This window comes from Orbicella franksi, chromosome 14 (assembly GCF_964199315.1).
Source record: "Orbicella franksi chromosome 14, jaOrbFran1.1, whole genome shotgun sequence".
Lineage (NCBI taxonomy): Eukaryota > Metazoa > Cnidaria > Anthozoa > Scleractinia > Merulinidae > Orbicella > Orbicella franksi.
Window position 1 is genome coordinate 19,619,835 of NC_138158.1, and position 58,747 is coordinate 19,678,581.

Below are 58,747 nucleotides of genomic sequence, written 5' to 3' on the forward strand. Positions count from 1 at the left end.
TTTGTTCACTATTCTTGCAGTTCCATGGTGCAGTAGCTGATGACCGTGATGAAAAGAATGCTGACGTGGCAAGGGTAAGCTAATTTGGAACCCTGTTAGCTTTTTGTATTGACATGAAATATTTTTATCAGAAGGGTTAACTATCAATAGGTTGCACTGCTTTGAAGCGTAAAGGATTGAATGATTTTAAGACGAGTGCTCTGCCGAAAAATGTTGAATTTTTTTCGTGAAGGCCAATATGCTAAAATTAATTGTCAAGGGGGGATCGATTGTACAAACTTACCTTTAAATCGGAGAAAGGCTAATTTTTGTTTCATTTTCTTTTTCTATGATTAAGTTTACCAAAAACCCTCTCATACATGTACGTGTTTTTTTAGCGGAGCTCCGGCGGCCCCAAGGGCCGCCAAGCGAAGCCCCATACTCATATAGGAAAGAAAAGGAAACCCATGGGTTGATTTTCTCATAGTTATCATGGCTAGCGGTATTGCTCGTGGGCGCGTACGCACGACGACGACGACGACGGCGGCGGCGGCGGAGTTGCCCAAGATGGCGGCCAGACATGCAGCCTTGGTTTACTGTGTACTTCGGTACTTCTTTGATATTTGACATCCGTTTTCATTATTTATCGTGATAATTGAAACTCAAAACAGAAGGCCAAACAATATAAAGAAAACCTCACCGCAAAGTCACAAAACTCAAATCAAAATTCTACCTTATCCTGGGTTAGCTTAATCGGGTTATGAACAACCCGGTCCAGGAGCTATGCTTTTAAGCTGGCCTAAATCTCTATATTACCTTGGATCTCTGCCCTCATCCTCCTCCCCCCCCCCCCCCCCCTCGCGCTTGTGAGCTGGATGACCTCGAATGACCTTCTGTGCGACGTATTCACAATAGCCGTCATGCTAATTTTTATACTCAAATGCAAAGTAATCATGGCGTGATTTTTGACTGGACAAAAAACTTAACACGAAAGGAGTAGTTTCAAATGGATTTTCTCGAGTGTTAGGGTTCATTTGCCTGCCAGTCAAGAGGCGAGACGTGAATAGATGTTTCTTTGTTTTCGTTTCGAACCATGGCAAAGGATTCTTCGTAGCTTAACTGACCTTGGATGACCTTGAATAGGATAGCCGCCATGATGGTGTTTTACATTATAATGCAAAACATCATGGCGTCATTTTCCCGCCAAAAAACAAACAAACAATTGTTGACCGTTGAATTCTCCCTAGACGCGAATAGAACTTTCTGTTGTGAAAAATAATTTTCTGCTTGTAAATCCTCATGTGTGTTAAGTCCCTTCTCCGCATTTTACTTAATAAGATTCCAGATCATTTTTTCCTCTAGTCTGTGTTAAATATTACAACATGGCACCTATTGTGAATACGTCTCACATGTAATCATGAGAACAAACTGCGGAAATATTTTCCACATGCAACTTCAATCATGTCTTTTTTGGTCATTTTTTCCTGATCACCTCTTTATAGCTGTATATAAAAGGAGTCTTAAAATAATTTTTGTTGAATCCCACCATTCGAAAGTTAAAAAATGCGATAACTGGGATGTATTTCTTAATTTTTTCCTTAGAGTGGCTCCTTACATCGTATCTTCATGGCTTCTGCTCAATGCTCAAGAATACTCATAGCTCCGTCTCTTGGACAACATGGACAGATTACTAAGGCTGTGGGAATGAAGTGGACACTGGATCAATCCTGTTTGGACACTGGATCATGCCATTACTCTCTGCTTTGTTAGGTAAAGAACAGTAATCAATAACGACGTAGATACAAAAAAGGCAGCCTATTATTTTCTGGAGTAATCAAAATAAAACGATGACTAAATAATCGAGCGGACGTCAATTGGCGAGTAAATCTTCAACGGATGGAATAATTGTCTTGACCTTACCTCAAATTATCGTCATCAGTAGTAAGAAATATACTGGAATAAGAAATGAGAATTGATATTTCTAGCTTGGAACAGCAGGGCTTTAAGAAACACGCACCCAAGTTATTTGGGAAACCGGGAGCCAACATCGATTTCACGTCTCGTTGATCAATTTTTTAAATGAATTTCGCTGTTCAAATTTCACAGCAGTGAGTTAGAATTGTTTGAAATTTCGCTGTCATTAAATTATACGTTACTTCTTGCTTACAGCCTTATTCAAATGACAATAAATTACGCCTTCGATAATTCACGAAATATTCTCAAAGGAGTTTAAAGATATCGGCATGTTGTCAACTAAAGATTGACTGACAGAAAGCGAAATCGTGTATTGACTAAAATCTTTAATTTTATCTTGCATTAAATTACTGTTTGGTTTCCTTCAATAACACGGGTGCGCATTTAATGTCTTATAAAATCGATAGGTTATCTTTTTTTCAAATAATCTTGGCTAGACTGATTTTAGAAAACGCAACAAAGTCAAATATTAAAATTTTATTTTGACACTTGAATTCTAAATTTTTGCCTCACAATTTAACACGATTTTGAATATTTCATTGCCTTTCATGGGAGTTAATCTATTCCATGCTTGATCAGAAAATTATTTGTAAGCGTTTAACTCGTTACTTTAAACAATATTCGGTATTACACTTATTTTCAAATTTTTATCAGCCTTTTGTATCTACAAAATAGGTAGTCTTGTTTGCAAAACAGCACAACTTGTTTTCTCGAATTCGTAGTCAAAGTTTTGACTTTGTGTTTTGTCATGATAATAATTTCGCGTTAATGTTCAAAATTATTTGGGTAAAATTAAGTTTTATTTTCATACTTAGTTGTAAACAATTTTTTCTTAGTGGCGTATTTAGTTTGTCTATCTTTTGTAGTAATTATGCTCATGTTATCCATAGAGATAAGATATAACTCGTAATTCATACTAAACTTGTATATCAGTTTAATAAGTTGAGAAAATGAAATAAAAGCACTTGAAATCAATAAATAAGTCTTCCTTTATTGAACTGAAGAATGAAAAAGAAATGCGCTTTTTAAAAGGGGCCTGGAAACTAGTCGAAATGTAGGCTATTTTTTGACTATGTAGCGTTGCCAGACTTAGTTTTTTTTGTATTCATTTCTCAGGTTCCTGATAAATAATGGTAATTGAACTGAGTGGAGTGCAGTTTGGTCTGAAATCATACGCGTGATTTCAAAGTCGAACGAGCGCGCAGCGCGAGTTCGATTTGAAATCACAAGTATGATTTCAGACCAAAATTGCACTCCACTCAGTTCAATTGCCACTTTATTAGATCCATTTTGAAATCGCACAATTTTATCGCCTTAATTTTTAGATTTTTGGTGTATTGCTCTAGTAGCCGGTTTGTTAAAAAAGAAAAAAGCGGAACCGGAAACGCCTTTACGTCCATTTAGTATGCGAAATGATGTCATGTGACGAAAACTCATCCGAGCATGACAAAGAAACAAGCGGTTTTGAAGTCAGAACGAAAATAGTCTACCTCAGGTATAAAAGTTCAATTCTCGTCGCCTGAATCAATGATGGAAGGTCTTTCTTTCTTCTGTGGTTGAGGCTGAGACTTTTCATTGTCTTTGGAGAAGGAATTTGAAGGTGCATCCTGCGTAATTCTGCGATGGATTTCTTTTGAGTTGTGAAACTCGAGTGCACGATGCCCAGTGGATGGTACGTTTTTTTTTCTTTCATACCGTTTAATGGAATAATTTTAAGGGAGTCCAGCTCGTTATCATCTCCGTTTCTTTTTGTGACCTCGGCGAAGGACTCAATACTCAGGACCTTGTCAAGTTCTTGCGGCGCCATTTGTTTCAAGATATTTCCAAGATGGCGGGACTAGCACCAGCTTCATAAGACGTTCATTCATTCATTGTTGTGTGGAGCGGGGCGTATTTTGACTATGTTTATTCACAGCCACAGAGTTTAGCTCTTTTGTTGCTTCGTTTTAAACTACCGGAAACCTGGAAACATCTAACTTCTTGAGATGGCCCTAAATTTGTTGTTGTGTGGTTTTCGTTAGTTTATGTTTTACTGGACTTGGTATCATACGGATTTTGAGCAGATGTTGAAGAAAAATCGCCAAAATATTCGTCAAAATGGACACTGAAAGTTGGAAACTTCCATTAAAGTAGGTGTTCAGCCTGAAGGAGCTCATAATCGTCATTTAGAAACTGTAATTAATTACATTCGTCAATTTTTTTGGAAAAAAAAAAACAACAGTAACAACAAAGTTTTGGCAATAGTAGTTGCTAAATTCTCCACACAACGGCTTTTTGCCTCTCATTTTCCTGAAATTTTATTGTTTACTTTAAACTAATATTGAAATCTGATTGGTTGTTTTGTTTTACTGTGCCATTCTCAATGGCTGAGAAAAAGATGCGATTTAGAGCAAAAAATAGTGCGATTCGTGAATAAATCGCACCATTAAGAGCCAATCAGATTGCAAGGATAACCAGTGATTTCAAAATGGATTTAATAAAAAGCGCAATCCTTTTTTCCGCCAAAATACTTTGACCCTTGAACATTTGGGTCAATTTTTAATCGAAATTAATGAATTTCTCTATGCAATTTTTTCCATTCCATCAGTTTCCAACAAGCTTGCTCGTTCTTTATTAAATATATTTGTAACGTTTCAGCATCGAAAGTTCGATCGACGAGAGCTTGTGACATCTTCAGTGGTAATAACTGACAAAGATCCTTCGCTCCTGCAAGAAAAGAAAACAGCATTAAAAACATCGAAATCGCTAAAGCTTGGTTTTCACTAGCGACGCAAGCATAAGCGCAAACACAAGCGCAAACACGATATTTCTTATTTCAACGTAAAAACGACTTCGACGAAGGCATAAGCACAAGCGAGAGGGTCAATTTTTGTTTTCTTTTTCTTGTGCAATTTCTTTTTCTTCTGCAATTTAAGAGCCGTGGTCGAAAGTCTTTCGCAAGATCACGGGATATATAAAAAATGAAAAAAGCGTCCGGGCGATTTTTAACATTAAAGAGCTTAACTAAATCACGACGGCAACGGCAACGAGAACGCAACCAAACAAAAGGTTTAATGAGAACAATGGCTGTGCACGTGCGTTATAAATCTGTGTTCATTTCTTAGCCGTCCTCTGCAATGTAAAACAAAACGTGAAATGACATAGTTCTGCGTATTTTGGAGAACATGAACGACGGCGGCTAATTTTTCGTGTTTTAATTTGAAATTGAACGCTGACATTCGTATTTTAATTTGGAATTGAACGCTTACATTACACATTTAACTTAAGCAATTTCAGGGACTGAAAGGCGCATTGAGCAGATCTAGACAATTGAGAAATTGCGTCATTGCTTAAGCCCTAATTAGAACTCTTTTCGTATTTTCCGGCTTCTTGCATAAAGTAAATTTTCGTTCTCCTATCAACCACATGTACTTCAGAAATCACGGACTATAATTTTGTCAAAGCACAATGATGGCATTTTTGTAGGCCATACGGTTACACGAAAGTTGGCAGAATTACTGATACTCAAAATTCACAGAAGATATCAAAATTTACGCAGAAAATGTCGAATTCATTATTGAACATCGAATTTTTTATTTGTCCCGACCGTTTTATTCTGGACCGGACGCACGAGTTATCTACTTCTATCTGATTGGTTTATAAACAATGGAATTAGGTGGGCAGCATCATAGCTTGCACATGCGCCCAACTGTGAAACTACCCCTTTAACTTAGCTGTTCTATCTCTCTATACAAATGTTTTTTCGATTTCATCGAGATGCCACTCAAACCATTTTGACCGATTTCGAAATTTTGTTTATCTTCGTCATAGCAACGTGATTAATTGCTTTAAAACAAATGATACCAAGGGCTCTCATTATTATCATACAGATCTGCATAATTATAACATGACCACAAACGTACGGGGCACCAAAAAAATGCATTAAAGCTCCTTAATTCGCAAATTAATAAGTTCAGCGCGCCATTGATTTCAGTTTTATTTTCATGCAGATCAGATTAAAAAAAAAGTAACGTTGATCCCACAGCAAATGTATTGAAGCACGTAAAATGGGAAACTAATAATTTTAGTGGCTGTTGGTGCCATTATTTTCATACAGATCTGATTTTTGTGATAACTTATACAGCCCCCTTAAAATGCATTGAAGCACCTCAAATACTTCAAATCGGAAAGTAATATTTTCAGTGGCTTTTGATCTATTCCCAGCTTATGTTATGTGCATCGACGAGCCTGCTAACAATGTTGCCTAGCTTACTCATAATGTTTCGTCCTAATGATACTTTTTTTACATTTTATTGGGTAACTTCGTAGAGTCGGTACATTTTAGCATCCCATTGTTGTTTTCAAATGATGTTTCATTGATTTAGGTGATTTTCTGAAGTCATCCTAAAACAATGAGATCTAGGATTTCAGATTTAATCATGATTAAAGAATTAAAGTTAACTCTGTTACTTTCTAAAACATCACTCCGATCCTGTGAAATGTCTCCTAGGAATTTTAAAAAAGGTAGTGACTGGTTCGTCAGCGCCGATTTACACGGTGCGACAAGCTTACGACAGGCCTACGATATGAATTGTTTCGTGCAAATCAAACCTACATCTCGCTTACGACTGTTGAGTACGTAAAAAAAGAATGTCGTAGGATTTTAAAACATGTTTCAAAAAGGCGGCGACAATCGTAACCGAAATCGATAGAAAATGACATATTTTGTGACAAATTTATACTGAGTAGGGGACGAAGGTGAAGTTTTCTTGCTTCAAAATGGCGGACGAAGTTGTTGTTGACTAACTCACATGAAGTCGTTTCTCGAAAAGTACTGAACGGATTGAAGCGAAAAACAGCTCGTTAGAAAGTTTTTGCAAAGTGCAGGACAGCTAAAATGTTTGTTTACCGTTTGTTTGAACTTTCGCTCCGAAAATCCCGGTGCAAACTTTCGCATATTTCATTTTGTAAGTGAAAATGTCGTGCGCGTGTAAATGGTCCTAAGTCATGTCGTAGGCCTGTCGTAAGCTTGTCGCATGCGACAAAGTCGTACCGTGTACATTGGCCCTTAGAGATCGCACGTTTCCAGAAAAATACAGTACCACTCTCGTTTCTCAATTTGTCTTCGAGTGTGCAAACACAGCATCTTGAAAGCCTTACGTGAAAAATGAAGATAAAATTGGTTACAAACACTACTCTCTCAATCAACTCTCCAGGCAATTGACGTCACTGTAAGTAACGTCACCGATCTTTCCGCTATGTGATTCCAGAGTTTCCAGCACAGTGAAACTGACATTTTAATTTCTACACGCAACATTACATTCCTTGGGAACCAATTTTTCAAAGCACGATTGATCCCGTTAAGCCTGGGCCTGGTGGGGAATCTTAAAAACGCCCGCACTTATTTCAGACTTTAGTTTTTTCCCCTACTTTCCTTACTTAAGGTGGCTCCACAGGGTAATCATTTATCACGTTGTGCGCGCTAGTGGTATGTTTTGAATCGTGTTTTTGCATTCGTTTTTACACCCAGTCCTTTCAAACTTATTAAATGTAACTAGACGCTTTGCTGCGTGTACCCAGGCAGTCGTTATACTGAGAAGCACTAGCTATATTGCAATTGAGCTAAATGTTCTGCATTTGAAGTCGTACGAAATTCAATCGAATCGATATGCTTAAGCTATTCTGCCTTTGATTGCATTTCTTGGAATCGATTAATAGCTTATTACTCTTTTGCATGTCTTTAGGGCGTGAAATGAGTCAAGGTCTTTATATCAGCCCATAAACGTTTTATTCTATTTTTCCTTAGCCTTTGTCGCTGTTGTTGCTGTTGTTGTTGTTGTTTTGTTTTTTTTTGCGTTTCCCAAGCAAGCGAGACATTTTGAATTTCAGAGTTATGGCGGTGCGTCACAAAGAGCTACGAACGCGTTTGTCGAAAAACATATACTTAACTTGTGATTTTTAGCCCATTTAGAAGTTAAAGTATTAGGAAAAGTGCTTGTGTAAATGTTTGTTTGTTCAGTACAGATAATCAGTCGCCTAGATAGCCAAAGTAAGTTCCAGATGTTTACACTATTTTCCGGCCGCAATGTTGGTGTGCCGCGGAGGCGCACTAACATGGCGGCCCCATACTGGGCTCTGTAAATTTGTGCAAAATATTTCGACGAATATCTGAGGTTTGGGAAAACGCACAGACTTAAACATTGGATAATTTTCATCTTTTTTAATCTCCTATAACATCACAATTTCTTGATTTTATCCACTAAATGGTTTTTGAATAATTTTTTTATTGCATCAGGACTGCGTGACAGTGCAAGCCAAGAATTGTTTTGCTGGGGTCAACATACATTAGTTTCTTTTAGCTTAAATGCACAATAATTCGCTACATGGGTTTCATCCTTGTAAAGACACATAACTCTGTTACAAGAAAATAACGAGAGAATATCGTTTAGTTCGAGATTTTAACTTTATTATACTTTACGAAGTTTCTCAGAACGTTTTACTTAGGTGTACTCGCACAGATACATTCGTAAACAAATTCTCTAACCTTTCTGCTCTCGTTGCTCAGACGTTCTTGAGTTCGTGCTGGGATTCTACTTGGTTCACGATCACGTCTAAAAATACGATGACGCTTCTGAAGATGCTTTTTATCAAGTTGAAGAGTTGATAGCTCCTTTGGTATAGCGTGATTCTTAATCAATTCACTCAAAATGTTCGCTCGTAAATTGATCTCTCGTAAGGCTTGCAGACCGACCCGTTCCGAAAACGCTTAACGTCCTTTAGTGTTGGTCTACCTCGAACGGTAAGTTCGTTTGTATGTGATTTCATCGCCCTAGAAATCATGGAATCCGTGCAAACTTTTCATGACGACAACTTCTGTAAATTCAATGTGCTCTACGCATGCACAGGTGACGCATGCGCCTTAGAGATCAGACGGCGATTTGTGACTGAACGAGGAAGAAAAATAAAACGGAGCCGAAATGTAAACTCAGGCCTCACTGCCTGGGTAATAAGCAATGTTGATATGTTGAATTACTGTCATCTCTGTTAAAATCTTGGCTTTTAATATTGAATTATAAATGCCTAGTCTCAGCGAGTTTCTAGTCACTACGTGAGTTGAGGAGGGAATATATTACGGCCAGACTGCCCATAACCGAGCCTTCAAAGATTTTTCTTCTGTCCCTTTTACTGAAAACCAAAGTCTTTTCGAATTAGTTTATAGTCCACAGGACTCGGAAATATCGCCCGAGTTCCTGGAAATCGACTCAAAGTACGTCAAAATCACGCTTCGCGTAGCCCGGTCTCGGCGAATTTCTAGTCACAAAGTGGCTATATTTCGGCCAGACTTCTCATAACCAAGCGTTCAAAAATTTTTCCTTTATCCATTTCACAAAAAATCAAAGTCTTTGGCAATTTAGTTTAAAGTCCCTGGGACACGGAAAAATCGCCCAAGTTCCTGGAAATCGACCCAGAGTTGGTCAAAATCACGCTGCGCGTAGCCCGGTCTAGGCGACTTTAAGCACTGTCCAAATCGATAGACTTCCACAAGTCAAATACACATATGTAAGTATACCAGCGCCTAAAACGCGAGTGTGGCGCATCTCTAAACGCGCAAGAACTTACGAGAGAAAAGAATTTTGATATGGGCAGGAATCTCCAACCCAAACACTGCGCAAATCGATAGCTTTCCACAAGAGAAAAACACGTCTGTAAATTTAGGGTAGGGTTAAAAGTAGAATCTTTAAAAAGTTAGATAAGCATTGGCTGAGATCCCCGGACCTAAAACGCGAGTGTGGCGCATCTCTAAACAGGCGAAAACTTCCGAAAGAAAAGAAAGTTGATAGTGGCGAGAATCTCTCACCTAAGCACTGTCCAAATCGAACGACTTCAACAAGTTAAATACACGTGTAGATTTGGGGCAAGGCTAAAAGTAGCATTTTCAAAAAATTAGGTAACCATTGATTGGGATCCCTGCAACTAAAACGCGAGTGTGCCGCAACTCTAAACGCGCCAGAACTTACGAGAGAAAAGAAAGTTGATAGTGGCGAGAATCTCTCACCCAAGCACTGTCCAATTCGATAGACTTCCACAAGTCAAATACACGTGTGTAGATTTGGGGGAGGGCTAAAAGCAGCATCTTTAAAAGGTTAGGTAAGCATTGGTTGGGATCCCTGCACCTAAAACGCGAGTGTGGCGCATCTCTAAACGTGCGAGAATTTACCAGAGAAAAGAAAGTTGATATGGGCAAAAAATCCCCCACCCAAGCACTGTCCAAATCGATAGACTTCCACAAGTGAAATACACGTGTGTAGATTTGGGGCAAAGCTAAAAGTAGCACCTTTAAAAAGTTAGGTAAGCATTGGTTGGGATCCTTGCAGCTAAAACTCGAGTGTGGCGCATCTCTAAACGCGCGAGAACTTACGAGAGAAAGGAGAGTTGATATGGGCGTGAATCTCTCACCCAAGCACTGTCCAAATCGATAGACTTCTACAAGTCAAATACACGTGTATAAATTTAGGGCAAGGCTAAAAGTAGCAGCTTTAAAAAGTTAGGTAAGCAAGGATTGGGATCCTTGCACCTAAAACTCGAGTGTGGCGCATATCTAAACGCCCTAAAACTTACGAGAGAAAGGAAAGTTGATATAGGCGTGAATCTCTCACCCAAGCACTGTCCAAATCGATAGAATTCCACAAGTGAAATACACGTGCGTAGATTTAAGGCAAGGCTAGAAGTAGCAGCTTTAAAAAGTTAGGTAAGCATTGGTTGGGATCCTTGCACCTAAAACTCGAGTGTGGCACATCTCTAAACGCGCGAGAACTTAAGGGAGAAAGGAAAGTTGATATGGGGGTGAATCTCTCACCCAAGCACTATCCAAATCGATAGAATTCCACAAGTCAAATACACGTGTGTAGATTTGGGGCAAGGCTAAAAGTAGCACCTTTAAAAAGTTAGGTAAGTATTAATTGGGATCCTTGCACCTAAAACTCAAGTGTGGCGCATCTCTAAACGCACCAGAACTTACGACACAAAGGAAAGTTGATATGAAAAAGAATGTCCAACCCAAACACTGTGCAAGTTAATAGTTTTGCACAATTTAAATACACGTGTGTAGATTTGGTGGAGGGCTAAGAGTAGAGTTTTTAAAAAGTTAGGTAAGCATTGGTTGGAATCCCTGCACCTAAAACGCGCGTGTGGCACATCTCTAAACGCGCGAGATTTTACCAGAGAAAAGAAAGTTCATAGTGGCGAGAATTTCTCACCCAAGCACTGTCGATAGACTTCCACAAGTCAAATACACGTGTGTAGATTTGGGGGAGGGCTAAAAGCAGCATCTTTAAAAGGTTAGGTAAGCATTGGTTGGGATCCCTGCACCTAAAACGCGAGTGTAGCGCGTCTCGAAACGTGCGAGAATTTACCAGAGAAAAGAGAGTTGATATGGGCAAAAATCCCCCACCCAAGCACTGTCCAAATCGATAGACTTCCACAAGTGAAATACACGTGTGTAGATTTGGGGCAAAGCTAAAAGTAGCACCTTTAAAAAGTTAGGTAAGTATTCGTTGGGATTCTTGCACCTAAGACGGGAGTGTGGCGCATCTCTAAACGTGCGAGAACTTACGAGAGAAAGGAGAGTTGATATGGGCGTGAATCTCTCACCCAAGCACTATCCAAATCGATAATTTTCCACAAGTGAAATACACGTGTAAAGATTTGGCGCAACGTTAAAAGTAGCACCTTTAAAAGTTAGGTCAGCATTGGTTGGGATCCTTGCACCTAAAACGGGAGTATGGCGCATCTCTAAACGCGCCAGAACTTACGAGAGAAAGGAAGGTTGATATGGGCGTGAATCTCTCATTCAAGCACCGTCCAAAATCGATAGACTTCGACAAGTCAAATACACGTGTGTAGATTTGGGGCAAGGCTAAAACTAGCACCTTTAAAATGTTAGGTAAGCATTGGTTAGGATTGTTGCACCTAAAACTTGAGTGTGGCGCATGTCTAAACGCGTGAGAACTTACGAGAAAAAGGAAAGTTGATATGGCCGTGATTCTCTCATCCAAGCACTGTCCAAATCAATATACTTCCACAAGTAAAATAAACGTGTGTAGATTTGGCGCAAGGCTAAAGGAAGCACCTTTAAAAAGTTAGGTAAGCATTGGTTGGGATCCTTGCACCTAAAATTCGAGTGCGGCGCATCTCTAAACGCGCCAGAACTTACGACAGAAAGGAAAGTTGATATGGGCAAGAACGTCCAACCCAAAACCTCTGCAAGTTAATAGTTTTCCACAAGTAAAATACACGTGTGTAGATTTGTTAGAGGGCTAAGAGTAGAGTTTTTAAAAAGTTAGGTAAGCATTGATTGGGATCCCGGCACCTAAAACGCGAGTGTGGCGCATCTTTAAACGTGCGAGAACTTGTGAGAGAAAGGAAAAATGATATGGGCGACAATCTCTCACCCAAGCACTGTCCAAATCGATAGGCTTCCACAAGTGAAATACACGTGTGTAGATTTAAGGCAAGGCTAAACGTAGCACCTTTAAAAAGTTAAGTAAGCATTGGTTGGGGTTCTTGCATTTAAAACTCGACTATGGTGCAACTCTAAACGCGCCAGAACTTACGAGAGAAAGGAAAGTTGATATGGGCAAGAATGTCCAATCCAGACACTGAGCAAATTAATAGTTTTCCACAACTAAAATACACGTATGTAGATTTGGTGGAGAGCTAAAAGTAGAGTTTTTAAAAAGTTAGGTAAGCATTGGTTGGGATCCCTGCACCTAAAACGCGAGTGTGGCGCATCTCTAAACGTGCCAGAATTTACCAGAGAAAGGAAAGTTTATATGGGCGTGAATCTCTTACCCAAGCACTGTCCAAATCGATAGACTTCCACAAGTCAAATACACCTGTGTAGATTTTGGGCAAGGCTGAAAGTAGCACCTTTAAAAAGTTAGGTAAGCATTGGTTGGGATCCTTGCACCTAAAACTCGAGTGTGGCGCATCTCTAAACGCTCTAAAAGTTACGAGAGAATGGAAAGTTGATATTGGTGAGAATCTCTTACCCAAGCACTGTCCAAATCGATAGACTTCCACAAGTCAAATACACCTGTGTAGATTTGGGGCAAGGCTAAAAGTAGCAGCTTTAAAAAGTTAGGTAAGCATTGCTTGAGATCCTTGCACCTAAAACTCGAGTGTGGCGCATCTCTAAACGCGCGAGAACTTACGAGAGAAAGGAATGTTGAGATGGGCGAGAATCTCTTACCCAAGGACTGTCCAAATCGATAGACTTCCACAAGTCAAATACACCTGTGTAGATTTGGGGCAAGGCTAAAAGTAGCACCTTTAAAAAGTTAGGTAAGCATTGGTTGGGATCCTTGCACCTAAAACTCGAGTGTGGCACATCTCTAAATGTGCAAGGACTTACGAGAGAAAAGAAAGTTGATATGGGCGTGAATCTCTCACCCAAGCACTGTCCAAATCGATAGACTTCCACAAGTCAAATACACCTGTGTAGATTTGGGGCAAGGCTAAAAGTAGCACCTTTAAAAAGTTAGGGAAGCATTGGTTGGGATCCTTGCACGTAATACTCTAGTTTGGCGTATCTCTAAACGCGCAAGAACTTACGAGAGAAGAGAAAGTTGATATTGGTGAGAATCTCTCATCCAAGCACTGTCCAAATCCATAGACTTCTACAAGTTAAATACATGTCTGTAGATTTGGTGGAGGGCTAAAAGTAGCAGCTTTAAAAAGCTAGGTAAGCATTGGCTGGGATCCCCCGCACCTAAAACGCGAGTGTGGCGCATCTCTAAACGCGCGAGAACTTACGAGAGAAAAGAAAGTTGATATGGGCGTGAATCTCTCACCCAAGCACTGTCCAAATCGATAGACTTCCACAAGTGAAATACACCTGTGTAGATTTGGGCCAAGACTAAAAGTAGCATCTTTAAAAAGTTTGGTAAGCATTGGTTGCGATCCCTGCACCTAAAGTGCAAGTGTAGCGCATCTCTAAATGCGCTAGACTTTACGAAAGAAAAGAAAGTTGATATGGGCGTGAATTTCTCACGCAAGCACTGTCCAAATCGATAGACTTCCACAAGTCAAATACACCTGTGTAGATTTTGGGCAAGGCTGAAAGTAGCACCTTTAAAAAGTTAGGTAAGCATTGCTTGGGATCCTTGCACCTAAAACTCGAGTGTGGCGCATCTCTAAACGCGCGAGAACTTACGAGAGAAGGGAAAGTTGATATGGGCGTAAATCTCTCACCCTAGCACTGTCCAAATCGATAGACTTCCACAAGTAAAATAAACGTCTGTAGATTTGGCGGAGGGCTAAAAGCAGCATCTTCAAAGAGTTGGGAAAGCAGTGGTTGGGACTCCGGAACCTAAAACGCGAGTGTGTCGCATCTCTAAACGCGCAAGAACTTACGAGAGAAAACAAAGTTGACATGGGCGGCAATCTTCAATCCAAACACTGTGCAAATCGATAGTTTTCCACAAGTGAAAAACACGTATTAAAATTTGGGGCAGGGCAAAAAGTAGCATCTTTAAAAAGCTAGGTAACCATTGGTTGGGATCCTTGCACCTAAAACGTGAGTGTGGCACAACTCTAAACGCGCAAGAACTTACGAGAGAAAGGAAAGTTGATATGGGCGAGAATCTCTCACCCAAGCACTGTCCAAATCGAAAGACTTCCACAAGTGAAATACACGTGTGTAGATTTGGGGGATGGCTAAAAGCAACACCTTTAAAAAGTTAGGTAAGCATTGGTTTGGAGCCCTGCACCTAAAATGCGAGTGTGGCGCATCTCTAAACGCGCGAGAACTTACGAGAGAGAAGAAAGTTGATATGGGCGTGAATCTCTCACCCAAACACTGTCCAAATGGAATGACTTCCACAAGTAAAATACACGTGTGTAGATTTGGGTGAGGGCTAAAAAGTGGCATATTTAAAAAGTTAGGAAAGCATTGGTTAGGATCCGTGCTCCTAAAACGGGAGTGTGGCGCATCTCTAAACGCGCAAGGACTTACGAGAGAAAAGAAAGTTGATATGGGCGAGAATCTCTCATCCAAGCACTGTCCAAATCCATAGACTTCTACAAGTGAAATACTTGTCTGTAGATTTGGTGGAGGGCTAAAAGTGGCAGCTTTAAAAAGTTAGGTAAGCATTGGCTGGGATCTCCGCACCTAAAACGCGAGTGTGGCGCGTCTCTAAACGCGCCAGAACTTATAAGAGAAAAGAAAGTTGATATGGGCAAGAATGTCCAACCCAAACACTGTGCAAATCAATAGTTTTTCACAAGTAAAATACACGTGTGTAGATTTGGTGGAGGGCTAAAAGTAGAGGTTTTAAAAAGTTAGGTAAGCATTGGTTGGGATCCCTGCACCTAAAACGCGAGTGTGGCACATCTCTAAACGTGCGAGAATTTACCAGAGAAAAGAAAGTTGATATGGGCGAGAATCTCTCACCTTATGGGGGATCGCAAATGAGTTCTACTGTAGGTATCTCTTTCTGGTGTTTTCTTTTTTTTTCTATGAGAACAGGGCTGTATTCCTCTAAAGCTGTGGGTTTAATTCGTAAAAACACTGAGTTCTTATAAATCATTTAGAAATTCTTCGATCCAGTTGAAATTTATGTTGCTGGCACATGGGTAGGCACTTAAGATGTAGACCGTGATGTAAGATACTTTAAACTATTTTTACTGTTCATGGTGCACTGCTACGTTAGTCTGCTTTATAAATATTTAACTGCTCTGGTCGAGTTTTTAATTTCAATATGATTATACGTTCTTTTTATTCGTTCCTGTTAATAATGATGCAAAGTTGTCGATTTTAGCAATTCCAATTTGAAGTTCAAAAATTTTGCGGGGTTTGTTTTACCAGGGCGCTTCATGACGCCTCCTGGAATAAGCTATAGCTTCCCTAGTTGAATCGTCATCAGTTTATCGTACGTTATTTAGGTTATTGATTGGAAAAATAATTATACTTCTGAACCTTAGTTCCTCTATTTTCAGGGGATGGGGGTGGGCTCACTTCTTTCGGAGGTCGTTACTCACGGACTTTTACGATTCGTTGCGTGTACGAGCCATTGGCCAAGCGATTGGCCAAGCGATTGGTAGCCGTGCATAATCTACTAAATCATTGACAATCTATCTTAGCTCCATGTACTAAGTTTCTCCTCGCGCTTTTTTTTTTTTTTTTTTGCCCTCGGCTGTGCAATTGTGCGATATTTTCTACACAATAACTTCAATTGCCGAGCATGATAATACTGCACGTGGCTCCCACTGCCAACGACACACTCAGACAAGTATTCCAGATCATCTGGGTTTTATTTCCTTAAGATCTGTGTTAGATTGATTAATCAAACCCTCCTCTACGCCCGGACAAGCATCTCGATGCAAGCTCAGAGTTTATGGTGATGGCATTCATTGCGTAAACAAGACATTTGCGTCTGCTCGCCGCGCTCACCATCCATTCTTAGGCACTTTGGTATCTTTAAGTTCAGTTTGTAGATCTGAACTTGGTTCAGGGGAAGAAGCAGAGGAAGGTTCATGTTGTTTAATTCGTTCATTATTGGGGGATTACTTGATTTATCGGCATTCCCCGGTTTTGTCCGCTCACATTTTTTCCCGCTCAAGTCTTTCTTCACGTGTGTTTAGACGTGATCCGATATATAATGACCTTGTTTTGTTCCAGATTATTGGCGTCGGTGGAGTCCGCCATCATTTGAAAGCATCGGGAATGACTCGAACGCACTATTTACTTTTAAAGCACTATTAATATCTTGACTTCATTTTAAAGCTTGTCTCATATTCCATCGGCCCTTTCTGGTTTATTTTTTATTTAATATCATCGACATGTCACTGAAACAGATTATGACGCCTTCCCTTGCCGCAAGACGAAGAACCCTAGTGAGAGTATGTAAGGAATGCTAGCAAAATTTCCTACCATTTCTCTGCGGTACTTACGGTAGAAGCCCCGTGCGTCCCATCATGTTTGTATTGCTGATACCCACCCCTATAGAGATCGGTTTTCAATTGAATGCCGTAAAACCTGCCGCTAGCTTCCCAAAACCCTGACCCTATTTAAGACCAAAATCAAATATTTTCGCTACCTTATTTATGACCGGACCAAAATTGCGATACCCTCTTTATGACCCGATCCTTAAATCAACGACCGATGTTAAAGGTATTATGAAGGCGGGGCTTTGAAAAATGATGAAAAAGTAAAAAGGTAAAGAACAAACAACGTTCCCAAATCAAGACTAGAGTGGAAAAACCATACCTTATTTAAGACCAAAATCGCCAAAATCGATACCCTGTTTCTGACCAAAACGGCTAAAACGCAATACCCTTTGGGGGCAAACATACCTATATAGCCCATTTAAGGGAGCACCACCCGGGCTTTGTTGTTATGCAAGTGACCATCTCTAAATCATAAATATTGTGCTTGTTTGTTTGTTTGTTTAGCTAAACCTCTGATCAGCATGAAAGTCGCCGTTGGTTACCTAGCAGCATTTTTTTTCTTTTCTTCTTTGTTATCGATGTGTTAGTGTGGCTGTTAATCTTAACGAAACGTTGGTGCAAAGCAGTTCAAATGTACCTGAATACTGTGGTATCGTCAATATGGAACAATACAATATCTTATAGGTGCTGAAAGCAATTTAAAGTAGCTGTGTTTGTATTTCAAGCTGTATACGTATATGTATTGTAATGTTAGTTGCGTAAGTATTAGTAGTGTAAGTTATGTAACTGTCTGTATTGTATGCAAATAAACGTTTATTATATAAAAAAAATGGAACAATACGTACTTCTGTTGAAGCGGCGCGACCCGAAAAACTCGCAAATTTCGACTTCTGAATCGGTCTTAAATCTCCCCTCGGATGGCTAAAGTCAAGACATTTTCGCGTGTGACGAAAACGAAAAGCAAATAATTTCACAAAACGACCCGATTTTATTATATACTCACTAAGTCCTTTCGTTTCACAAAATAAAAGGGCAAACTTTTTTCTGACCCGAAGTTCGACCTGACCGCTCTTAGGCAGACAGCCATTTAAATGTTTGAAAAGGCTTGGTGTGGTCACGACTCGTAGCCTCGTAAAGTCCATGCCGCCACAGTGACACCTTTTTATAACGACCTGTCATGATATTTCGCTGTATACTTGCCTGGAATTAAGGATAAAAATTTATTATGATAAGAAAAAAGTACTTTTCGCTCCTAATCCAGACATTTATACGATTACCGAATGAAGGTTTATACGGTTTAGTAACGAACCATTCTTTTGTGAAAATATATTAATTTGCTTATGAAACCGACATGAACGTTAATGTAAGACCCCTCACTGTTTGTTTAATAATTTTCGTTGAACATACCCACTAATCGTATAGTATAGATACTTGTCAGCAGTGAATCCTCTGTCTTACAGACAAATAGGGACAATCATTTGTAAAGGACGTTAAATTCAGATGATGGTGATGTTAACTGGCTGCCTGGCTCCGCTAACCCCTATGGTTATCGCAGGCAGCTAGTATTCTAATTTTTACTTTTAATATTTTCATTGAACATTGTAATTTTTTTTAGCAAGAGTGAGTACAAATAAAGATTGATTGATTGATTGATTGATTGATTGATTGATTGATTGAATGAATGAATGAATGAGAACACAACTCGAAGCTAACAGTTCTTTGTTCCGTTCATATTAGCATCATGTCGAGAATTTTAGGTCTGCCGAGAACAACCAAGATAAAACCAAACAGTTCCCTTTTGTAAATTCGTTTGCAAACAGTGTGCACAGAAGAAGAAATTGCGGACAAACTTCTTGCATGACGGCCAAATCATTGAATCATGATAAAAGCAAATATAGTGCTATTAATTTCAAAAATGTGTATGTTTATTTCAGTCTTCGTTATGTTCGATTCATTTCAATAAATAGGACTCATTGTGACAAGTCAATGATACATACTTTCGTCAAGACTCAAATTTACTTCATCACTTGACCTTTTTCGGCGGTGTTCAATAGTCTTGTCGCTCTATTTTTAATGCTCTCTTATTTACTTTCTTGTATTGTTAACCGTTTCAAAACGATGCTTCTAGCTGAAAAACTAAATTTTAATTTTCCGGCCTATTCAAGAATAATACTAATTAATAAATGTTAAGGTTGCCCAGTAATAGTTTATGTTAAAGACAAATTAAAACTGTTTTCGTTAGGTCTTTAGTTCAAAACTTGTTACACTTACCGTACTTAACGTTCTGTGAGAAATTTAAATCAGAATGAAATTCAAATTTCTAGCCTCTGGCAGTTAAATCAGCGTCTCCATCAAAATAACAATGGCGCACGAGTTATCAGACTTTCGAACCACGAGATACGCTTTCGATTTCGACTGAACACGGGGTCTTTTTTATATATCTACAGAACATGTATAAAATTAAAGAGAGAGAGTGAGTAATTATTTAACATTTGCATCGCACGCAGCGAAACTGGTATTTGAGAGTTTCTCAAAGCTGGTATTATTATTATTTGCAATTCAGCCATATCACGTATTTTGTGGCATTTGGCAAAGTCTTATTTTTCTATTTGACTTGGTACCTGTCATTCCTACATGACTGGCACGTTTCATTTTTTCGTCGTGTTTCAGTTTCATTCGTTATTTAAGTCACAATTACACAGTTAAGGTACATGTTTGTTTTCTTAATATATATTGTACATACATTCATGACTCAATGTGTAAAATTTAAGTAACTTCACTTCGTCTGTGTTGTTGGCAGCTAATAGTAATTATAATTCATAGAAAATTTTCTCTCGCGTGGGTTCAAACGCGTCACGTGACTGAATATTCCCCTGTCAAAACTGGGGAATGTCCGAGTGAAATCTCCAATTTTCAAAACTGCGCGTGTTGTGAAAAATGTTTGCAGGATAATAAACACAATAGCCTCCATTTGGGGAAAAAATATGCTCGGATATTTGTCCTTAGACAGTATCTGTTCCTCGAAGCTCACTGTTTTCCTCGAGCTACGCTCTCGGAAAACTGTTCTCTTCTCGGAAGTTATCATGTCCGCAGACTAATGACCGAGCATATTTTCGCGCCAAATGGAGTTTACTGTTTATATATATTAACAACGTCTTTCGTTCAGACAAACCTGTTTCATTAAAAATTTATTCTCAAAGGGACGTTCTGCTGGCTGGGTAATCTAGCTCTGACAACCAAAATGCGTTTTCTGCAAGGATAAATTGCTGCCTGATTTCGATTCCTTCTCCTGAAAAAGACATTGACGGCCAACCCTGCCCTGCCGATCCTGAAGGCATGGATTACGCCCTACGACCACACCCAGCCGCTTAAATGGTTTATGTAGGGTGTGGTGTGTGTTTATCATCAGGCAAGAAATCTTTCACCTCGGCATGATACCCACGTGAGAACGACAGACACGTGACATGCAAGGTTGCACTTACTACGCAATACGTGGTTTAAAAAACCAACGATGGTGATGCCAAGGACAACGCTCAGTAAAAAAAAATGAATTTACATTTTTACTTGATTGTTCAGAATCTCGCAATTATCTAAGACAATTCAGTGCGTCTATCAGTGAAAAACTAGCTCCAGCTGAATATGCAAAGAGAGCGTTTAACACCAAATAGAAACAGAAAAATTCAACCCTGTGGTTCACTTTCTAGTTACAAAATAGCCTAAATTTAGTCTGAATTTAACATCGATTTTTTAAAGAGTACAGCTAAGAATTTATACCAAGGTTTACTAGTATTATTACGTGCAAAAACTTTGTTCCTTTCATTACAGCATAGCCGTAGAGGATTCCTGAAGCTCCCTAGTTTTAATCACATTCCTTTTTCCTCTACTGAAGCGAAATGTGTAGCGTTATTCTCAGAAATTGTTTTTAGTGCCACAAGAGCTGGTTTGCTATTTATCTTCCCTTATTATTTGGAATAAGCTATACGGTTTCACAGTTTTCTTCTTTTTGTTCTTCTTCTTTTCACTGTGAGTACTCAATTATTCTTGTAAGTGACCATGTGATAGAGCGAGTTAAAAATACCGTCCCAGAAGGGGTTCCCCGTATTAATTAAATGACCAAGTTAAGTTTCGTTTTTGGTTATTATGTGATAAACAAGAACTGAGGGATTCCCCCGAAATGAGCTTACGTCATCACCCTCTCGTGGAACTTTCCTATCACGAAGAGAGTTCCGTTTTGACTGATAACAACGAGAACGATCTGGAAAGAGAAGCTCGAATCTCTCTTCTTTGTTAAATTCCGTCCGGATTTCTCAGTTATCAGTTGAAAGTCCTGCCCATTTCTCAGCTATCAGTAAACCTGGAGGATTTCATATGTCAGTTGTGATGTTGAATAACGCGTTATTTGTCAGCTGACAGTTAACATTTTGGCCAATTCTCTGCTATCACTAGTTAAAAACCTAACGGTTAACCCTACTGGGTCTTTGTCATACAATATGATTATTTTAGTCTTACTGCAGCATTCTTATTACGGAAGGCAGCGTGTCCGAGTGGTTAGGGTTACACTTGAAATCCGGAGGTTGCGGGCTCAAGTCCCGCTCTGATCACTAAGCTGGAGTTGTTTCTCGGTAGACCCTAGTTCAACTCCTCGGTCATGGTTGTAAATAGCCAACTGGTCTGCTTCCCGCCAGTTGGGATTTTTGAGCCTGCTATGTTTAGTTGAAATATTTCTTTCTTTTAGTTTAAGTGACATGCTTGAGAACTAGCAAGTTGCAACAAAACGCATCGACCTCTATAAACATTCAACATTTTTTACAGTCTTCTGTGCAGGTCTATTTAATATATGAAAATACTTGCAACGGCTAGACGCTCTGCATAAACTATCTTCAGATATGTAACAACAGCAAATGTACAAGGTTTTTCTGACACTATAATTTAGTTTAAAATCCTAATTTCCTCACTGACAAGTACTGAGGGTCAGTATTTTTTTATGCAAAATAATTACAAGTTTAACAGCACGTCTAGCTGGGGAAACATCAGTTTTATCAGATAAGCCACACTTTGGCGTTGCATTTTCCTCGCGGGAAAGATTTGTAACAATTGCTAGCATCAACTTAAAGTCTGGTACTAAAGAATTACCTCACGAATAAACTTTTACTTATTTTTTGAGTCCAACACTAAGCTGTACACTACGGTATTCGATGAAGTTTCAAATAGCTGTTCACTAAAAAAAAAAACAGTTGTAACCCACATGCAGTTGTTCTAGAAAAATCATTAGAAAAACTTAAGCGTAATGTTTCTACTGTGGCAATTTGTTTAAACAGAAGAGGAGCAAGAGTCAATCCTCAATGATGATTTTTGTTCAACTTAGCTCTTGCACTAAAACTGTCCGATGAGGTCATGGCATATTTTGCTTCTCACGCGATCACTCGCTGCCGTCTTGGTCATTCTTGCCAACACCTGACACACGAAATAAACAACAACAATAAACATTGCGATTCATTACTCTTCACTTAATTTCATGGTCTACACTCTCATGATCGACAGAACTAGTTATGAGTTGTATAATAAATACATCAGCCGCAGACGAAATAAACAACAACAACAAAAGTTGCGTTCCATAACTTTTGACTTAATTTCATGGTCTACCGCTCTCATGATCGACAGAGCCAATCATCGGTTGGAAAATAAATACATCAGCCGCACAAGATCAAACGACAAACGTTAAGGAAATAATTAGATATAGAAACCTAGCCCTCTTATAACTGAAAATAAAACATTGATCAATAACATGTATAGAAAATTGTTGTGAGTTAATGCCATGACCCCTTTTCTAGGAACAGAAAGGCACGTATTTTCATGGAATCTTACCTTACTTTCCAAAATTAAATGTCACGTCATCTCCAATCAGTATAAAAGGTGCCCACTGGTTCACGTCATAGCCCTCACCTTTCATCCACTTCATGGCCTCATGTAGAGATTCACCAGCACTTTCCCCAGCAGCAAGGTGACTGTAGAATTGACTCATCAACTGCTCTGTTGCCTTGTCATCCAGGGCCCACAGTGACACCAACACTGAGCGTGCACCAGATCCTAAGAATGCTCGGGCAATTCCAACAGCTCCCTCGGCTTTTGTTAGTCCTCGAGCACTGTGGCAACAGCTAAGGACTACCAGTTTAGCTCGCAGTTGAGCTTTTGAAATGTCAGACATTGTCAACAAGTACAGGCCTTCTTGAGGTATCGCGTTAGGAATACGAAAAGATGGTGCAAGGGCAATTTCTCCTCTTTCTGCATCACCGTGTGCGGCGATATGAATCAGGGCCACTGAATTCATTGCTTGAAGTACTGCTAGCTTAGTCGCTTGCTGTCCTAGCAACGGCTCGACACCGAGCTTTTCTCCTATCATCCTCGCTTCGTTTTCTGCACAAGGTAATCGAGAGATTTTCGTGAGGCGTCCTTTGAAGTGCACCTCACCAACATTAGGATTTCCCACGATCAGTGCACCAGTCTGACAGTGATAGTCTATTGGACTTTCATCAGTGAGTTTGAGGGTTGTTAAAGAAGGAACAATACGGATCCTGAAGGTCTCAGATAAGTACTTTCCGCTTTCATCAGTTAAGGCGGCAAATGGAATTTGGTATAAAGCACGATCAGGAACAATGACAATTTCAGGGCCCTCAAGGAACTTCATGACAGGAGCAATAATAAGCTTGTAACAGATAGGAAGGTTCATTTTGGGTCCTTGGTTGTCTTTACTTTCCTTTCCAATTCGCCAACCTTCATGGCTGTCGTCCTCGCATGATTTGGATTCTGGCTGAAAACCATGTAGAGAACGGTCTTCGCAAAGCTCCTCTGGTAAAATGCCAAAGCTTCTGAAGTCAAAAAACTTTTCCAAATCCTGACTTGTTCCTTCCCGAGCTAGTAGGTCTTTTCCTTTAATCACCTGGAAATTTGTGACTCCGCTTCCTTTAAGAATCCACAGATGTATGCTGCAACAACAATATGAGACGTACAGACAGGTGCCGTTACATTCTTTGGCCACGCTGTCCTCAATACCAGCCCATGGTCTAGGGTTAGCAGAGATTTTATTCTCCACAGAATACCGAACTGACATTAAATCTGCCAAAGCCCTGGCCCTTGAAAGCTCTGAGACATACAGAGCTTCATTAGGATTTCCGGTTTCACAGAGTAAAGAGCTGAGTTGCCTGTACGAAGCAATATTGCAATCCGAAAAAGATATCTTAAATTGATCGTGGTCGCAGAGAGAGTCGCGGATCTTCTCGCATTTTTCAATACAAGAAAGGAAATACGAGATAGCTTCCTGAAACTTTCCATCTCTCATTCTAAGTTTTGCCATCATTTCGAGCGAACAGAACTGTCCATTGATATCTCCAATCTCTTCAAACAATGTAAGTCCCTTCTTAATATATCCTTCAGCTCTAACATATTCAGCCTGTTTGTAAAAGAAAGCTCCAAGCTTCAAGCAACCGTCTGCTTCTAGTTTCCGGTTTCCAAGTTCTTTGCTTATCGCAAGTGCCTTTTCAAAATAATCTCTTGCACTGTTCAAGGAACCAACAGCGTGCTCCACAGTTCCTTGGGTCATGTAAACAATGGCCACCCATTCTCTTTCTCCAATGTCTGTAAAGATGAGAAGTGCTTTCTTGTTATATTCGTTAGACTTGCCATACTTTCCAAGCCTGCAAAATATACCTCCCAGATTTGAGTAAGAGACAGCTAGTTTACATCTGTCACCAATTTTTCTGCTCACTGCCATTGATTTTTCCAAGTAGTCTGAAGCTTTCTCATTTTCGCCAACTGAGTCATACACAGTTCCAAGGTTTACGTAAGAGGCAGTTTCTCCCTTTCTGCATGTCTCCAATTTCTTTCACGATAGCAAGCGATTTCTCGAGATGCTCTGTAGCCTTCTCAAATTCGCCAACTGATCCATACACAGTTCCAAGATTTGCGTAAGAGGCAGCTTCTCCATTTCTGTCTCCAATTTCTTTCTGGATCGCAAGTGATTTCTCGAAATGCTCTCTAGCCTTCTCATATTCGCCAACTGATCCATACACAGTTCCAAGATTTGCGTAAGAGGCAGCTTCTCCATTTCTGTTTCCAATTTCTTTCTGGATCGCAAGTGATTTCTCGAGATGTTCTCTAGTCTTCTCATATTCGCCAACTGATCCATACACAGATCCAAGATTTGCGTAAGAGGCAGCTTCTCCATTTCTGTCTCCAATTTCTTTCTGGATCGCAAGTGATTTCTCGAGATGTTCTCTAGCCTTCTCATATTCGCCAACTGATTGATACACAGTTCCAAGATTTGCGTAACTGGCAGCTTCTCCCTTTCTGTCTCCAATTTCTTTCTGGATCACAAGTGATTTCTCTAAATGTTCTCTAGCCTTCTCATATTCGCCAACTGATCCATACACAGTTCCAAGATTTGCGTAAGAGGCAGCTTCTCCATTTTTGTTTCCAATTTCTTTCAGGATCGCAAGCGATTTCTCGAGATGTTGTCTAGCCTTCTCACATTCGCCAACTGATTGATATATAGTTCCAAGATTTGCGTCAGAGGCAGCTTCTCCATTTCTGTCTCCAATTTCTTTCTGGATCGCAAGTGATTTCTCGAGATGTTCTCTAGCCTTCTCATATTCGCCAACTAATTGATACACAGTTCCTAGGTTTGCGTAAGAGGCAGCTTCTCCATTTCTGTCTCCAATTTCTTTCTGGATCGCAAGTGATTTCGCGAGATGCTCTCTAGCCTTGTCATATTTGCCAACAGATCGATACACCACTCCAAGGTTCCCGAAAGAGTTAGCTTCTCCCCTTCGGTGACCTACTTCTCTACTGATTAGAAGCGCCTTTTTAGATATTTGTTTTGCTTGTGTGTATTTACTTTGACGGAGATACGTTCTGGCAAGATTTATGCTTAGCTTACATTCTTCGAGTCTTTCTCCACTTTCACGGTGAATTTGGAGAATTTTTTCTTCCCAGTTTATGGCGTTTGAGTTATCGTTTATAATACTACAAGCCTTCCACATACTAAAATAGATCCATTTGTAAAATAATTTACTATTTTCTTGTCTTTCAATTCTGCTGTGTCTTTGAGAATGAGCAAGCATTCCTTGCATAATTCGATGGCTTTTAGAAATCGATTGGTGTCGAGAAGGAAGTCAGCAACAATGAGGCCGATAGAGATGACTTGTTTAATTTCGTCTGCGTTGTTCATGTCAAACACTTCTGTCAGAATATAACAGAATAGAAGTGTACACATACTTGAAAACAAGTCCGTTTATCCAGTTGTTGTTATGATTGTAATAGGAACCTCTGTTACTTTACTAAAACACTTATATGCTGAAGAAATATTTGCCTCTGTTAGTTAGCACAAAAGTCATCAGCTTGAGTTAATTCATCGCACAAATCTCGCTACATATTTTAGATGAAGTTTTTTAAAAAACAAACGGACAATGTTAACGGACAATTTGTTCATGAAATCCATTTCACTCTGCTTTGATTACAACACGAGTTTGTTATTTTGACTGGAGTGTTCTTAATACACAACAATTAATTTCATTAATTGAATTGGGCGGAGAAAAACGAAAATGGAAAGCCGTTTTCAACAATGAAGGGAGCTTAAGCAAACTACGACGACGACGGTAACGATAACGTCACCAAACAAAAGGTTTAATGAGAAGAACAATAGCTATGCAAGTGCATTATAAATCTTTGTTCATTTCTTTGTCGTCTTCTGCAAAACAAGAACGTGAAATGACCAAATTCTGCGTAGTTTGAAAAAAGGGAACGACGACGGCTAATTTTTCGTATTTCCATTTGGAATTGAATGCTGCCATAGCATATTCAGCCTGAGCACTATTCTGGAGCCATTGACGTACTGAGCAGATCTAGACAATTGCGAATTTCACTAATAAAATATAAATTCATTTATGACTAGGCGTAGTCCTCGGCGTGGCCGTCGTCTCTGCTCAAGCTCCCTTATGATTGCTATCCAGGTATGCGCATAATTAAGCATTGAACAATCTATTATCACGTACATTTCTTCTACCTTCAACATAGAGACAATAAGCAGCTTAAGGTGCCATTAACCCCCAAAAGTTTTCCCTTAATAAAATCTACTAGTTTCCCTGATTACTTAAACGAAAAAATTATCTCGATTGATAAAATCCCTGCGTTTCTACAGGCGTCTGAACAGGTAATTGCTATGTTCACGACCGCGCAAAGTGGGATCTGGGTCGGGCTACTAGTGACGTCATTTCGGGAACCGGACTAAAACACTCGAGAGACTTTTGACTGAGCTTCGAGGGCTGTCAAAACATTTTTGGGTTATTTGTGATTCATATTTTATCAAAACTGGACAAGATTTTTAGGTGAAAGAACTGTATCATCTAGCATTACAATTCAGAGTATAGCCACGATTTGGACGGCTGCGATGTATATATTTTTTTTTCCATTTCGAAGTGCGGCCGGGTCGCCAGTCGAGATCGCCGCGTTGTAATTTAGGCCAGGATCGACAATTTGCCGGTCCATTTGGTTTATAAAGGTACAAATAACGGCTGAAGGGTTAACTCACAGCTCTTAAAGAGTTATAAAGATATCGGCAATGGACACGAAGAGTTGGTAACTTCACTTTAGGGAACTTGCAGATTTCGGAGTGGCAAAACATTTTTGGATTCAAACATTAATTTTCCCCGAAATACAAGCTTAAAATGCGATGGAGTCAAAGTCTACTCCTGCCTACTTGTCCAAATCAATGATTTAAAATAGTTTTAACATAAAAGATAAGCAGAAATGTCGACAATCAATATCGGTAGGTGAGGTAACTTTTCGCGTTGTTACAGTCGACCGACCGTAGTATAGTCAATTACTGCGTACGAACACAAACATCGCAAACAATACAAATTTGCATATTTCGTACTAGTAAGTCATGGAAAATCCTTCGCCAAGATCTTGAAGAGAGTTCCAGTATAGTATCAGTAAAATGAATACATTTCTAATCACTGTTATTTTGAAAAGTCTATTTTACGTACGCTAATAACCTGGGGGTTCTCGACTTATTACAAGTTTGCGTTTCAGTTGACTGACATGCGAATTCCTTTTTCAGGACGACAATCTCTGTCGGTATCTATAGAGTGGACCTTGCATTCTGCAACGCTTTTGACACACACTATCGCACGTTCGTAGTCTTCTCAGAAACAAAATATTGTTATTCCCGAAATGACGTCAGAAGCCAGCTCGTCCCATTTTCCCCCATTCCTCGGTCTTGAACATGGAAAAGGGCAATTTTACAGACTTTGAAAATTCGTACAAAATTAACTAAAATAGCTACAACGATAATTTTTTCGCAGTGGTGATCAGCCGAAAAAGGAAATTTATATTAGCTAAAAAACAATTTGGGGGTTAAAGGCACTTTAAGCAAACCACGACGAAGACGGCAACGATAATTCCACGAGACAACGGGTTAAAAGTCCAAAAAAATAGATGTGCAGGTGCATTATAAATCTTTGAACATTTCCTTGCCGTCCACTGCAAAACAACAACGTGAAATGACCAAGTTCTGCGTAGTCTGAGGAACGCGAACGACGACGACTAATTTTTCCTATTTGCATTTGGAATTGAACGCGGTCATTGCGTATTTAGCCTGAGCACGTTTTAAGAGCCATTGGCGGATCGAAAAGATCTATACAATTGCGAATTTTGTTGGTAAAATTTAAATTCATTTTTCACTAGGCGTCGTCTTCGTCGTTGCTTACGCTCCCTAATGTTTTAAAGAAAGGCGTAAGAGGACTCTCATAATTTTAATGTTAGAAATAGTTGGCATACAAATGTGATTAGCGTCCTCAAGAAATATTTTATTTTCTTGGTATTAAGGCCATTTTTGTTCAGGACAACAACCAATAGCACAGTAAACACTCACCAATTCCTGTTCTCTCAGATAAAAGAATACAAACGTAACGACAGTGTCTGTTTACATCGGACTTTGTTTGTCTATTGGATAACAGGAAAACCATCAAAAAATTTATTCAAGACGTGTATTCCTTTAATTGTTATACATTGAACTCACAATTAGTAGATTCGGTTTATGTGATAACCCCTACCTCGACCTTGATTATTCTGGATATCACATAAACCTCATCCAGTAATATTTTATAACTCTGTTTTTGCATAAAACTCCAAGCTGATATAGAAGCACGATGTCAAGACCAAGATACGGCAGAAAAAAACTGAAAGCCCCAGATATACAGGAACACGCAAAACTAAAAGTCTTTTTGACAGACAAAGATAGGTGTAAAACGTCCAATTCAGAGACAAAAATAAACACAATAGGCACTACACAATAGGCACGTTTCATTTTTCCTCATGTTTCAGTTTTCGTTGGCAATTTAAGTCACAATTACACTGTTGAAGAACATGCTTGTTTTCTTATTATATACTATGCTTAAACTTTCTGTCGTCTGTGTTGCCGACACGTGCTAATAAAGTAAATATGCGATGAGATGACTGAAGCGGCAAGGGAGTTCCACTCTCTATTTTAAAACGGCGTCTTTCGTTCAAAATTAATGCTTCACCTCGAGCGTATAAAAAGCAGTTCATCTTTTATTCAAAAATCTGACTTTCAGCAGGAAAAAAAGCACTGGCTGCTTGAAAGTTTGGAGAAAGTGAAATCTCTTCCTCATTCCACCCTCCCTACCTCCCAAAAAAAGGATTACGTAAACTTATTTTTAATGCGATGTCCGTAGGACGGAGGACTATTGGGGTTAGAACGTTTAGAAGTTTGGGACAGGATATTCAAGTAAGCGAAATGCTAGTTCCTGATCGGAAACGTGGCCCTCGAAAGTCAATATTTTTGCCTGTTTTCGTGTTGTAAACTTTTGCGTTCTCAACAGATGGACAACAACGAGGACGCTTACATCCAAGTGACTATTTTTCATGAACATGATTTATGTCGTTCACCTATTTATTATGCAGCGTTTTAGTTCTTAGCCTTATTGCTGCCGTTTATTTAGTATTAAAAGCCTGATGACTTCGCGCTTTCCCTTCGGAACTGCTCGTTTTTTTCAGAAATTAGTCCGGACAGTGAAACACGAGTAATTAAGACAGGCGCCAAAATTCTCACAATTTAACATTTCCACGAACACAGCTGAAAACGTAACTAGCACTTGCTAAAGAAAGGGAGAAAAGATAGAAAGAAATGTGAAAAAAAGAATGGATTGCCATCCGATTTAAGCATTGATGTTCAAATATTCCCCACCTGTCGTTATCGTTTACCTATTGTCAGGGGTGAGATTCCACTATTAAAGGGACGGGAATGCTCGTCAGAAATTTTGAAAAGAACCCCCAAGAGGTAACAAGATCTTGTTTTATGGGCGTGGCTTGAAATGATTATCACCCCTAAAAGGCACCAATTCTAAAACAACAGATTACCTGCTGTCATATATTTTTGGGCTCAAATCCAAAATGACCGGGGAGTGTTGCGTTTTCAAATTCCTTTGGCGCGGCGTGGAGGGAAAACATTTGATGCGTTTTCGGAATGAAATCGCGCGCTTTCAAATTTCTACCGTGTAGTGTGGACGGGGCCTAATATAGTTTTAACAAGTTGAAGTCAGTTTTTCATGCGCTGTCCTGTTATTGATCATGAATTTCTGCATAACATTGTCAAAGTAGCTGTGGATCCACGAGGCGATAGCTGATTGGATCCGCAGTCTACTTTGACAATTTTATGACGGAATTCATTGTCAACCACAGGACAGACGCATTAGAAATTGACGTCAATTTGGTTTTTACAATAACAAATTGTCAAAATGTCTATTCTCGCTCGTTGACGCAGCGGCGGCAGCGCATAAATTATAAATTCATGTGTCTGTCCGCTTATTGACAATGACAATTCGGCACTGAGCACGCGAGAATTTCTGCAATTATCGTAAAAATAGATACAGATGTAAACAATAATGCGATCCCAGTTACAAGGCAACAAATAGTAAACTAAAAGAAACATACGACACGAACTAAAAGAAACAGTATTTAACTTGATAACAGAATACATTATTATCATAAATGCAACTACCATATTATTATTAACAACGCAGCAACCAAAATTTTAATTTAAAAATTTTATAACGGCAATAATGGCAAGACGACAAGGATGTTAAAACCAATCAACAAATTCAGATATTAGCCCTTGGTAGCACGCAATTAGCAAAGATATTCTAGGCGAACTTCATAACCTGACCAAGAGATTTACATTATCATTATCAAGTTCAAAGAAAAACAAATAAACGAACGAACGAACAAACACTGTGATACTAAGACGTACCATAGTTCCATAGTTCCATAGTCTGTAGTTTGCAAAACCAAAACCAAAGTAATCACTCCAACCAATCACAAAGGACACAGACAATACAGTGAACCAATCAAAGCTCGAAGCAAATACATGAAGCTGACGCAAAGGGCGGGAAAACCAGTGCGAAGAAGTCACCACTGGGTTTGGTTTTACTTCTGATTGGATGAAAAAGTGGCGCCAGTTTTTTAAGCCAATCGTGTGGCGTTATAAGTGCAAAACCAATTACTTTTCGACACTAAAATAAAAACCTCTCTATAAGTAATGTGTAAGTCGTGTGGAGGCTGCACAGTTTCCCTTACATAACAAATCAGAACAGAACATGGTTTATATATTAATTTTTTCGTAATATATATTTCTATCTTACTTTTTCATGCCACCACTGTGGCTATTATTTTCGCAAGCTATTATCTCAAATACAACATCTCTTTCATTTAAGCGAATTTACTACAGCCTTAACAATTATAGCAATGACTTGATTCTTCCTGATTTCGCAATGCGCCTGCGCTTGTACCTAAATTTCAATCTTTGTGACGCAGGCAGGTAAAAATATATACCGTTGCTAGGTAACCACTGTTCGATTACGGGAAGTAGTAAGGTTAAAAACACTTTTGAGATGTCGAAAATCCAAATGTAGAAAATAAAAACTCGTAAAGGTGACAGAGCCGTTGTTTACAAGGATTTATTGAAAAAAAAAAACACACACATATAGCAAAAATACATGACTTCCCGAACCCCGGAGTTTTTTAAAAAAAAAAATAATAATAAGTTTTTCCCTGACGCAAGAAGCATATATTAATTTTGTCAGTGTTAAAGTCACTGCTTAACGTACAAACAACCTGCTCAGAACAAAAACTGATTAATCCATCGATCTTGAACGATATGACAGTTCCTAACAAAGCTTTGCAAAAGCTATCTATATATACATGTATATAACAGAGTTAGCACGTAAAAATTTCTCTCTGTTTTTTACGGCATGTAGGGTAAAGCAAGTTCTTTCTCTAGGCACTATTGAAAAAATTTCAATAAATCCTGTCGACATTATTGTTGTTCAAATGCAAATGTATGCAAATATAGTTCTGTTTAAAAAAACATTGTCAGTTGTTTTCATATCGGAAGTCGGATACAGGCGGAAACGAGAGAGATGATTAGAACCTCTTAGATATTATCCTTTACTTTCGTTAAGTTTCTTTCTTAACAGTATCTTAACAAAGCGAGGATGTTTAGCTAAATTCTTGAAATAACTCATTTTTCTAAAAGTGAAATGTCGCTGACAAAACATACAGCCTGAATAGTAAATACTGCTAGTGATATGATATTGTGCATTTCGTATTAATGGCCATTTCGGTTATCGTACTTCTAGTTTCGAATCTGTAGTTTGTCTTTAAAGCCAAAATTAGAATAGACTGGTATAGGGGAATACTGGTTAGTTTAGTAATTATTCGCGAGAGCAGTGCTACCGGCAAAAGAGCTGTCGAGATTATGTTAATTTTATTTCTCTTTTCTACTTATCGTTTTAGCGACGAGTAAAGTTAAAATACGCTAGCATTGCTGTTCTGACCCTCAAGCTAACCCGTTCCGATGTTAGATATTATTTCAATGGCAGATCCTGTCGTTTATTGTCGACCAATTTCAGTTCAAATGACAATTTTGAAATTACTCATAAGATAGGTGGGAGGGAAAAAAAATTAACTAGAATAACAGTCGATGTGATTTCCTTCGTAAATTTAATAGCGGTGTTTTTCCTGTCATGTTTAACCCGTCACCTGACTCTTAACTGTATTTTTGTAAGCGCTGTTTTAGGACAATTATTACTTTTCATTGAAATTAATTCGGCTTAAATAATTAGAAAGGTAGTACAAGAGTGTAAAGTGTTGTTATATTGTCTCTTAGTTTTAAGCGCCATAGATTTGTTGCCTTACCGAATATTACCCAGTTGTGTTAATACTTCTACAGTTTGTTTTCGCATAGATTATAAACACAATGTCTGTCTCGATACAGCTATAAATGCAAATGACTTCAACTTGTTTAAACAGTTCGGAAGGAATGGCTGCGATGAACACTGGATGACGGCTGGTCGCTGCTTCAAGGAGTTTTCTGCTTCTTTATTTTGTCATGAAGCCCGAGTATGACAGCCATGGGGTTCCGAAACTGAGCTTGGCCAATCCTCGAGCACAAGTTTTGTTCCCGACAGGGCAGTATACTTACGCGTTCGGAAACACGCCCGGGTTAGGTTTAGCGGAGCACTTCGGAACTTCCAGAACTGACGACAGTTTGGAGATTTTGTTGCTAGGCTCGGGAGATGTTCGAAATCTCTTGTTCACAGTCTCTGAACTTTCGCAGCGACAGTGCGACACGATTCTTGCAAGTTTGTCTTTTCATCTTAATGATCACGACCCATCAATACTCGCCCGTAATGCCATCATGTTAGAGGTCGCGCTATCTATAAATCCTGACAGTGAGTTGGATGTGGAGTTCTTGTGGAATCTGTGGTATGATTTAGCGCTCTCTGGCGAGGAATCAAAGCGGCTGCAAGCGATTCTTGAAAATCTCACTTCGCCCAAATATGCGAGCAACGTGTTGCAGTTTGGTTCTAAGGACGCGTTTACAGAATGTCTACAAATATGGAACGATTGGCTTCGACTGGAATTGAATATTGATGATGTTTCAACACAGCGGAAAAGTTTAATGGTTTTTGGACTGAATTTGACACAGCATGAAAATCAGCCGGACATAAAGGAGGAAAACATGAACTTTCTTACTGCAGTTTCCTCGCTTACTAACACAACAATGAAACAACTGTTCTCGCCAATTGACGAACAAAAGCTTGGTCGCAAATGTCTACAACGGCCTAGCCCGTTGTATCAAGAAGTCTATTCATATTTCTTAAGCGGTTGTACTTCGGAGGTTCACACTAGTTCAAAAGTAAACCCGACTCTTATTCGTCCGTTTGAACACAAGTGGAAGGTCCATTATGGGAGCTGTCCTTTTTCAGGCTTCATTCCAATTGACAGGTATAAACATTCCTCATTTCTTGCTCTGCTGTACAGGTTTTCGAAGTTATTGTTGTGATATATATTCAGGCACGTAATATGCAAGGTTGTTGTCGTGGTTAACGTTTACCGTAACCCTGGCTGGCCAGGTCCCTGTTCCATGTTTAGTGCTATCAATTTTCTGACTTAAAGCAATATTCATTGCAATTAAGGTCAGTCATGAATTAACGATTTGGTCGTGCTTCGAATGGATGTGTTTGGCTGTTTTCAGCCAGAATTATGTCTGCGTCCGTTGTTACGGCTAAAAGCTGTAGTTTGGGAAGCACAATTTCCCGATCGATAAAATTAAAGTCACTAGTTAATTGTCCCAACCTCCTTTTGTTGTGGGTACTATAGAAAGCAAATCTAAGCAAAAATTCGTAATTTATGATTAACTTGCAACTAGAATATAGAAAGTGTGGAAAGTTTAATTCTTGTAACACAATAAGTTTTACAACAAACCTTTTTAATAAGAGTTAGTTTAGTTTTACAGATGGGACAAAGGCACCAAAGAAGCGAAAAGTAACTTTAAAGAAATGTACTTAACTGGAAAAAAACGATTATCTTCCAATATATAGTAGTCAAGAATTTACACAGGCTTCAGTATTTGTACAGTTAACTTTATTTTTCCTTTCATAAAGTGGCAATACATTGATAAATTTGTTAATATTTCAGGACTCGCTTTCAAAACAACAAAAGTTTAATTAAAACTTGCAAGGAAAAGCTTAAGTCGTTGGTAAAAAAATTTCAGAGCTTCGCTGAGTTTGAGTCTGATAATCCCCGTATAAAGGTACGTATAATAATTATATTCACGGTCTGTTGTGTAAATAACATTTTAATTGGTACATGTAGTAGGCTTTAATTTCAATATTGGATCATGTAAGGTGGCTCAAAACAGTTTCCAGCCATTAGATTTTGATAAGTTGTTATAATACTACTTTATCACTTGGTGCTACAATCATGGTATCAAAAAACTACCCAATCATTGGTGAACACGTTGTTATCATTTTCGTGACACAATACGTTACCATAGCAACAATTTGACTCGCCAAAAGCACTCTTAATTACAGCTTTAGGGGCTTACAATTCAAAAACTGCACAGTGAAATTTTTTTACATTATCAAATTTTAGTAAGCTCGATAAGACGCAACTTTTGGCAAAGTTTAAAAAAATTCTGTACAACGTGTTCACCAATGATGGGACAGTTTTTTGATACCATGATTGTAGCATCAAGTGATAAAGAGTGGTTGTAAGGACCCATCAAAATCTAACCGCTGGAAACTGTTTTGAGCCACCTTAAGTCATGGTTTAATTAATTTATGGTAATAGAGACCATGAGTTTCTTGACAAAAGAAATAGCCTCCAGATGTTACTTGTAGCCACTGAATGAAGATGAAACACATCAGTTAATACAAATTCGAAATACATTTTTCACGGTGATATCGTTGTTATGGTAACATTGTTCTTGTTTTACCTTTTAGCCAACTGAAATGACTGAATTGATTCGTCTGCAATGACCGTGCAATTCGGTGCGGTGAGAGTCAAAATAATTAAGTTTTCATTTCGAAACGTTGACCACAAATAGCTCTGAATAACTCTGTTGTTACATTTACATTAAATTATATTTCCCTCAAACTGTAGACGCATGATTCTGACAGATGTTTTGACAGAAGCACAAAAACAATGGACATTTATCTTGCCTCGTGTATTAAATCTTACCCCAGAAATAGAAAGTCCTTCGTTTTCAACTCTTATAATTTTCAACTTCATTTGTTAAGGCTATTCAATCTTTCAGGTGACATTATGGAGTGGAGATGCTCTCGAGCTCTGTCGCAATGGATTAACAAAGGACGCGCTCTTTGATTTTATTGACACGAGTAACCTTAGCGACCACATTGGACTATTGAACATTCTAGTGTGTTGTGGCAGACGACTTAAAGAGTAAGTCGTGCCTTACTTAAATACGCATCAACACGATTTCTTAAATTTGTGCGCTAAATGAGAGTAACGAGGCTTCAAGAGACTAACAAATTCGACATATGCATGCCAAAGTAGGGTCGTCCTTTGTTCTCTTCAAAGCAGCTTCATAAGTATCTTACAACGAATATTATTAACTGATTGATCATGCTTCAGACTTTGGAATCTTCTCGGCTTTTCTTGTGATCTAGCAAACGGTAATATGGAAAACAACTGTTGATTAATGGTAAAAGAATGTCTTTCTTCCATAAATCTGCAACTGCTTTCAGTATGTAAAACGATCTAGGAACTCTGGAGTTCGCTTTGAGTCAAACAGGAAATTTGAAATTTGGCGCTTTTCTTCTGCTTAAACTAAACAGTTTTCGCCAAGGAGAAAGGAAATCTTTTCCATCTTTCACACTTTATTTGTCTTTACAACACCATTCATATTGCCAATTTCGTGTTGTGATATAGGCTTCCTCCTTTGCAGGCCAGGTCAGTCCCAGTTGTTCACATCGACCATGTTGTGGAGAGCGTCTGGTCTGTCGAGTCTTGACGATTACTTGGACTCCAGTCTTGAAATACAGAAGAGTTTGTTTCCCACTGTACTTGGGCTAAAGCTAGCAGAGGACTTGGATCTCGGAAGGAGGTCTGAACCATTTGATCATACAAATGTAAATTCACTTATTCGTCACGTTTTCTCAATCACTCTTGATCGTTATCAATTCAGTCGCTTGGGTTATTAAAATATTGCCCCTTATCCTATTGATTCCTTTCACCCTTGCATTTTAGTTATATGATTGTATACATTTGCAGGCATGACTGCTTTCCTTACTGTCTGTCTGTCTGCCTTCCTTGATATGCATGTCTGTCTGCCTCATGTCTCATGTCTCTCACGGTCAGCCTGCCTGTCCACCCACCTAGATGTGGTTGTCAAACTGTAGAACCGCCTATACACCTACTTACCTGCTTCCTTTCTTACTTCGGCTTGCTAGCTTTTTGCACGTTAGTCCTTCCTTTCAGATCTAAACTTGCATCTTGCATGCCTTTTTGAAATTCAACAGAACTCAAATGCGTTTAATTTCTTTCAGTGACGTTTTGGCCGTGAAGGAGAGTCGACGAATAGAAGACAGGATAATTTGGGTAAAAACTGAACCAGAAAGGTCGCCGATCTCTTTTAGTAAGTCTGCTTTATTTTCAGGTTTTCTCTTACTCAACAATATGCATATGTTTAAACACGCAATCGAGGACCGACTCTTCCCCTGTGCGATTCCAAAAAAGCTTGCTAAACGAAACATAGATTACCGATGAACTTCGTCGGACAACTATAGTTTTATTATAGATTAACGAATCTTAAATCTTAAAACATTTCAAATCAATTTGACTTTGAAAATCAATTTGTAAAACCTTTTTCAGGGTCACAAAAACTTACATGTTATAAATTACAAGTAATCAAAATAAATAGATTAGTCGAATGCTAAATTTCTTTTTTCTGCTGCCGACAGTTTTGTTTCAGTTTAAGCAAAACCAGTATGCGAAAAATCTAAAAAGCTTTAACTGTTATCGGTCCAATGGCTTAGAAAATGTTACACTAGAATAAAAAAATTTTGATTGGCTGTTTCCATCAACTGTCTATTGGCCGTGTTATAATGTACAGCAGTTGAAAAGCTTGATATTCTGTAGTTTGAGTAAGCCGCGCGTTATTTGAGACACATTCAAAGCGTTCTGTTTATTACCAGTTACTTTCGTTTCTTCCCAGCCCGTTCACCAGATGTCTTAGCTGCTCTAAAGTCCATGGCAGCCCGATGCTTCAGATTGCCTTCTCCTGAAAAGCGATGTTTGCAGCTAAGTGGCGTGACCCTCTCCTCCCCTACGACATTTTTTCTAGCGTTTCTGCAAATGGCTGCGACTTTTGAAGAGCATGGTAAGTTGGTGATGTTAACATAGCAACAGTAGAGAATTTTAACCAGATTAAGAGCCAGCTACAGTTTTCATTTGACTACAGAAAACTCGCGTTTTAAATCGTTCTTCAATTCTATAGCATCACAGGAACTCTTCAAAGAATTTGATTTCTGGATGAATGGGAAACATTTTATATAAGCTTATTATATGTTATTAAAATACCCGGGAAAGTTTTGAAAAACTCGAGAAAGCCATAGAGACAATAATCTACCATATCTACCTCTCGTGTTTCCATTCAGAGCATTGCTAGTTGTTGGTCTATGTGTGTTCTATATGAAAAGTCCCACTCTTGTTTTTATAAGTTCTGGGAAAATGTTTCCTTTTTCCAAGTCGCTTTTATCAATGTGTAGAAGTTTCTAAAAGATTCCTCCAAAAAGACACCTCGACCTTAAAATAATAATTTTCTGAACTGTGAAGAAACTGCAGACTGAGGACGTCATAAAAGAAAACTATCCAAAGAGTGGGAAGATTCCAAGAGATTACGAAATAATAAATTTGAAACCTTAGCTTACACACTTGCACACTTCATTTCAATGATCCGCAAGTAGCCTTGATTTTATCTAGCCAAATGTTTCTAGATTGACATTGACACTGCTTTTTTCTACTCCGCTTTATGTTCTCTGCCCACAGCTGGACAGGCTCTGAGCTATGTTGAGGAGTGTTTGCCTTCAGCCAGACTGTTTCAAAAGCGATCTTGTACCAAGCTCTGTGAGTTGTCATGGAATGTTCTCAAGTGCTTGGCTGGACTATCTCCAGGTAAAACTAGTTCAACACGTGTGCACTGTTCTCATGTGAAAACGCAGCTATTTTCCAGGTTTTCAGAGACCTTTCTTTTTTCATTGGAGGCACGATGGTGGCCTCGTGGTTAATGCGTTCAACTCCCGATTGAGCGGTCCGGGTTCGAGTCCTGGCTGGCGACTTTGTGTTGTGCTCTTGGGCAAGACACTTTACTCTCACAGTGCCTCTCTCCACTCACGTGTACAAATGAGCACCGACGAATTTAATGCTGGGGTTAACCCTGCGACGGACTAGCATCCCATCTAGGGGGTGTAGAATTATTCCTAGTCTCTTGATGCTACAAAAACTGGAATAAGTTCCGGCCTGACGGGTCAATTGGCTCAAATGCAGACTTCACCTCTTTCTTTCGTTTTTCATAGGTGTGGTTCTCAGAGTTGAAGTTCGAGTCACGTTCCCTACAAACGCTTTGTCACGCAATACACCTGTCATGCAAGCAGTGCTGTTTGAGGATCCAAGTGATGCTAGATTTCTTAAAGTTTGGCCAGTCTCTCAGGTGAGAAATATATTTTTATTATTCTATGAACGGCGATGATAGTCTAATATGGCCGCCATCTTGAAACGATGTGTAAATTTTCTGGTCTAATAACTTTTTATGTAGTAACTTGGTAGTTTTTGTGGGGATATCAAGATATAAAATTGTAACGTAAAACTTCATCTCGCGATGGTAGAATCCCATCTCTTCAACGGGTGAAAAACAGAATGATGTCAAACATTGGCAGTGTTAGTCTGATATGGCCCCCATCTTGAGACGAAGTCCAACATTTCAGGTCTAATAGCGCTTTTGCTAGTACCTTGCTAGTTTCTGTCTTTACATCAAGGCAGTCTACTGTCGCCTGGAACTTCATATCTCGACATTAGAACCCCATCTCTTTCACGGGTTGAAAAGAGTATGAAGTCCAAAAGACGGCCATGATAGTCTAACATGGCCGCGATCTTGAAACGATGTGTAAATTTTCTGGTCTAATATCTTTTTATGTAGTAACTTGGTAGTTTTTGTGGGGATATCAAGATATAAAATTGTAACGTAAAACTTCATCTCTCAATGGTAGAATCCCATCTTTTTAACGGGTGAAAAACAGAATGATGTCAAACATCGGCCGTGTTAGTCTGATATGGCCCCCATCTTGACACGAAGTCTAACATTTCAGGTCTAATAGCGTTTTTGCTAGTACCTTGCTAGTTTTTGTCTTTACTTCAAGCCAGTCTACTGTCGCCTGGAACTTCATATTTTTCGAAAACGAGGACGTCACGACAATTATGTGACTTCCCTGATGCAGTTTTTTTTTTCTTTTTCTCACATACAACTCCAAAATGACCGGTGATTGTCGCGTTTTCAAATTTCTCCGGCGTAGTGTGGACGGAAAACATTTGATGCGTTTTCAGAGTGAAAACGCCGTTTTTAAATTTCTCTGTCGTAGTGTGGACGTGGTCTTACACTTATGAAGTATATTAACGTAACGTATTTTTTTGTTTACAAGTTAGAACAAAGGACATTTCACCGCCCTGTTCATCTGTTTTACAACAACGTGCGTTATGATTCTGATCAGGGAATTGTTACATTGTTGGTACTTGAAGCAGATTGGCAAGTCCTCCATGTTGAAACAGTACTGATTCTAATAAGTTCTTCTGGCAACTGTGCATCGAACGCTGTCAAAGTAAAGAATGACTGCAAAACGACGAAGAACAACTTGTGCTGTTTCGCGAATGAAACGGTGGAGAAACAAAGCAGAAACGATCGGGAAATGGTAGAAATACGTCGCTCCAAGAGACGTAAACCACGTCTGGCGAAAAACCTCTCTTGCGTTAACATGAGCTGCGTCAGCGATCACAGAGACAGCGGTCTCCAAAAGTACGACAGCTGCTACCGGCTTGAAATCATGTCCAGTCAGGATGTCATCATTCATAACGCTGGTCACGTGCACAGAAGTACAGATTGTTTGGTCATGGAAGAGAGGCACTCGAAGACTCCTGTTAGACTCTTCCCATCAGGCATCGATTCGCCATCTTATCAGTTAAAAGATGATATTTCACGGGAGAAAATGATAGCTGGTGACGTCATTACTCGTAACGGTGGTCACGCAATCGAGGGCGACAGTGACGGTAAACTCGTGACAACAACCAGGGAGCGAATGGATGATGTTACACAGCTCTTTGGATTGCGTGATATGACCTTTGTGACGCGTCAAAAGGCAAAGACTAACCATCTTGAGGTAGCGTATGAGCCAAAAGGTTGTTAACGGTTTTGTTGTTATTGTTGTTGTTGTTGTTGTTGTTGTTGTTGTTATCCTATTTACAATGTTATTGTATACTGTTTTATCCAAGTAGTATCGATCCTACTTTTCAGATCTTTGTCTACCATCTTCGCCTGCCCTCTCACATACCCACTTTGCATATTATTCCCATACCAAGAACACATGTATTTAGCTCTTATTAGTCGAGCAGGAGGTCTGTATGGGAGAATCTGAGTACAGACCGAACGCAGTGAGGTCTGTACACACGACTGATGTCAAGATTCTCCCATAAAGACCGACTAAGCTCGGTTAATAAGATGTTTATTATATGGCAAACAAGAACAATTTAATTCGTTGGATGTAACTGGTTTGAACTAGCTGACATTTTGCTTGCGAACGGCAATGAGCTGAACCTAAATCTGCCAAAGTTGGCTCGTCCTCTTTACTTTTTTTCTCATTAGGCTTTTTGGCACGTCCATAAATAAATATTGTTAGAACAAAATAGTCAGTATTTTTGCATTAATTTTTAGTTCAGTTGCAACTTTTTCACCGCAAAACATTACTGGTCTAGATGCCGGTCTAGATGGGAAAATCTAGACCGCTTTCAATATCAATAGGCCACTTTGCTAATGCAAATATTTCCTAGTTCCATTCGCTTGTGGGGGCAGGAAATGATCACTCGGCCAAAAATGGCCTCATTAATTCGTTAAATAGATCAAATTTTGCCCCCACATTGAACTGGAGCTACCATTAGCAAAATGGTTTATTTCAGCCAAACAAATTCGTTAATTCAGTAGGTCCCAGTCCTTGTGAGACACAGCCATATAATAAGATATGATAATGATATGTATGATTTATCACTTGTCGTTATACGAAACAAGACTTTAACTGCTGTTTTTTGTTGTGTTTTGTTTTCCGATCATCTCACTTTTGATGCCCAGCTGTTGGCTTTGGAAGAACATGCCATGTGCTTCAATGCAGACATCTTGATTCTGAGAACAGCGAATACAGGTTCTCCTACCGTGAAATATATTCCAAAAGAAATACCAACCACTGTGGAAATCGCACTTGATAGTCAAGGGTAAGAATGAAACTAGAGAGAGTCTCTTATTCAGAGGAGCTGTCAAGGGTAATGTGTTACTGTCTAGATCACGAGGTCTTGGTTTCACACCAGTACTTTGCCTGGGAACGCTTCTTTTCCCTCCAAGCCAGTCTTGTATCAGCCGATGAAAACACAACCTATACCGTCCGTTAAGTAAGTTATTTTAGTACTTTCACCCAGCTTGGAAGGAGATGACATACGTTTGTAAAGTGATTGGGTACGGCAGGTCCTGTATAGCGTGTTTACTTGAAAAAGCTTCATTGCTGCACCCATTTAGAAATAAAGACTGCTTCTGTGGAAGTTCAATATCAATCTTATGCCCCATTCACACCAACTAAACTCTTTTAACTAAATCAGGTTTAGGTTTTCCCAATTTGTCGTTTACGCTTTAATTTGCAGTCAACTTGAGAAGACAAATTTCAAAGCACCTTGCTAACATATTTTAATCAAACGGGTTTTTCCCTTGTTTAGGTGTGGGATGTGCACAGTACGAGCATCTAATTCTCAACCATTTTTAGTGATTAACATGTTGGTGTGAACGGGGTACAGTGAAATCCCGCTCTATGGACTCTCGCTTAATAAGGACACCCGCTTATAGCGGACAGTTTTCTTTGTCCCGACAATCAAAAAGCTCATATATTTTCTCTTAAATTAGCCCGCTTAATACGGACACCCGGATAATACGGACACTTTATCATGTCCCTTTGGAGTCCGTATTAACGGGGTTCCACTGTATTAGACTCAATACTGATTTTCTGCTGTTTTAACTTCTTCAGTTTATGTGATTAGAATAAACTGAATGAAACCAAAGCATAAAGCTTATAAAAGGTTGTTATTCTGTTTCCAGGAAACCACTAAAACTCTATTTTTCTGCTCCTGTGGACGAGAAAACCTCTAAAGTTCAACTATTAAAAGACAAGAAGAAACTAAGATGCCATTTTCCTAAGAGTGAATTCGGGGTTTATGGGCAAGCCTGCATCAAACGACTGCCGATCATAGATCTCTCAACTCTTCCAAAGTGGGCTTCGAAGGAAGACTTGAGGTATGGCTCTGTCGACTGCAATTTACTTTATCTACAGCAAGATAGAAATTTTCGTGGTGATCCCAGAGGTCTTCAAATATATACAATAGGACAAAGCTTGAATAAAATGGAGGTTTTTTCCCTCAAAATTTTCTTGGCACACCATTATAGTTACCGAGACGTCACAAGTTTTTTTATCCCCATTCAAGTATTTTCAGTGATAATTTTCAAGCGAGGCATGTGAGCATCTTTAAAATTCATCAATTAAGATTGAGTCTACACACCTAAAACTCTTCAAGGTGGTTGTTTGTTTTGATATTTTGTCTTAAGTCTTAGCGTTCCTTTTTCTTCTTGGGTCATAAATAATTGCTTGCCGACGCAGAAAGATTTTGTGTACGCAGGTTACACCAACGAATCTAACACTAATGCTCAAAACTTCAGCTTTAGAAATTTACTTTTCCTCTCAAAACACTTCCAATTGATAATTACGTCTTTCACGTATCATCTAACAAAAGACAACAGTTTCCAACCGGAAACTAATCGCTTAGCATTTAAATTAATGGAAGACAATCAACAACTAGGTATTTAATAGAGTGGTTTTATCTGTTTCAGTTTCTTGATGGTTTTCAATCAGATTGGTGAGGAGGAAACAGGACCTCAGGACAGGACAGCATTTGAAGAGTTTCAAAATGCTTTACAGTGTGTTATCGCGTCTTTTGTCGAATATCCACAGGTAACACAAACTTTGAAACCTTCATTTCATTTCGACTGCAAATCAAAGTATCGTAAAATTCCTCAATGTGTGTTTCGGCCATTTAAAAGAAGCTTTTGTTTTACCCTTTACAGAAAAATACGTGTTTCACAATTCATGAACCAAGTAACACGGACGAAAACGCACCAAACTTCACCATTGTCGTGCAAGACGTTTATTGTCACCGACAAGTTCCGCTGGCCAAGGTTCTGTTTTGTGACCATAGCGTTATAGCTTTCCCTTCCGAAGGTAACAGAAATTCAACTAATTCTGCCAAATACAGAGAGGTCCTGAAGCAAATGATGGCAGGTAAAGAAGAGAGTCCGATGACTCACGTAACTAAAGAGGTCAGTAATACATAACTATAAAAATTATTTTCTGGATTCCTTCAAATGAGTACTTTCAAATGATCTTCTGCTGAGATCTTGCTCTAGATAAAAAATCAGAGCTACATGTTAACTTTCAACCAATCAGGAACAAGTTAATCGCACTCACTTTTCCTTGTAATGATAACAGCTACATGTTTCTTTCCGTTTTCCACAAAAAATATTTCAAGGGTGAAAAATTGGAGTTACTCTGCTCCAACGTTAGAAGTATTTAAAGCTTATTTTAAAGAAATTTTGGTAGACTGAGATGATAAAATTGATTTGTTTATGTTTAGTACGGGAAATTAGAATCATTATAAGCCATGCCATGAACTGTACCTCAAAAGGTAGTAAGCCAATAAATATTTTTATTTTGCGTACGCAGGGGCAGGTTCTTCTAAAGAGACTCTTGTACACAAACGCAAAACGGGTCAAGCAGACTGAAGCACTAAGCCCAGTGTGGATCGACTCAATCCTACAGCTCAGATTCCAAGGAGACAACACTCAGTTGGCAACCCAGGACTAAAATGAAGCTTTTCCTACTGCCATCGTGTTTGACAAATAAACAGCGATTGTACTCCGGCGCCATCTTTACGGCACTCGACCGACACCCGAGTAACAGTTAGACTTTCAGTAATGTTTTGCTCTGAGAGCAGTGCCAAGATTCTTTTTTGAGTCACAGGTTCTCTAAGAAACACTCAATTAATACTACTTTGGAAATGTCCACGATCATAAGCAAAACTTTTCACGTAATTCAAATGGTTGTTTACGTGTAAGAAATTGTGACTTTTCGATGTAACTGGCTTTCAAATCTTCTGATTGCAAGGGCGTTGGTGAACTGAAGTAGAGGGCTTTCAACTAGCATAGGCTTTTTGTATGTAAGTAGTATGCCATCGCTGTGACCGGTTAAAGGGTTACTGATTAGAATTTTTGGCAACTTTGAGCCTTTTTCTGAGAAACGTTTTTACATATTACGAGCGCAAGACGTAGATTTATTCTTAAGTTTATGAAGCCACGTGATCTGAGCTGGTCTCATGTTTGCAGTCAACTCTCTCCTGGTGAGAGCAACGAAATTGCTTTGAAATAGTTTGAAATGGAAATGCGCCATTTGTTTGTCAGGCTCTGGTAAAATGTCAAAAGCACTGCACTGTGACTAAACTTTTAAAGCCAAATGACGAGAGGAAATTTCTACAGCCAAAGCGGCCTAAATTGATGCAAAGTGAAACGAAAAAGTGTAAAATAATGCGAAAACAAAATGCGCCGAACGAACCTTACTGATTGTTCTGGCATTGGGGGCTAAGCCTCCGGAACGTTGCAAAAACAGTTTTGTAGAATTGTTTGTGTTAACTGTGTAAATTTTCATTAAGAACATTTTTAATATAAACCTGATTTTATTAAATCTCACTCTGAATAGTGTCCTGCGTGTAGTTGTGGCATTGGTTTTTTTCCCATATCATAGCAGATTGTCACATTAATTGATTTTGTCTCTGTTACATAGTAAAACGATAAAATATATTTGCTGCGAAAATATACGAGGATAATTACGCGCATGCATTAGTAAAATATTTGTAAACCAAAGCTCAAGGAAGACTATGAGCTTCATGGCTAAGAACAATTATTGGTGCATATTAGTTCAAACAGGTAAATTGAGGCTTACGTCTCAGGAAATAGATACCGCAACGAAAACTCTGTTTACCTCTTCCCCCTCCCCCCCCCCCCCCGCCCCCTTCTTACTCTTCCCACCTGCTCCCAGCTCAGAGGTGGGATGTCATGTGATATGAATGCAAATATCTTGGGAAGTCACGCCAGGTCTGTTTGACCAATTTGTTGGAGTTTGTGCGGGTTTGTTAGTTGGGTGAATTTATGTGACAAGGACTTCCTTGCTGGGAAATGGAATTTCGAGCCCCTTTCGTGGTAGCCCCAAGGAAAAGTGAAGAGAGGGCGCTTAGAAACAGCTTACAATGATGTAATGACACAGGCGGCTCAAATATAGTTGATAGGATCCGCCTGGAAGGAATTGAAACAAAATGATTAACCCGAACCTGGATGTTTGCAGGATGGAGGTTGTAAAGATCCAATGCCCATACAATATCTTTCTGAAATAACTTTTAACTAAATTGGCTTATTTTTCGGTGCATTTAGTATTTTTGTTTCAATCGGAAATGCACCACGAACCATGAACCTTTAAGTTGGTTGGAGCAAAGGTGAAAATCGAGGTAACTTATGTTCTACAAATATTTTACTTTGCTGCATTTGCTTCACCAATGCAAATGAAATATCCGAGCTCCTCTTTATAGCACAACACGTGGAAAAAGAAAATCATGAGGTCTCAGATATTCTTGAAAAAAAAAAAAACATTTTTCAATTTTCTTGTTAAAAATCCAATATTTCTCGTGGCATAATATGGGACAACTTTTCAAAAAAAAGGTTAGCGCATTAAAAATTGTTATATTGTTTTTTGTACTGGGCAACCCATTCAATTCGATGGTTTCTGCCATAACTGTCTTAAAATTTACAGGATAACTAAAAATAATAGACCTCACTTATTTAACAAGGCGTTCTTTTCTAACCGAGACTTCGGGAATTTATCCCATAACCTATCAATAAGTACTAAACATTAATCGTATCTCTTTAAAATAATTTTTTATGTCCTTAGAAAGTATACATTTTGTAGTGACAACTTATTAATGCCCCTTTTTTCATCAACTGATCCCCTGTTTTTACATCTGTACACTTTAAATACTTCTACATTTAAACAGTGTTTACCAAGACAAGAAACACAGCCTGTCTTTAGTCATTAATTTTCATTTATCTCAGTTCATGTGACAGGGTCCCAAAAGGTTATGGGCTTAAAGTTTGGGGACAAAACCAAAAGGGGCTAAAAAGACACTGCTTTTATCCCGCCTCTTCCCTTTAGGACTTTGAGGAAACAATATGTTATATACAGTTTGAAACCTACTCGTTCTATCGTTTGCTGTTGAGTTTCCTCTTTAAATTGTGTATTTAGATGTGGCATTAAAAATTTCTGAACTTCAAGTGAAATGAAGCATGTTAAAAAAAAAGTATTTTCCTTCGGCAGTTAATATGATAAATGTCATCATTATGAATTAAAGGAAGAGACCATTTTTTACATGTAAGCCAACTTCCGCAAAACGAGTTCTGGAGTAAACTCTTTTACCGTGGAACAAAGCTAACTAGCATGATCTAACTGAATAAAGGTTCTCAGTTCTGAAGACGATGTAGATAACTCTAAACTATAGAAACGGCCTTCTCTTCACTTCTCTGTTTATAAACTGAAGATACATACATGTTATACTTGAGCAGGATTCAGTTAAGGCTTCGTCGAAAGCCGTTTCAACATCTAGCTCATTTGAAAGCTCTTGAAATGGAAGATAATCCTTCCGGACGGGTCATTGTTTATATTTTGCCGTGTAGTCATTACCGGGTAGTTTTTTAAAATGTTTTAAAATTTTTAATCCTTCGAACTCGATTCCTCCGGTGACAAACAAAACCACTTTAGCTAAGTTGGATTCCATATCAAAAAAACTAGAAAGAAATTTAAAACAAGTTGGATCTCATATTATCTTACATGTAAACCCATTGGCTAAAAGCGATTGAAATTTCGAGAAACTTAGAGTAGATTTAAATAGTTATATCAAAATTTGTATCAGTTCTTCCTAATCGGTGAATGTTTCAAAGACATGTCCATGGCAGTTAGAAAAAATATTTGATGTGAAATAAATTCAAAACTTTCGACCAGAAGGATTAAAATTTCGAGAAGCGCAGAATAAATTAATTTAAATAGCAATACCAAAATCTGTATTTTCATTTCTATCTGGTGAAGGTCTGAGAGAGATGACAAGAGCAGCTAGAAAAGTAAGTGACAACACAAACTTAACTTCTCAAACTCATTAATAATTTATCAAGTTCAAACAAAGAAAATCAAGAGAAATCGGTGTTTGGATATCTGATCTTAATTAGCATGGATTTTTACGATTTCATTTCTCTGTTTTCTCCTTAGTTTTAGTTTCGATTGAGAAGATTGACACTCGAGACCGTGTTTGACTAATTAAATTTCCAAACACCTCGAAGTTCGTCAAAAATACTCCGCTACTCGTCATATTTTCAATTCTCTTCTCGGTGTTAGGAAATGACGTCAAACACGGTATTTCGTGTTTGATATATCACTTAAAAATACGTGTCCTCTTCATGATCTTGCGCAGTGACACTCGTATCCTCCTCTGTCGCTTTATCTCCTGATGTGCAGGCGCTGTCATCCAGAACATCATCATCCGAGACATCCATGGAATCTGTATGATACGTTTTATTGAAGAACCCTTTCCGGTTACCACTCTTGGACTTGTCAAGGATTGCTCCTACTTCTATTTTGTCGACAGCTTCCTGAGCATCTTCTGGAGCTGTTTCACCTGAAGTACTCGCGCCATCATCTGTTAAATCCATGGAATCGGAATGAAAATTTTTATTGAAGAATCCTTTCCGGTTACCACTCTTTGACTTGTCAAGGATAGCTCCCTCAGGTTTGTTGATAGCTTCCTGAGCCTCTTCTGTGGCTGTTTCACCTGAGGTACTGGCGCCATCATCTGTCAAATCCATGGAATCAGTATGAAACGTTTTATTGACGAAGCCCTGTCTGTTACCACTCTTGGACTTTTCCAGAGCAGTTTCCAGTGGTTGGTTTACGAAGACCTCATCTACATCTTCAGCACTTTCCATGGTCTCGTTTTGAACCGTTTTATAGGCACCTCTTCCTTCACTGCTCCTGGAATCGCCAAATACGCTGACAACTGAAGCCTGGGAGTAATCATCGATGGAATCCATAGAATCGTTTTTGAAATTTTCGTTGTACAATCCTATCTCTTTAGGGCTCTCTCCGTCATCAGCCGTCTTGTCGCGTGGCACGTGCGAAGCCATTTCCACATCATCCAGTTCAACTGAGGCATTTCGAAAAGACTTATTGTAAAATCCTTTCTTCCGGTCACGTCTACTAAGCTTTTGACGAGGCTTGGGCTCTGGAGTGCTGTGAAGGTCTCCTCCCATGTGCATCTCAATGGAAACGACTCCCTGCTTTGTCTCGTTGTTATTGGGTCCCCCCTCACAGGGGCTGTTGAACAGTAGGTCCCTGGACAGCTGCCTCGTCTGCTGGCGTTGTTCAGCGTGGGGGTGGGCCACAGATGAGCGTCTGCGTTGTTTCTGATGTTGCTGAGGTGTTTCTGGTACATTTTTTCCATTGTCCTTCCTTCTGATCAGCAGATGGATGAATAAAAGGAAAGACAACACGGCCACTGCCAGAACAGGCATCAACACAGAGATGTTCACACATCCAGTCGTTATTTCCTCGCGTTCTAGAACATAAAATGAACAAGTCAGAAGAAGACGAGAAGCCCTGGGAGACTTCTACATGAGACAAGTGGGGGTGCTTCTGGTCTCGATTAGAGGCGCGTTGTACGCTAGACTCCGGATCGCGCGATCCGGTTGATCGAGCCCTAGCCGGGGACATTGCGTTGTGTTCTTGGGCAAGACTCTTAACTATCACAGTGCCTCTTGCCAACCAGGTGTATAAATGGGTACCGGCGATGGGGGTAACGCTGTGATGGACTAGCATCCCATCCAGGAGAGAGAAGAAATACTCCTTGATCGCTCCGCGCTATGGAAACCGGAGATAAGCGCGGGCCTGATGGGCCACTTGGCTCGTATGCAAACTTTACCTTTTACCTGTTCTCGATTAGGGATGCAAACGTAGCACTTTGGCACTGCTTAAGGTAGGTCGCCTATGTTTTCATCCATGGATGAATCTATTAGGTTTACATGCGAAGAAATTTTAAAAAGCTGTCGCACCGCACTGTAGTGCTGGTTTAGATCAACCTGACTTGAAACCTGACAGGAGTGAGTTGCATACATTGTAAGCAGGTAAACTGAAAATGTCTGGATTGTGTCTTAACCAAACAAATCAAACAGAGAATTGTAAACCTGTGATCGCAGTCACGTTTCCAAGCCTCTTTGCAGCTGTTGTTAAATATTTTCTTCACATTAATTCCCTGACGATGCCGCCGATCGGCGAAAGCTTGGAATTAAAAGAATATTAGTAGCTCAAGCTCAAAACTCAGTCCAATCCTTTATTTAACCACAACTGCCATAATAAATTCTTCCAAGAGAGAATGAGGAAGAGAAAAAATTCCTGTGCCCCATGAAAACTATTTAATATTACCAGGTTATTTATAGGAATCCGCGAACGATAAATTGCATGACTTTTGTCTAACTAACCAGTCAAGTGCCGTCCTTAAACCTTTCAATGCCACATTTTTCTAACATAGTAACCACAGACCCATGCAACACTAGTCTCACAGTTTGAAATGATGATAGAGTGTTCTCGCATGACGTCACGGCAGACATATTGGTACCCTTAAACACTGAAACAGTGTCTCGAACTAATCCCGTGGAAATTGAATTCTCTTCTTGAGCAAATACTTTATTTTTTTCAAATAACTTTGAATAGCTGCCAGGCACGTGAGTGAAAACCTTCTAATTTTCATTGGGCGAGGCCTATCTATAGATCAATTTCATGTGACGTCATCATTCTCTAAAATCGAAAACTAAGGAGCCAACAAAGATTTTGTCCCCATCAGGCATAAGAGGGGGTAAATTTATATCTGTTTACAATGTTACAGCTCAATAGTGTGCTTCGTTTGAAAACAAGCGTATTTTGAATTTCAGAGTTATGGCGGTGCGTGACACAAAGCTACAATCACATTTGTCGAAAAATATATACCTATCTCATGATTTTTAGCTTTTTTAGAAGTTAGATCATTAGGAAAGGTGCTTATGTAAATGTTTGTTTGTTCAGTACAGATAATCAGTCGCCTAGATAGCCAAAGTAAGTTCCAGATGTTTACACTACCATGTTCCAGATGTTTACGCCATATTGGTGCACCACAGAGGTGCACCACAGAGGTGCACCAACATGTCGTTTCCATACTGGGCTCTGTAAATTTCTGCGAAACATTTCGACAAATATCTACAGTCTGGGAAAACGCACAAACCTAAAACTTGGAGAAGGGTCTTCTCTGCCTATTTCCTATAAGATCGCAATTTCTTGGCTTTATCCACTGAATGGTTTTCGATTTATTGTTTTATTGCGTAACAGTGAAAACGATCTATAGGGGATCTGCTCCCTAAGTCCCGTGCACATTACGCTGGAGAAGTTTGAAAACGAAACAATCACCGATTATTTTGGATTTGTGTTTGAAGAAAGCTCCGGCAGGGAAATCAGATCGTTATCGTGACGCCAACGCTTTCGAAAATCTCCGTTTTCAAATAGTTTTCCGTCCACACAAAAACGAAACGCCGACGTTTTCAAATTCCTCTAGTGGTTTGAAGAACATTTTCGAAAAGCTCCGTATTTTTACGGATTAGTGTGGACGGAAAGCCAAACCGTAGAAATAAAGCTGCGTTTTCAAATTTCTCCAGTGAAGTGTGGACGCTGCCTTATTTTCTCTTGATTCGTCGTACTTACCTGTCTTGGTCCATCCCCGTTTCAGTTCAATTCTACATCGAGTACTAGAGACGCCATTAGTCGCGTTGCATTCATATATCCCAAAATCCGTGTCATTCTTTGGGGTTACAACAAGAACGTTCTCGTGTATTCTTGAGTTTGGGGTCTGAGGAACAGATTTGCTGTCCTTCAACCAGACATACGTAATAGTCGACGTAGCCTGAGTCTGAATAGTTTCACTCGTATAATTTTTAATCACATAGCAACCGAGATTGACAGGACGGCCAAGGATAGTGGTGATTTCTACTCGTGTGAGGTTATCGTCACGTGCAAGCCTCTCTGTAAGGAATAAAAGAAAATGATCGTTCTGTTTGATTAGTTAATGTTGAATGACTAACTGTCTGAATGGCTTATTGACCGACTGACTGACTGACTGACTGTCTGACTGGGTGACTGACAGTATAACTGACTGACTGACTGACGTAAAATACTGGCTGGCTGGCTGGCTGACTGACTGACTGACGTAAATTACTGACTGACTGACTGACTGACTGACGGACTTACGGACTGACTAACTGACTGACTGACTGACTGACTGACTGACTGACTGCCTGCCCGCCTGACTGACTGACTGACTAACTGACTAACTGACTGATTGACTGACTGACTGACTGATGAACTGGTCGATTGTTGCATCAATGCTCATGAGGCAAAACGTGATATCGATATCGTGACCGCTTAGCTTATGTATGAAATACAAACTTGAGGTTAGAGATTTAACGGTACAGCATCGTATCAATGATGTACTTGTTTTGTTTAGCACTGTATCTTTAGGATCGAGAACTGGTGGCTAGTTTTTGAATACCTGTCATGCCTGTTTGACCGGTATGACAGAACAGTCTCCTGAACATTCAGAATTCCGTTCAATCGATACTCTTAGAAATTTTTTCGATTCCCACGTGCTGTTGTAAATTTTTTCATGGCACAATTTCCAGTTCGTTGACTTAGGCTTTCGTTTCGTGACTAAACGCGAACAAGGTTCACGAGTTTGCACACAAGACGAAGCAATATTTCAAATCAGACCTTACAAGTGCTAAAGCGCAGACAACGTGTAATGGCACACGAATTCACAACCTGGCGTGTTAAGGCGTACAAAGCCAACAACTAGGGTTGTACAGGACAAACCAGCCTCTGAGCAAGCAAGGCTCAGTTTGAAAATTTAATTTTAAGGAGTAGAGAAGGTTATGATAAACCATCTGAGAATAAAAATTAATGAATAGGACAAATATCAAGAAGCATCAGTAGTTAAGATCGATAGAGTTTACATTTCTCTTCTTCTTGCACTTTCATCATTCTCAAATCGATTACTTGAACATGGAGAAATGATCAACCTCAGATATGTATGAGAAACGCTTTTGGTTCTCTTACAACAGGAAAAAATGACACCCTCTATATATTCAATCTTGAGTCAAAAAAGCTATCGAAACACAAATATCTTAGTCTATATGTATTCCATATTTTTGCCAAAAGAACGTGAAATTCTTTCAGATGTTTCCACATATTATTGAGAAATACGATAGCAAAAGGCCTCTTAAACCAAGTGATTAATTTAATTCGTTCATTTATTCCCTGGGCTTTTTTTAATCGAATTTTTTCAGCCGTTGCGTAGTTCCAAAGTTCATTCCACAAATGAAATTGAACTACAATACACGGCGAGGTTTTTTCTTGCACTACACAACCGGAAAATGGTTTCGTACAGTTCTCTGTAATAACGAGAGGTTTCATGGTAAATTTCTTTTCAGGTTTCAAATCGATCTCTTTGACAATTGCCAATTAATTCTTACTCAATATAACAATTGAAGTACTCGTTTCGCTGGCTCTGGACGTTTTCTAACCCAACTTGCTATACAAGGCACAGAAACGTAGCGACAGCGTTTTCTTACCATTTCCTGCAACAAGGTGAAGAAAGAACCACACAACTTGAATAACGCGCACGTACTGCGCACATGATCTGTTGGCCGCCATGATATTTTGGTTGCCACTCTATACAGTACAGTGCAAAGACTGATTCCAACACGAGATTTGTATATTAGTCAGCTGTTTGTACTATACAGTCCAGACTATGCTAAGCTGTCTAATTGTGGATGGCATTATCAACAGAATTTTGCATATTTAGTATTCCTTTTACGATATTGAAAGTATCGATATTAAACAAGCAGTTTAGTACATGCTGGAGGAAATTTATGGCATTGTTCCGAGAACAGAGACTACTTAGTCGCTGGTATTTTCCTGAAAGCCATTGCTAAATCATCAAAACGGAGCTAAACGAGGGTCCAAGGTCGGTGATCGTGTAAAGATAGCTCCAAAAAGGATTCTGTCAATTTTATACGGTATCCAATATTGAAAAGGCAATTGAAGCTATATAACTGAAAACTTCCTCTTTACGTAAACGATGTTTTCTTATCGCTCGTAAGACTATTATATGGCTCTATAATTTTTGGTAATTTTGGTTTCTCTGCAGATAAGAAGCAGATAACAGATAAGAACCAGATTTTGGATCTTGTTAAAACGGGGAAGGAAATACTAGTTGAGAATGTGCGCTTAAATATTTTTAACACCGTTTCGAAAACGTTTTCCATCACAATTAAAACAGAAATCAGTCTTTTATCCCTATTTTTAAACACAATGACGGGACGTAAATAGCTTTTTTAGGATCATTTTTAGCGCACTCTCCAAATGTTTTATAATAATCAAGTATTTTAGCCTTTCTCATTTTGTTTTTTGTAACATCCTCTTCAATTTAGTTAATGAGGTTACAAGCAACTTGCTGTCTTTTTTAAAAATGATAGGGCTAAATATGCCAGTGATCTGTACTTATCACGACCCCGATGTCTTTTTTGTTTTTGTTTTACTTTTTTCCGTGCCACCCCAGTGGTAATGACATGGAGTGATTACGTCATTCGAAAAGAAATATGTCGGAGTCGATACTGATTCTTACGTCACTCGTAAAAATACGACAGTGGTGAAGATCAACTTCAGGTATCATGGTAAATAGATTTAGTTGATAAGGAATCACCTCCAGACAATTTATCGAATAAATCCCAAAATACAAGCTACGTATAATTACTACGAGTCATTTCAAAGCTTGGAGCACGACACTAACACTATTCCAAGCGGCAACCGCTGGAATATCGCAGACCCCCCATGCGCACTCAAAAGAGTATGATACAGTAGAATTAAATTATAACTTCCTCAATATTTAAGATTAAGGACATTCTAAAAATTGCTATGGTTTAATTAAAGAGAAAATAAATTGTTAAACTTGCTCTATATAACATAAAGGCAAAACCACAAAACCACGAGACAAAAGGACAGGATGCACTTGAACTTGCTCGCGCCATACAGCCTTGTAAAGTCACTTGAAGGCAATTCAGTTTGCAAAATAGTTCATTTTGCCTTGGTATATACATACCTCCATAAAAATGGCTACTTCAACGCTATTTAAACGTAGAATGTTTTCAGTTTTAACTTTTAACTACTAAAACAAGAAAGTTCACAGTGAAAACTACAACCGTCAGGTCATGATTGAACAGTCAACGCAAGGTCAACAGTGTTCGCCGTTCGCAAGCCTTGGCACATGTTGAGCACGTGATCGAGTCACAACATGGAGTATTTTGTATTGATTCATTTATTGTGAACAGTAAATTTGTTCTTCTCTTCGTGAATGAAAGTGACGTCTACACTGGACGTCAGTTTTTAAATCAATAAAACAATTTTCATCATGATTTCTGGTTTTAGAGTCTTGCAGCTTAAGCTACATAGATAACACAGAATTCAAAATATCGATAACAACTTCTACCAAGTAATGTTTTCAGCCAAACAAGAAATCACACCACCCAAAGGCGCAATATTTCAAAAACTTCACCACATCTTATCACCCTAATTTATGCTTTATTTCTACTGCGCAGACAGTGAAGCCAGGTCAAACGATGCGGCGAAAAACCGTTCTACAAAAACTGAAAGACTTATTATCGCTTTCCAGGCATAGTTTGAAGCTTTTTCATAACGTCTATGCGATGCGCGCTGCCATTTCCGAGCTTTCAGCACGTGTACAAGATAACCAAAAATGGCTAGGTATTAGCTTCAGATCATTATTACATACTTATTACCTAGTTTCATAAACTGATACACTGTTAGACTATTTGTTTACCTCTTGCATCTAAAACAATACACACGTATTTCTTACCAAACGACGACACGAGCTTGGCTGTAAAAAGCAGAGCATAGCATATGAAACGTGCTCTAAACGCCTCCATGATGTTTTCCTGCAATATCTATCAGCTCGCTCAACGCACTTTAGTGCAAACAACTTATAAAACGAAAACACATATCAATCGTAATAATTTACTAATGAAGTTTCACGTGAGTTCATTGGTTGAAAGTGGTCACGTGGACAGGATTGGTCAGGTATTATTAAATGTTCGCACTTGACTTTAAGAGGAAGAAAAATGCTCATCTTCCCAAACCTCTAAGTTATTTACACGCAAAGCTTATAAAGTAATCTATCAGAGGTGTGGAACTGTTTTCACGAAAAATACAAAGACAACATTCAATTATATTTTAGGGTTTGGTTGTTTGCAAAGTAACGGTTTGGAGACATTTTGACAGTCGTTTAGCACTTCCTAGGAGTACCCTTAAATTCCTTCCTAAGAGTGCCCCCTAAATGCTCGTCTCGTCGTTTGGTAAGAGATACTTTGAGCTATATATATGCTATAATAAACAGTGTAATAAACTAAATAAACACTACCAACAGGAAGTGGTGTTCTTCAGACTTCATTTTAACAATGCTCATCGTGACTATCGTGTCCACGAAGTAACCGAAGTATTTTTAACACAATTTAACTCTCTGCTGGCAAATTTTCATCTTTCTTTATCCCAGCGGAAATGTCTCACTTCCCAGCAAAGTTCCCTGTCAACCTTACCCAGCGACGAGACATATGACCCGAATTCACAGACAATGCCGGAAAACACTTCAGTGAAGGTGTTTCCCAGCTCGTAAGAACTTGGCTGGGGAACAGATATTTTGTGGAATAGATCCGTTGTACACCACTGCTTAATGACTTTAGTAATGGCTGGGCAAGAGGGAAACAAAATGTACGAGCATTTAGTTTCCCCAGGCCGGGGATGCTACATTTCATGTAGATTAGTTTGCCGATGACTGATACTTCAAAAGCGATGAGTTAACCTGAAACGTTGGCGCTGTCCGCTTTTGATATTTAGTCATTCTGATCGGTTGATTCTAAATACTGGTTTTCTCATATAGAGCGTTTTCACATGGCGTCACGCCAGCCATATTGGAGCTCCAAAACAATAAAACGGGGGCCATGTTGGGGTGCCAAACCAATCCTGTGAGAGTTGAACTCTGTTCTCATGCAAACACTTTCTTTTGTTCCAATAAATTTGCATGCGTTGCCACATGAGTAAAAACGCTCTGTACAGACTGGTGACGATAGTACTGAAAAACAATCGACTATTGTCCAAATAAGCCCTTTTACTAATGCAAATATTTCCTAGTTCCATTGCCTTGTGGGGCCAAGAAGTGATCACTTGACCAAAAATGGCCTCATTAATTTATTAAATAGATCAAATTCTGCTCCCACAAGGGACTGGAGCTACCATTAGCAAAATGGTGTATTCTGCACCTTATGCTCGTAATTGTACATCTGTTAATAATGCAAAAACTAACCTACACATTTACTTGACAATGACATCCAACGATTTCGAAACGTCTTTTATTGATTTGGCTAATTTTTGTGTTGAAATTATTCCGTCAACTCTTACTTATTCGATCTTTAGACTAAAACAAAACTAAATAAACACAAACTGGATACACTTAATGTGTGGAGTATCACTCAACTAACAAGGGAAATTGCTTACGGTGGCTCAAAACAGTTTCTAGCACTTTCCAAGACGTAGATTTTGATGGGCCATTATTACCACTCTTTATCAGTTGATGCTTCAGCATGGTATCGAAAAACTGCCCGATCATTGCTGAACACATTGCTATCCTTTTCGTGACACTATATGTTACCATAGCAACAGTATGACCTGCTAAAAACAACCTTGAAAACCTTTTTTATTATTGAATGTTGATGAGCAGGATAAGATGCAACTTTTGGTAGATGGGGTTCAGAGCCACCTTAAAGTTTAAATGCCATGCCTGGAAAATTAGCTAGTTGTAGCTAAGTGCATCAACCACTTTAAACATTCAACATTTAGCACTTTTTTTGACATTTTTAAAGAGACTCCGTGATGCATTTCACAGTTAGGATAAATAAACTCGATTCATCTAAATCAATGAAAACCATGGCTTAATGTCGTTAAACGGTGCTTGAAAAATGACAGGAGTTCATCAGGAAGTGACAGTAGCTGCGGCAACTGAACTTGTTCAAGTTTGTTTATTTGCAGCATCAAGATCCTACCTAGATTCGCCATAGGTTGACCTCGTGAGGATAGAATTGCTGAGCAAGCGCAGGGAGTCGAGAGGTTTTCGGCAGCGAAGCGGGCGAACGAGCGACGAATCGAACAAGACGAAAGACTTTTCTGAAAGTCTTGAACCTACCTAAAGTTTGCAATGTTACCGCTACATGAAATAATAAAGAGCATTACATGCAAAACTTGTCAAAATCTTGAGTTAAAAAAATGTTATAGAGCTAATACTGATGTAGTGCAACCTTGTTTGTCATTATGTCCTTCAGATCACCGAGAACTCCAAAATATTATTTACTAAC

General features: G+C 39.1%; 2 protein-coding genes and 1 pseudogene across 3 annotated transcripts; 1 reads left to right on the forward strand and 2 right to left on the reverse strand.

Annotated features, from left to right (window-relative positions):
- Nucleotides 1-22,039: 22,039 nt before the first annotated feature.
- On the reverse strand, nucleotides 22,040-26,244 carry LOC145467807 (uncharacterized; annotated as a pseudogene).
- A 6,323-nt stretch (nucleotides 26,245-32,567) lies between these two features.
- LOC145467207 (uncharacterized) lies at nucleotides 32,568-46,161 on the forward strand. The gene is made up of 14 exons (XM_081450760.1): nucleotides 32,568-34,242; nucleotides 34,936-35,050; nucleotides 36,056-36,201; nucleotides 36,707-36,865; nucleotides 37,308-37,396; nucleotides 37,976-38,140; nucleotides 38,809-38,934; nucleotides 39,336-39,469; nucleotides 40,455-41,186; nucleotides 42,149-42,288; nucleotides 43,157-43,351; nucleotides 43,943-44,063; nucleotides 44,177-44,428; nucleotides 44,832-46,161. The coding sequence occupies exons 1-14, from the start codon at nucleotides 33,344-33,346 to the stop codon at nucleotides 44,970-44,972; spliced, it is 3,414 nt and encodes a 1,137-aa protein (XP_081306886.1). The 5' UTR covers nucleotides 32,568-33,343; the 3' UTR covers nucleotides 44,973-46,161.
- A 6-nt stretch (nucleotides 46,162-46,167) lies between these two features.
- Nucleotides 46,168-57,583, reverse strand: LOC145467208 (uncharacterized). 2 transcript variants are annotated; one of them, XM_081450763.1, is made up of 3 exons: nucleotides 56,203-57,583; nucleotides 51,978-52,295; nucleotides 46,168-49,809 (listed from the first exon to the last, which is right to left on the reverse strand). In XM_081450763.1, exons 1-3 carry the CDS (start codon nucleotides 56,270-56,272, stop codon nucleotides 48,635-48,637), a joined length of 1,563 nt encoding a protein of 520 aa, XP_081306889.1. In that variant the 5' UTR covers nucleotides 56,273-57,583; the 3' UTR covers nucleotides 46,168-48,634. The 2 variants fall into 2 exon arrangements, with proteins under 2 accessions (XP_081306889.1, XP_081306888.1); XM_081450762.1 differs by lacking the exon at nucleotides 56,203-57,583 and adding an exon at nucleotides 53,900-56,167.
- Between the last annotated feature and the right edge of the window lie 1,164 nt (nucleotides 57,584-58,747).

Coding starts and splice junctions, on each gene's coding strand:
- LOC145467207 (XM_081450760.1), top strand. CDS start 33,344: ATGAAGCCCGAGTATGACAGCCATGGGGTTCCGAAACTGAGCTTGGCC. Junction 34,243..34,935: donor GGCTTCATTCCAATTGACAG/GTATAAACATTC, acceptor TTAATATTTCAG/GACTCGCTTTCAAAACAACA. Junction 35,051..36,055: donor CTGATAATCCCCGTATAAAG/GTACGTATAATA, acceptor TCAATCTTTCAG/GTGACATTATGGAGTGGAGA.
- LOC145467208 (XM_081450762.1), bottom strand. CDS start 53,981: ATGGCGGCCAACAGATCATGTGCGCAGTACGTGCGCGTTATTCAAGTT. Junction 52,296..53,899: donor TCACCTTGTTGCAGGAAATG/GTAAGAAAACGC, acceptor TATTCCTTACAG/AGAGGCTTGCACGTGACGAT. Junction 49,810..51,977: donor ACGGGGATGGACCAAGACAG/GTAAGTACGACG, acceptor TTTATGTTCTAG/AACGCGAGGAAATAACGACT.